Below are 72,089 nucleotides of genomic sequence, written 5' to 3'. Positions count from 1 at the left end.
GGGGGTTCGCCTGCCACTTGGATGGGAGCTGTGCAGCTCTCCAGGTGATCTACTACCCTGGAGCCCTTCTCAGAGGACCCTACTCTGTTACAGGACTTAATCGCTGAACTTTTCCGGACGAACCGAGAGGTTTGCCGCTTGAGGGGACTGGTACACGCGCAGTGGCAATCTCTTACAGGACGTCTCTGGATGTTAACATCGGGGGATACTGATGCTCGTTTAGATCTTCAGGACTTGGATCAATTACTGGACGATGCCCGATTGGCGACTGAGGATTTACAAATATTAACTGGACTTTTGGATAATCTTATTTCTCGACAAACTCTTTCTACCATGGCGGGAGCCCCGCCGGAGGGTTTTTCCCTGATCCCGGATGCGGCCAGCTGCCAGGCTGAGGCCAAGCGAGTCGCTATTAGCACCGCTCTTCTCCTTGTGGAATGTACAAAGGACACCCCGGTAGCCACCTTGGCTCAAGTTTTGACCCCGACGTTTGGAGCCGAGGCATCCGCACTGGCGGTTCGAGTACAACCTCTGCTGGGCGGGGAACCTGACCCCATACTCTTGCTCCTCGAGACAGAACTTTTGCCGCGCATTACGGCAGAGGCTGCCCTAAGACTTGAGAACGCCAAAGTCCTTGCGGATCAGCAAGCCGCCGAAGCGGCTAGGGTCGCAAGAGAGAGAGAGGCGGCGGAAGCAGCCAGGGCGGCTGCAGCAAGGAATCAAGCGAACGTGGACACGCGCCCCAAGGACTATGTACTGGGACTATCAGGTCTAACTTTTTCCCCGGCGTTTGTCCCGTCGCGTGCGACCCAACGCGCACGCCGTTTGGCTGACCGACGTCGAGACTCAGATGAGTCTGAAGACGAGGATTTATATGGGGATAGCTCTCAATGGGCCACGAGCTTCCGAACCAGTAAGCCTCATCTTACTGGTGGCCCAAGTGAGGAGGTTCATCTTTTACGAGCCCAGAATCGGGAGCTCTCCGACCGTGTTGATCAACTCCAAGAAGTAATGGAACTTATGCTTCACGAGAACAGGCAATTACAACAAACCCTGATAGCTCAGAGACAGCCCGTTCCGATACCGGGTCAGGGGGTACCCGTACAACCACCCGCTAATGTGCCTGCTCCACCCTTACCTCCTGGAGCTCCTGTTGCTCCTCCGCCCGGACCACCCGTGCAACCACCTGCTAATGTACCTGCTCCACCCGTGCCTCCCGGAGCTCCTGTTGCTCCTCCGCCCGGACCACCCGTGCAACCGGGTCAGCCCGCGCCCGGTCCTTGGAAGCAACTCAAATTGAGGACTACGTATGACGGATCTCTTGAGACTTTGCCTTGTTTCTTGCATCAAGTGGACAGTTATATGCGAGAACAAGGTCAACTTTTCCCCACGGAAGATAGCCGGGTGCGGTACGTAGCTTCCCTCCTGACAGGCAAAGCGGCTGACTGGATGGTCCTCCAGTTTGACACCCGCTCTCGTGCGATTCGTTCCCTCAACAACTTCATGACTGCCCTGAGAAGGAGGTTTGAGGACCCCTTCCTGGGAGAAAGAGCCAAAACGGAACTCTTACAATTAAAACAAGGCTCTGCTACAGTTCGGGAATTTGCCGATGAATTTCAGCGACTAGCAAGTAAAATTGTAGGTTGGCCCGAGACCACCCTAATCCATCATTTCAGGGAAGCCTTGCATCCTGACATTCTGAACTGGTCTTACATGCGGGGCGATCCCGATACCCTCGAAGGCTGGATCCTATTAGCCGAGGAAGTGGAAAGCCGCCGCCGCTTTATTTCTCTCGTCCGTCAAAAGCACAAGGAGAAGGGTACCCAAAAGCCTCAACCCAAGGCACCACTGCTCGACCCACGAAATCCCCCACGTCCGCTCCAGGAACGTGAAGCCCGATTTCAGAGGGGTGCCTGTCTTACATGCGGAGAAATGGGCCACTTTGCAGCCGTTTGCCCACGCCGCCAGGAATTATTTCGTCCCAGCACGACAACCCGCGCCCGAGGTCGTCCACCACGTAGAGGCACCGCGGCCACCCGCAGCGCAGCTCCGGGAAGGCCCACACCCTCTGCACTCCATGCCGGGGACCCAGCCTCCCTGCCTGCTTCCAACGACCCCGCCGGGTCTCGGATTACAAGTGCCCCATTGGGGGACAGCTTTCCCTCTTCGGATGAGGAAAACCCTTGGATTTCTCCAGCCTTAAACCTGGAATCTCCCCTCGACTTGTCAAAAAACGGCTCCGGTCTGTGGTGAATGGAGCATCTCCACAGACCTCTCAGGATCTTCCTATCAAACCGAATGCTCCTACCAAAATCAAAGAAGTGGACTCCACCGTCTACGTGGATGCAGTTTTACAACAACTTAACGGAGGTCCACAAATCCCCGTCAAAGCACTAATTGACTCCGGTTGCTGTCGCACTCTCATAAGCGAAGCCACGTTTGCTGCACTCAGAGCCGACTCAGAGGCTTTACCCGCCCCCGTCCAATTTGCTCAAATGGACGGGAGCCAATTCCAGGGGGGTCCAGTTGATCATCGCACCATAGGGGTGGCAATGGGAATTGGTTCCCACTGGGAACAAATAGACTTCACTATAGCCCCTATCCGATTTGAAGTGGTCTTGGGAATTAACTGGATTAAAGGACATAGTCCCAATATTGATTGGGAAACAAACACTATCTCTTTCGCTAGTCCCACCTGCGACCAGCATCGGCAAAACTTTGCTCTGCCATTTCCGCCCGTTCCAGCGTTAACCTCTACTGCCCCAGTACCACCGGCTCTACCCGCTGTATACCGGGACTTTGAAGATGTCTTCGACCTTAGGGAATGTGATGCCTTACCCCCCCACCGGGCCTCAGACTGTGCGATTGAAGTAGTAAAGGATTGCACATTAACCAAAAGTAAGATTTACCCTATGAGCGCTTCCGAGCGCACTGTCCTCCGGGACTTTTTGGACAAAAACCTCGCCAGAGGGTTCATTCGCCCTTCGAATGCCCCAAACTCGGCCCCCGCGTTTTTCGTCCGGAAAAAAGAGGGCGACCTTCGCCTGTGCATTGACTTCAGAAAGCTCAATGCGGTTACCCAGACCAACGCCTATCCTATCCCATTAATATCGGATATTTTGGGACAATTACAGGAAGGCCGTGTGTTCTCTAAATTAGACTTGGTGGAAGCCTACTACCGAGTCCGTATCCGCGAAGGAGATGAACACCTCACTGCCTTCTCTAGCTGTTTCGGAATGTATGAATTCCTTGTAATGCCGTTCGGATTAAAAGGGGCCCCGGGGGTCTTCATGCAACTCATCAATGAAATCCTACATGACCTTCTATATCGTGGGGTGGTGGTCTACTTAGATGACATTCTCATTTATTCGAAAACTATAGACGAGCATGTGACTCTGGTCAGGGAAGTTCTACAACGCCTGCGTAACCATCAACTGTTCGCTAAACTAGCTAAGTGTGAATTTCACCAAAGCAAACTCACGTTTTTGGGATACATCATCTCCCACCAAGGTCTTCGCATGGACCCCGCCAAAGTCCAAGCCGTCCTCGATTGGACTCCCCCCACCAACCGTAAGCAAGTACAGCAATTTCTGGGATTTGCAAACTTCTATCGGGGATTCATCCCTAACTTCGCCCAAGTGGCTCTACCCATTACAGACCTACTGAAAACTAAGGGAAAAGTAAGCTCGGCTGCCTTGCCCTCCGCAAAAATCCTATGGACTGAGCAATGCCAAGCCGCCTTTCTGGCCCTCAAACGCCTCTTCACTTCGGAGCCGGTGCTACGGCACCCAGACCCAAATCAAATGTTCATTGTGCAAGTCGATGCTTCCGATGTAGCCATGGGAGGGGCTCTCCTCCAGCAAGGACCGGACGGTCTTCTTCACCCTTGCGCTTACTTTTCAAAAAAATTTGCGCACGCTCAATTAAACTGGCCCATCTGGGAGAAAGAGGCCTCTGCAGTTCATCATGCACTGACTTTATGGCGGCAATTCTTGGAAGGGTCTAAAGTACCCTTTGAAGTTTGGACCGATCACAAAAATCTAGCTGCCCTCACGGGGTCCCATAAGCTATCGGCGAAACAACGGTGGGCGGAGTTCTTTGCTCAGTTCCGTTTCACCCTGAAGCACGTTCCTGGGAAGCAGAACGTTCTCGCGGATGCCCTCTCCCGTTTACCACAATATCCGGTAAAACTCGAAAGACCTACCAACTCTCTGTTCACCCCTATGCAACGTGGGGCCCTACCTATGCTGGCTGTGCAAACCCGATCCCAGCATCAACACACCTTCCCTAACTCGCAAGCTCCGCCAGCCCAACCGGCTGCCCAGCCGCCACCGCAACAGACCGGAGTTCCCGCCCCTCCTACCCCTCCGACCGCTCAGCCGCCTGCAGTCTGCGCGCCGCCGCACGTAAGCACTAACCCTATAACTATTCCTCAGATCTCCAGGACCGACGGGGGGGCTCCCTCCAAAATCCCCATCTCCGAATCCTTTTTAACTGTCCTTCGGGACCAGTGCCTTTTAGAACGTTCCGCTCATACCCTACCTCCTGGTGTTTTGGAACAAGGGGGGTCCTGGTACAAAGACTCAAAATTGTATGTACCCAAAGCTCTCCGGAAGGACGTTTTACATTTAGCTCATGGAGCCAAAACAGCTGGGCACTTTGGGTTTCTGAAGACCCTTCACTTATTGCGCAGACAGTTCTGGTGGGGGGGAATGCGTTCCGACATTGACTCCTTCATCCGCAGCTGTCCCGTTTGTGCCGCTGCGAAACGATCGCAGGGCAAACCCCCGGGACTGCTACAACCTCTTGAAACGCCCAGCAGACCTTGGGAAGTGATTGCTATGGACTTCATGACTGATCTCCCTCTCAGTGGGGGTAAAACTGTGTTGTGGGTTGTTACTGATTTGTTTTCTAAGCAAATACATTTGATTCCATGTGCAGGGATCCCCTCTGCTCAGAAACTGGCCCGCCTCTTCGTGACGCATATATTTCGTTTACATTCGTTTCCGCGTAAAATAATTTGTGACCGCGGAAGTGGTTTCGTTTCTAAGTTTTGGAAAGCTTTCCTCAAGTTGGTGGGGGTGGAACAGGGATTATCTAGTGCATACCATCCTCAAACTGATGGTCAAACTGAACGTGTCAATGCTGTACTTGAATGTTATTTGCGTTGTTATGTTAACTACCACCAGGATAACTGGGTGGAACTGTTACCTTTAGCAGAATATGCCTACAATAATGCCATGCATCAATCCACAGGTTTTAGCCCGTTTTTTGCTGTGTATGGACAAGATTTCAGTCCCATCGTTCTTACAGATGATGTAGAGGGGGAGGGAAACCCCGACATTGCTTCCTGGGCACACGCCCTCCGTACCACTTGGCCCTGGCTCGTTAGCAACCTCGACCGGGCCAAACGTAAATACAAAGCGCAAGCTGACAAACATCGCTCCCCCGGGGGTGATCTGCAAGTGGGTGCTTTGGTTTACCTTTCCACCAAAAACCTCCGTTCCACCCAACCGTGCCATAAACTCAGCGCCAAATTCATTGGCCCTTTCCCCATTACGCGGGTCATAAACCCTGTCACAGTGGAACTGGCTCTCCCCAAATCCTTGAGGCGTGTGCATCCTGTTTTCCACATAAGCCTCCTCAAACCCCATATTGCTTCTCCACGGTGGCATCCGAACCCACCGCCTGCACAGCCCATCATGGTGGGGGGGGAAGAACACTTCGAAGTCTCCAAGATCCTTGACTCCCGTATTCACCATGGCACTCTCCAATATCTAGTTCGTTGGAAACATTTTCCCCCTGCCTATGACGAATGGGTGCGCGCACGGGATGTCTCCGCCCCCGACCTCGTCGACGCCTTTCACATTGCTTACCCGGACAGGCCAGCCCCCTTGCGAACTGGGAGGGGGCCTTGAGGGGAGCAGAATGTCAGGCTGCTATCTCGGTTTCGTTATTGCCTCTGTCTCTGTGCTGTATTGTCTGCCCCCCAAGGTCGCATGCCTAAGCCTGGGAACTCAGCTCCTGGGAAACTGTATTCCTGCGTGTAATCTCCCGCCTTTCCTGCCTTATAATATCTCCCAGCTAGTGAGCCTTTCATAGCTGTCATTTTATTCGTTTGCACTGTATGCCTATTTGATCAGTAAAAGCCATCTGTTTGGACTCTATAAGACTTTGTGGTGATTTCTGGTTCTGTGGGCCAAGGGCTGACAGTTTTAAAATTACTGGGTTGAAATTAAATCAAAAGAGTTTCTGTCTTGACATTAAGAATTTTCTAACAGTTAGAGCAGTTTCTCAGTGGAACAGACTTCCTCGAGAGGTGGTAAATACTCCTTCCCTTGAGGTTTTTAAGCAGAGGCTAGATGGACATCTGTCAGCAATGCTGATTCTATGACCTTGGGCAGTTCATGGGAGGGAGGGCATCTTGGCCATCTTCTAGGGGTCACTGGGTGTGTGTGGGGGAGGTAGTTGAGAGTTTCCTGCATTGTGCAGGGGGTTGAACTAGTTGACCCTGGTCATCCCTTCCAACTCTATGATTCTATGGCCATGTTTCTAATTGCTGGTTGTTTGGTTTTCTCGCTATCAATACAATTGGCTGCTGATATGGTATATCTTTCCATTTCAGCCAGTGTGATGTAATGGTTAAGAGCAGTGGTTTGCAGTGATGGACTCTGATCTGGAAAACCGGGGTTGATTCCCCACTCCTACACACGAAGCCTACTGGCTGACCTTGGGCTAGTCACAGCTCTCTTAGATCTCCCTCAGCCCCACCTATCTCACAGGGTGTCTGTTGTGGGGAGAGGGAGGGAAGGTGATTGTAAGCTGGTTTGATTCTTCCTTAAGTGGTAGAGAAAGTCGGCATATAAAAACCAACTCTCCTCCTCCTTATTCATTGCCCCACATTTCACCCTAAATGCTATCGGCATCAACCTTACAGCAAAATTCTGAATCATAGGCCATTTATGCATGGGAGGTTTTGCCTTGGATTTGCCACTCTCTAGATGCACATTTTCCCTATCCGAATTCTCAGAACTCTGCAATGGGGCTTACTTTTGAGTTTTGAGCATTTGGATGGGGAAAATGCACTTTTAGAGAGCGGCAAATCCAAGGCAAAACCTCCCATGCACAAATGGCCATAGCAGAGGATCCCATCTTTCCTGCTGCCCTTCTCTCTTGCCGATGATGACACTCCTGTCTTCTCTCACTTGGGATTCCCTGAGTATTATTGCACTGGAATTAAATCTCCTCCTTGGCCTTTGCTTGGCACTCTCAATCCTTGCTGTAATCTTCCAGTAATTATCCCACATCCCCAAGCGAGCTTCCATTTCTGTTTTAGCATCTCCTGACAATGCAGTTAATGGCCAATGTGTTTTCTTTCACGGATGCTTAGGAAGGCTTTAAACAGATATAGGCCCAACTGAGCTATTTATGCCCACCTTCATAGGAGGAGGGCTGGACTGGCGTTTCCTCAGCCCTGACCTAATTGTGTGCGGCTTCGTATATGTGGCTTATAGGTTTGCCAGTCTCCAGGTGGGGCATGGAGATCTCCTGGGATTACACCTGATCTCCAGGTGATAGAGATTAATTCACCTGGAGAGAATGGCCGCTTTGGAAGGTGGACTCTATGGCATTATACTCCACTGCAGTCCCTCCCCTCCCCAAACCCCACCCTCCTCAGGCTCCACAGCCAAAATTTCTAGGTATTTCCCAACCCAGAGCTGGCAACCCTAATGCCCCACTGAGGTCTTGCCCCTCCCCTCCCTATCATCCCCAGGCTCCACCCCCAAATCTCCAAGAATTTTAGGGTTGCCAACCTCCAGGACATCTCCCCCCATAACAAGAGATCAGTTCACCTGGAGAAAAATGGCCACTTTGGCAATTGGACTCTATGGCATTGAAGCCCCTCCCCCAAACCCCGCTCTCCTCAGGCTCCACCCCCAAAACCTCCCGCCGGTGGTGGACCTGGCAACCCTAAAGAATTTCCCAGTCTGGAGCTGGCAACCCTTGCTGGCTGAGGATGTTGGAAGACCACGCTCGTCTTCATGCTCGGAAGGGTTTCTGGCTCAGTGGCAGCTCAGCTGTTCGGCAAGCAGAAAGTGCCAAGTTCACTCCTTGATTGTCTCTCCTACGGTTGCCAGGTTGAGCCTGGCAACTGGCGGGAGAGTTGGGGGTGGGGACAGGGCAGGGGTGGCGGCATGGTGAGTGTGATGACATCACTTCCGGGGAAACCTAGAAGTGATGGCAGTCGCTCTAGAAATTGCTGGAAACTCTATGGTTTGGGCAGAAATTCTAGGGCTCGGGAGCTCTAAGTTAAAAGGATCTCAGGCAGCAGGTGTTCAGAAAGGCCCAAGATAACATATAATATAGTAAAAATTATTGAGGTACAGGGGTGGTAAAATATGAGAAAAAGATAAAGCATAAATATTATGATTGTAAGAATACTATAATTATTACAAGAAGGCTGTTAGTAATGATCAGTATATTAGGTTTTTTATGTTAGATGAATTCATAATGGAATTAAATGTTTTAATTACACCCTAGTAAAGTATGTAAGGTTATATTTTAGTGTGACGTTAGAGGTTATGTTTATATTATGGTAGGTAGTAAATGTGGTACTGAATGTATTGTATGTAAATGTGGTAGATGAATGTGTTGTATGTTTATTGTGTAGTATGTAGTGTGAAATATATATATATGTGTGTGTGTGTATGTGTGTATGTATGTATATAGGTATAAAGGCCCAAGAAGCCAGGGAACTACAGCCAGTCGGGATAGACCAAGCGTCTAAACTGCCATATCATATGTCCATCTCCGTCTCCAGCAGGCATACAGACATCGGAAATACCTGTGGCTGATAGAAGGCTTAAGGGCAACACAGGACAACAGCCATTGTTGGCTGCATTAACAGAAGGGTAATATCCAAGGCCCAAGAAACTCTGGGCATGTCAGATGTCGTGCTTCTGGAGGGGAGGGGCCTGTACCTTCCCCTCCTTGCGGAACTTTTTAAGGCCTCAGTTTGAAGTGCCTGGTTGTCTTATAGAGTCCAATAATAGACAACAAGGAGGAGGTTAAGTTAAAAGCAACAGTTCTTTATTTAGCTAAACACAGACCTGGGGTGAAATAACCACAGATAAGATGCAGGGTTACTCACCAGAGAACAAAGGAAACCCAGTATCATTTATGCATTCGAATGGGGCAGGCCCATAGCTGCTGACAAGCAGATTGATACACAAAAGCACCAATACACATTAGGTGTCTACTCCCCGTTAATTAGCATATCCTATAGACATTGCCCAAAGGCGTTCACTGAACGAATGCTTGATCTCGTGAGTTAGGAAGTAGAAAACACATTCCTAAGGATAGAGGTAATTCAGAGACAGCTTTCTCTACTGGTGAGAGGCAGTACCAAGCACAGTGTATGATTTCTTGGCTCAAAGGCTTCTGGATGCCAACTTCCCCAAAGCTTCCATGTGTGTGCATATGAGTACATAGTATTTTATACCAGCCCTTATATCTGGGCATTACAAGTTCACTCCCCGTTGTCATTCCAGGAGTTCTCCAGCACCCCCCACCCAAATGCTCCTGCACTCGCAACTTTGGGTCACTTGGCTCCATGGTTTTGCCACCACAACAAATGCTGAGGTTAGTCTCGTACCGCATATATACATTTCTGGCCCTGTCCAGCAGCCAGTCAACAGTTAGCTGCCCAGTGGACAGATCTCATCCTGCTTAAACCAGTTCAGTCCAGCTTTACTGCTAAATCATGAGCAATCATGTGACACCAGCTGTCATCTGGCTGTCACTCAGATTACAGCAATCTACATGCTTGCTATGACCAGTCTGATATTCCAACACGCCTCCGGTCCCTTTTTTTGCTCAGGAAGAGAAGTAAAAGCAGCGTGCCCATTAGGGGCAGAGCAAGGAACACATCAGAAGAGCCCTAACAGGACCAGACATTGGGACCCTCCTTAGAGTTGCCAGGTCCCTCTTCACCACCGGCGGGAGATTTGGGGGTGGAGACTGAAGAGGGTGGGGTTTGGCGAGGGACTTCAATGCCATAGAGTCCAGTTGCCAAAGTGGCCATTTTCTCCAGGTGAACTTATTTATATCGTCTGGAGATCAGTTGTAAAAGCAGGAGATCTTCAGCCACCACCTGGAGGCTGGCAATACTAATCCTCATAAGAAAAGCCCTGCTGGATCAGACAAAGGCCCGTCAAGTCCAGCAGTCTGTTCACATAGTGGCCAGCCACCAGGTGCCTCTAGGAAGCCCGCAAACAAGGTGACTGCAGCAGCACCATCCTGCCTGTGTTCCACAGCACCTGATATAAAATGCCTGCTCCTCTGATCTTGGAGAGAAAAGGTATGCATCATGACTAGTATCCATTTTTGCTAGTAGCCATGAATACCCCTCTGCTCCATGAACATGTCCACTCCTCTCTTAAAGCCTTTGAAGTTGGTAGCCATCACCACATCCTGGGGCAGGGAGTTCCACAATTTAATTATGTGTTGTGTTCCTTTAATTAGTTTTGAATCTCTCACCCTCCAGCTTCAGCAGATGACCCCGTGTTCTAGTATTATGGGAGTGGGAGAAAAGCTTGTCCCTGTCCACTTTCTCCATATCATGCATAAATTTATAAACCTCTATCATGTCTTCCCTTAACCGCCTTCTTTCCAAGCTAAACAGCCCTAAGTGTTTTAACCGCTCCCCATAGGGCAGTTGCTCTAGCCCCCTAATCATTTTGGTTGCCCTTTTCTGTACCTTCTCAAGCTCTGCAATATACTTTTTGGGGTGTGGTGACCAGAACTGTACACAGTATTCCATGTGTGGTCTCACCATAGTTTTATACAAGGGCAGTATGATAGCAGTAGTTTTATTCTCTATTCCTCCTCTAATTATGGCCAGCATGGAATTTGCCTTTTTCACACTGGGTTGACATCTTCATTGAGCGATCCTTCCACCCCAAGCACAGATCCCATCAGTGTATATGTGAAGTTGGGATTTTTTGCCCCAATATGCATCACTTTACACTTACTCACATTGAATCTCATTTGCCATTTTAATGCCCATTCTTCCAGTACGCAGAGATCCTTCTGGAGCTCTTCACAGTCCCATTTTGTTTTAACCATCCTAAATAATTTGGTGTCATCTGCAAACTTGGCTACTTCACTGTTTAACCCCAACTTCAGGTCATTGATGAACAGGTTGAAAAGCTCTGGTCCCAACACAGATCCCTGAGGCACCCCACTGCTCACATCCCGCCATTGGGAGAACTGACCATTGATTCCTACTCTCTGCTTCCTCTTTTTCAGCCAGCTCTCAATCCAGAAGAGGACTTGTCCTCCTATCCCACGACTATGAAGTCTGCTTAGCAGTCTTTGGTGGGGGACTTTGTCAAAAGCCTTTTGGAAATCCAAATACACAATGTCTACAGGCTCATATCTGCTTTCCCTCAGCTTGTCTTGGGGGAGGGGGAGAGGGAGGCTTAAGCCCCCCCGTTTGTATTCCAGATTAATCCTCTCTGCTTTAGTTCTGCTCTTCATATTCTTCCACTTTTCATTCTGCACTGTAGTAATTAATCTCTTTTTGATATGTCACTTGGCTGCGAAAATGTCTGACAGAGAGAGAGGGAGGGAGGGAGGGAGGCCTCCCCCGCCAAGGCTGAGCCCCCAGTCCTTCTTCCCCCTCCCTGCCTGTGTCTGGCAGAGCGGAACCCCAGGAAGGAAAAGAGGGAGAGTTCTGCTAAGCCAGCAACTCCTTCCACAAGCCGCAAATCACCAGCAACCCAACGTCAGCTTCCGTAAATGGGCCATTTTCCCCCACACATGGCATCGATACAGACAGCCGCTGGGAACTTATCACAGCAGGCACGAAATCACTCAGGAAGCCATGCCCTGCCAAATTTCATCACCCTAGATTTCCAGTCAGGTGTAGCCACGTGCAGGAGGGGCCATGTTGGGGATGCCAGCCTCCAGGTGGTGCCTGGAGATCTCCGAATTCCAGCTCATCTCCAGACTACAGAGATCAGTTCTCCTGGGGAAAATGGATGCTTTGGCAAGTGGACTCTATGGCATCGTACCTTACTGAGGTCCTCTCCAAGCTCTGTTGCCAAATCTCCAAGAGCTTCCCAACCTGGATCTGGCAACCCTACCCCCCATCCTCCAATGGACCTGGCAACCCTAGGCCATGTGGAAGACGGTTGTGCCTCAGGGAAATACCACGGGGGTCAAACCCCATCCCCGAGCCCTGTAGACATGATCAGGGGGCTAGAGCAACTGCCCTGTGTGGATGGGTTAAAATGGTTAGGGATGGGTTACATCAGTTGTAGTAGCGGGAGATCTCCAGCTAGTACCTGGAGGTTGGCAACCCTACTGGCAACCCTACTTCCTGCTTCTGGGCTTCCTCGAGGCAGGTGGTCGGCCACTGTGTGAACAGGATGCTGGGCTGGATGGACCTTCGCTCCGATCTAGCAGGGCTCTACTTATGTTCTTAACCCTCCTCCACCCCCGTCCAGTGGCTGCCTTTATTTTTCTAGAAAAACTGCCGGGAGAGCTGTGATTCCAGACCTGCCGGCGCCTCCTCGACTTTAGAAAGCAGCACCTGCCAACAGGTGACTGGCAGCTCTCCGAGCTCTCAGGGTGTAGCAAACAACCTTTGACCTGAAGTGTTCCTGTTTGCAGGGGGGGTGCCCTGGAGGCTGCCCTCCTCCCTCGTCAGCCAGCCCAAGGCAAAATGACAAAGGTAATGCCACGTCACCTTCCTGCTGCGGCACAATTTATTACTTGAGCCGAGAACAGAGGAAGGCATGAACCATAAATCAGATTCTGAGCGAGAGCGTCTGCTCGGGCCGTACACCTGGCAAGAGGGGAGAGCAGCTCCCTGTTGTAATGCTGGGAGGAGAACATAATTTTCCACGTACAGCCACCAAGGGAGTGCTGCTGCTGAGGTTGCCAACTCCCAGGTGGGACCTAGAGATCTACTGGGGAGGGGGAAGTCTGGGGAGGGGAGGGACCTCACTGGGGCATAATGCCATAGAGACCACCCTCCGAAGCTGCCATTTTCTCCAGGGGAATGGATCTCTGTTGTTTAGAGACGAGTTGTGATTCTGGGGAATCTCCCAGCTCCACCTGAAGCTTGGCAACACTTACTGCTACACATCTATGGGCTATTTTTAAAATAACATTTCCTTTGAAAAAAAAGTCATATAGATAATAGTTTACCTAATGAATGGGGCCAACAAAATAAAATGTGTCAACCATGCAGTGTAGATAGGGCTGCCAACCTCCAGGTACTAGCTGGAGATCTCCTGCTGTTACAACTGATCTCCAACCAATAGAGATCAGTTACCCTGGAGAAAACGGCCGCTTTGGCCATTGGACTCTGTGGCATTGAAGTCCCTCCCCTCCCCAAACCCCTCCTTCCTCAGGCTCCACCCCCAAAATCTCCACCCCCTGTTATGGGTGGGATATGTGGAAAGTGACCTGCTGAACAGGCGAGGGGCTGCTCACGAACAGCCAAACTGCTCCAATATAAATTGGCTTCCTGCTCTTCAACAGTGAGCAGAACGAGAGCCAAACCAGCGAGTGCCCTGGCAACCCTACTCTCTAGGGAAATCTGTGACATTCTCCCCACCCACCCACCCCCTGGATTTGGGGGGGTTAGAATGACCTAGTTGCATTTGTAGGGTGATAATGATGATCTCAGAACCCCTTGTTCTTCCAGAGTGTTATTTCAAGAGTAGAGGGGAGAGTTTCCTTTGACATTGCTTTTAAAGATTTTTCTTCTAGTGCATCAGCAATGAAGTTGTGATAATTTCCTTCATATCTCTCCTATAGCACCTGTGCCCCAGTGCACATAAGAAAATAATCAAAGCATGGCACGAATAGCAAGCACAGGACAAGGGTGAACACATGGGTGAATGTTGGGAAATGTTACTTGCACGAAAGGCAGAGCAAAACCACAATCCTAGAAGAACAATGAGATGTCAGAATGTTTCTAATCATGATCCAACCTGAAGAAGACCCCGCTGAAAACGACGGACTGTCAGACTGCCAACTGAACTGAACTGCTGACTGTGCTCCGAGATCGGAACCAAATTAATTCTGACACTGGACGGTGGGTGGGAGCTTTCTGATATGCTCATTATTCTGGTGCCTTGCTGTTGGCATTTGATTTTTCAGGCAGCAGGAGTGGCAAGAGGAGAGAGTGGCACTGAGCTTCAGCACAAAGGGATGTGGCAGAGATGTCATCCAACCTGGAGACTCTCCTCAGGGCAGAATCGTGCTGATTGTACGCGCAGGCAGGCAATGGCAAACCACCTTCTGAATGTCTCTGCCCTGACCTGGGAGGCCCAGGTTAGCCTGATCGTGTCTGATTTCGGAAGCTGATCAGCGGGGTCGGCACTGGCTAGTACTTGGATGGGAGCCCACCGAGGAAGTCCAGGGTTGCTACGCAGAGGCAGGCAACAGCAAAGCGCATCTTGCTTTGAAAACCCCAGGAGGGGTCACCAGAAATCAGCTGTGACTTGACAGCAGAAAAAAAGCTTGTGATTTCTCATTTAGAGCTCTCTTTTCACAAGCGGCATCACATGCATGAACATCAATGCATGCAGGGAGGGAGAAGGACGAGCCTAGAATCAAAGAGTTGGAAGGGGTCACCAGGGTCATCTAGTCCAACCTCCTGCGCAATGCAGGAAATTCCCAACTACCTCTCCCCACACCCCCAGTGACCCCCCACCACATGCCCAGAAGATGGCCAAGATGCCCTCCCTCTCATCATCTGTTAAGGTCATAGAATCAGCATTGCTGACAGATGGCCATCTAGCCTCTGCTTAAAAACCTCCAGGGAAGGAGAGCTTACCACCTCATGAGGAAGCCTGTTCCACTGAGGAACCGCTCTATGGAACAGGCTTCCTCGGGAGGTGGTAAGCATGTTCCCCTATTAGTGGCCACCACCTCAAGAGCACGGATGTGACATGAGTAGGAAGGGCACGTTCACGGGCTCAATGCCCTGTGATTGGAGATCACTAGCCAGTGATCACATACAGGCAAGGCTACTATGCTTGTTCCTGCGTGTCCCCCCCCCCCCCGATTTCTGCCTTGGGTCAGTTGGAAGGGGTCACCAAGGTCATCTAGTCCAACCTCTTGCATAATGCAGGAAATTCCAAACTAGCTCCCCCCCACACCACCAGTGACCCCTACTCCATGCCCAGAAGATGGCCAAGGTGCCCTCCCTCTCATCATCTGCTTAAGGTCATAGAATCAGCATTGCTGACAGATGGCCATCTAGCCTCTGCTTAAAAACCTCCAAGGAAGGAGAGCTTACCGCCTCCCGAGGAAGCCTGTTCCACTGAGGAACCGCTCTCACTGTCAGAAAGTTCTTCCTAATGTTTAGTTGGAAACTCTTTTGATTTAATTTCAACCCGTTGGTTCTGTCCTGCCCGGCGGCCTTGGAGGGTACACAATAAATGCCCACAAGCAGGAGTTGAAGCTTTCGGCCTGGCAGCTTCATCGCATGGTCTGAATCCAGCTGCGTTCCCCTTAGGCTCCCTTGCAAATTACAGGCTGAATTGGTTCTCGCGGCCATTAGAAGACATAAACTGCCGAGGCAATTTCAGGACTATTGTCGCAAAGTAAATCTTTTGTGGAGTGGACAAAAAACAACCCTCGCTCACAGGAGGCAAAACAAATCATTTCAGATCCGAGCATGAAGAGGGTAATGAAGAGGCCACTTAGGAGGACTCCAGATTGACACGCAGCTGAGACGCTCATCCTCCTTGGCAGTGATTCTACCAAAAATATGAGCCCGTGGCAGAAGACCACGTGCCCGTGCCCTGCGATGGTTTTGAAGTCCTAACTGCAGCTGCTTGCCTGGCTGGAGAGACTGTTAAGCTGCAGGCAAGCTCTCCAGATCACTGGCATTTCCTTTTGTTAGCTCTTTGCTGAATATTGCCTACATTTAGTATAGAATGCTTACAATCACCTTCCCTTCCCCTCCCCACAACAGACACTCTGTAAGGTAGGTGAGGCTAGGAGAGTGTGACTAGCCCAAGGTCACCCAACTGGCTTCATGTGTAGGACTGGGGAAACCAATCCAGTTCACCAGATTAGCCGCCGCTGCTCATGTGGAGGAGTGGGGAATCAAACCCGGTTCTCCAGATCAGAGACCACCGCTCTTAACCCCTACACCTCGCTGGTGCAGGGATCTTCTGGCATGGTCCCAAACCCTCGCAAGACATCTAGTGCAGAAGACTGTCCTTCTGATGACTGTCACACTGCTATTCAATACTTGGAGAGAATAATGAAGTCTCTCTGTGGCCTGTGGATATGCCAGTATGTACTACCAACATGTGAAGACATGTAAAGTAAATGATCACTTTCTGGCTACTGAAGAGGGGGCAAGACTAGTACAGGCATTGTGGCATAGTGGTTAGAGTGGTGGACCAGGATCTGGGAGACCCAGGCTCGAATCCCTGCTCTGCCATGGATGCTCATTGGGTGACCCCCACTCTCAGCCTGAACTATCTCAAATACCTGTTGTGAGAATAAAATGGAGGAGAGGAGAACGAACTTTGGGTTCCTGTTGGGTATAAATGAAGTAATGAAGAGCCAGCATGGTATAGGAGAGCCAGCGTGGTGTAGTGGTTAAGAGCGGTGGTTAGGAGTGGTGGACTCTGATCTGGAGAACTGGATTTGATTCTCCACTCCTCCACATGAGTGGCGGACACTAACCTGGTGAACTGGATTTGTTTCCCCACTCCCACACATGAAGCCAGCTGAGTGACCTTCGGCTAGTCACAGTTCTCTTAGAGCTCTCTCAGCCCCACCTACCTCACAGGTTGTCTGTTGTGGGGAGGGGAAGGGAAGATGATTGTAAGCCAGTTTGATTCTTCCTTAAGTGGGAGAGAAAGTCGGCATATAAATAACCAACTCCTCCTCCTCCTCCTCCTATTTCTTCTTCTCCTTCTTCTAAATAAATCTATAATAATAAAAAGATCCATCCATCCATGAGGGTCTCCCTGCTAAAGGCTGGCACGAAAATGTTTAAGTACAGAGGGCGTTTTGCATCCATACTTGTGTATGCAAAACATACACAAGTAGCGCATCTGATTGCACGTGGGGTTGCCAGCTCCAGGTTGGGAAGTCCCTGGACATTTGGGGGTGGAGCCTCTGGAGGGCGGTATTTGGGGAGGGGTGGGAGCTCAGCAGGGATGGGATGCCATAGAGTCCACCTTCCAAATCTGCTGTTATCGAGAGGGGTCTGGAGATCAGTTGTAATTCTGGGAGAATGCCAGGCCTCACCTGGAGGTTGGCAACCCTAGGCTGCAGTTGGAGCCTTCTGCCCTTCCAGAACCTCTCCATTCAGTCCTGGTATACACAATCATGCCCAGCACTAGTTTTCTGACTGGCAGCTGAATGTGTGAACTGCCTCCTTTATAAAGCACTGCATTTAAGATGACAGGGAAATTCTGTCCATTGTCCTGGAAGGCCTCTTCCCCCAGGCAAGTCCTAATTAATCATGTAGGGGCCATTTCATTTCCAATTCCATTTAGGAATGTCCTTTTTTGGATCAGATTGGTTCGGATTAGGCCCAGCTGTGGAGGCCTTCCAAGAAATAAAGAAGAAGAAGAGTTGGTTTTTATACCCTGATTTTCTCTACCTTTTGAGGAGTCTCAAAGCGGCTTACAATTAGGGTTGCCAGGTCCCTCTTCGCCACTGGCAGAAAGTTTTGGGGTGAAGCCTGAGGAGGGCAGGATTTGTGGAGGGGAGGAACTTCAATGCCATAGAGTCCAACTGCCAAAGTGGCCATTTTCTCCAGGGGAACTGGTATCTATTGGCTGGAGATAACAGGAGATCTCCAGCTGGTACCTGGAGTTTGGCAACTCTACTTACAATAACCTTCCCTTCCTATACCCACAACATGTGCCTTGTGAGGTAGGTGGGGCTGAGAGTGTACAGTAGGGTTGCCAACTGCCAGGTAGTAGCAGGAGATCTCCTGCTAATTCAACTGATCTCCAGCTGATAGAGATCAGATCACCTGGAGAAAAATGGCAGCTTTGGCAATTGAACTCTATGGCATTGAAGTCCCTCCCCAAACTCCGCCCTCTTCAGGCTCCACCCCAAAAATCTCCCGCAGGTGGCGAAGAGGGACCTGGCAACCCTAGTACAGAGAGAACTGTAAGTTGCCCAAGGTCACCTAGCAGGCTTCATGTGGAGGGGTGGGGAATCAAACCCGGTTCTCCAGATTAGAGTCCACCCTTCCTAACCACTACACCACACTGGCTCTCACACTGAGAAGAGGACCCAGGGCAAATAATGGCTTGTGTCATAACTGAGACTCACTCTGTTATTTTGCATCTCCATTTCCAGTGGCAATGAATTACACAGACAAGTTATACATAGGCAGGAAAAGGAAAGGAAGTGCTCCTTTTAAACTTGACCCAACTGTTTAGTTGGCAGCCATGAAGGAGCTAGAAAAGATTTTGAAGTATCAGGATGTGTCGCTGGCAACCAAGATCAGGTTAATTCATGCCATCGTATTCTGTATTACAATGTATGGGTGTGAAAGCTGGACAATGAAGAGAGCTGATAGGAAGAAAGTAGATTCCTTTGAAATTGGTGCTGGAGGAGAGTTGCGGACACCGGGGACTGCCAAAAAAATAAATAAAAAATAATTGGGCTATAGATCAAATCAAGCCTGAACTGGCCCTAGAAGCTCAAATGACTAAACTGAGGCTGTAGTACTTTGGCCACATTATGAGAAGACAAGAGTCACTGGAAAAGACAATCGTGCTAGGAAAAGTGGAAGGCAGCAGGGAAAGAGGAAGACCCAACAAGAGATGGATGGACTCTGTAAAGGAAGCCACGGCCCTCAGTTTGCAAGACCTGAGCAAGGCTGTTAACGCTAGGACGTTTTGGAGGACATTGATTCATAGGGTTGCCATGAGTCAGAAGTGACTTGACGGCATTTAACACACACACACAACTGTTTAGTGCCTGGCCTCCACCCCTCTCACTGCAGCCAATTCATCTTGTATTAGGTAAGGGGGAAACAGCTGCTCCCAATTAGAGTTTGTTAAACTGCTCATTAATTCATTAACCTTCCAACTTAACCTCCTTTGCAAGTTTGAAACAAACTCAGAGATGCTTGTCTTTCTCATACTGTGTTTTGGGGTGGGAGGTTGTCTCTGCCTGTGAGAAACCTCACATGTTGGTTAAGAAAATGGGTATCCCTCCCTAGCTCAGCTACCATCAAAATGCATTTTTACCCGTACTAACATCTGCTGGTGCTGACCTAGATGTCCCGGGCTAGCCTGAACTTGTCAGATCTCGGAAGCTAAGCAGAATCAGTACTTGGAAGGGAGGCCACCAAGGAAGTCCCAGGTCGCTACTCAGAGGCAGGCAATGGCAAACCATCTCTGAACATCTCTTGCCTTGAAAACCCTGCAGGGTCAACCAGGATGCAGCAGCTGGATTGGACACTGGTTGTCAATAGCAAGGAACAACACCTTGCCAGTCGGAACAGAATTGTGCTGATTTCCTGTTTATTGTAAACCCCATTCAAAGTGTGTGATATTTCTTTGTCTCCATTCGTGGCACTACGGTTGTGGTTGTCACATGTTTTTCTTACTGGTGCCAAATCTTTGGCCATTTTGGTGCCAAGTTAGTACTTAACTTTTTGCACGGGCATTGTGGATTTTTGAGGAGTTGTTCCCCCCCCCCCCCTTTATTGATATTATTAGACATGGCTTTAGGGTTTGGGGGAGAGTGTTGTTGACATTTTTTTAATTGCCTTATTGCTTTTCTTTCTATTTTCTCAGCCACCCGGGGAGCACTCAGCGATAACAACCACCGTCTTTTGCATATTCTCATTTCCCCCCTTTTAAGTTCCTGTTACTTCAGGGTTTTTCCTCTTGTTCTGCACATGTTTTGCCCCCTCTAGTGGTCGATTCAATATTACATCGATTTATGTCTGGCATATCTCCCTGCAGATTTAAACTGCAGGTTTTTCTGCAGAACAAGAAGAAACAGGAACTTACAAGTGAGAAAAATGAAAATGTTGGAAAGCCCCATGTTTCTAGTCCTTGTGGGAAGAGAAATTTGAAAATTGTAAGCAACCATGCCTGGTGAAGTCTTAGTGGGGCTAAGCAGAGATTTTTTTGGGGGGGTGGGGGAGCCAGAACCTTGGGCTCTTTTCCAGGCAAGCAGAAGTGGAATAAATTATGCAAGGAAAAGCCAGCATATTTGCACAAATTATGCCACCCAGGTTTCTCCTGGGGCAGCACATGGAGTTTTCCAATAGGTTTTTCAGGAGGGGATACAGCCCAGGATGGTAGGATTGCCAGAACCCTCTTTGCTGTTGGTGGGAGGTTGTTGGAGTGGAGCCTGAAGAGGGCAGGGTTTGGAGAGGGGAGGGACTTCAATGCCATAGAATCTAGTTTCCAAAGCTGCCATTTTCTCCAGGTGAACTGACCTCTATCAGCTGGAGATCAGTTGTAATAGCAAGAGATCTCCAGCTAGTACGTGGAGGTTGGCAAACCTATGGATTAGGACCTTGAAACACCCCCCCCCCCACACACACACACACACTTTCAGTTGCCCATTAGCCTTCCCTTCCATTTCATCCTGCAGCTTTACTGGAGTAATGGTTAGGGTTGCCAACCTCCAGGTGGGCCACCACAAGAAAAGAAGGCTCAGTGCTGTAAGGATAATTGGAGCAACCCAAAACAGCACTATAACACTATAAAGCAAATAAGTGAATTTTATAAAGTGCAAAGTGAATAAATATATACAGCATATACAAAGGGAGTACAAACAGATACAAAATTTACAATAACAACCCAATAAACATGACTTATCAAGAGGATGCCAAAGATCCTGATTCAACAGGTAAGTTCAAGTAATCAACCAATTAAGGTATCATTTGATATTAGAATTTTTTTGAATCTTTCAAATTCTTTTTAGGTTGCAGTTATTGGAACAAAGCCACAGGAAAAAAGATGTCAGACTTGTTGTCTAGATCGGGACCACGTTTCGCATATGGCTTCTTCGGTGACCTGTATCTGTGTATCAAAAATGCATGTATTCAACTAATAAATCAACATTTATAATAGACATTAAAACATTATTTAATCAATGATAAAAAGACTATGCAAGCATAAATATTCTTACCAATAATAAATAATATCCAGGAGACCTGGATACAAATCTTTGCGGTCCCTATGAGACAACACCTACTAAGGCACTTATATATTATTTATTATTGGTAAGAATATTTATGCTTGCATAGTCTTTTTATTATTGATTAAATAATGTTTTAATGTCTATTATAAATGTTGATTTATTAGTTGAATACATGCATTTTTGATACACAGATACAGGTCACCGAAGAAGCCATATGCGAAACGTGGTCCCGATCTAGACAACACGTCTGACATCTTTTTTCCTGTGGCTTTGTTCCAATAACTGCAACCTAAAAAGAATTTGAAAGATTCAAAAAAAATTCTAATATCAAATGATACCTTAATTGGTTGATTACTTGAACTTACCTGTTGAATCAGGATCTTTGGCATCCTCTTGATAAGTCATGTTTATTGGGTTGTTATTGTAAATTTTGTATCTGTTTGTACTCCCTTTGTATATGCTGTATATATTTATTCACTTTGCACTTTATAAAATTCACTTATTTGCTTTATAGTGTTATAGTGCTGCTTTGGGTTGCTCCAACCTCCAGGTGGGGCCTAGAGATCTGCTGGAGTTACAATTGCTCTCCAAACAACAGAGATAAGTTCCCCTGGAGGAAATGGCTGCTTTGGAAAGGGGACTCTGTGCCATCACACCCTGCTGAGGTCCCTCCCCTTCCCAAACCCCACCTTCCCCAAGGCTCCACCCTCAAACCTTCAGGAATTTCCCAATCCAGAGTTGGCGACCCTGTCATGGAGCCAGAAGTCCAGAAACAAACTCAGTGGCAGCGCTTCCCAATAGCTCTCATATCCACATGATGTAGGGTTGTCAACCTCCAGGTACTAGCTGGAGATCTCCTTCTATTACAACTGATCTCCAGCCGATATATATCAGTTCTCCTGGAGAAAATGGCTGCTTTGGCAATTGGACTCCATGGCACTGAAGTCCCTCCCCTCCCCAAACCTCGCCGTCCCCTGCCTCCACCCCAAAAATATCCAGGTATTTCCCAGCCCAGAGCTGGCAACCCTAACATGATGCCTTATATATCTGGAGGCAAATGCCATTTCCTAAAGAGGAATGCAGAGGAATGTGGAAGGCAATCCAGTGCTCAGCTTATGCATCCATGCGGCTCTTTGGGAGGCTTTGCCACAGGGGAGATCACCCAGAGTTTGATTCCCCACTCCTTCACATGAGCGGTGACACTAATCTGGTGAACTGGATTTGTTCCCCGCTCCTACATATGAAGCCAGCTGGGTGACCTTGGGCTAGTCTGGGGTTGCTAGGTCCCTCTTCGCCACTGGTGGGAGGTTTTTGGGGCACAGCCTGAGGGGGTGGGTTTGGGGAGGGGAGGGACTTCGATGCCATAGAGGCCAGTTGCCAAATTGGCCATTTTCTCCAGGTGAACTCATCTCTATCGGCTGGAGATCAGTTGTAATAGCAGGAGATCTCCAGCTAGTACCTGGAGGTTAGTGACCCTAGGCTAGTCACAGCTGTCTTAGTGCTCTCTCAGCCCCACCTACCTCACAGGGTATCTGTTATAGGGAGAGGAAGGGATGATGATTGCATATAAAAAACAACTCTTCTTCTTCATCCCCAGTTCCCTTTCTGCCAAACAGAAAAGCCAGCCTCAACATCTCTTTTTCACCATGGCAGGCCTCCCTATAGCTTTTGGCAGGTGAGTCTAAAATTTGGCAGGTAGATGCAGTGATAGGTAAAGCTCCATCTGCAGACTTTCAGCTTGGGCCCGGCTGTTCACGGCACCAGAGCCCAGCCCAAGAGTATGTGAGCAGCTTCAGGTGTTCATGCATCCAAGGCAGACTGTAAATAAAGTAAATAAAATAAATGAATAAAATAAGGGCAGCAGCCAGGTGAATACCACAAACACTGCAGATGCAAAAATGCCACTCCGGGGGTGTATTGAAGCTGGAGGGTTGAGAGCTGAGGGAGCACTCTGCCAATTTGACTGGCCAAACCTGAGCATGGCAGAGAACAAGAGGGAGGTGCTTTTGGCATTTATCTGCGCCTCTGGGATCCTCTCCTATTTCTGAAACGGGGGGGGGGGGATTGTAGCCAAGGATGCTGCAATCTTTGGAAGAAATGCAATTGGCATGTAAATTTACTGTGATCAAACTGTTCATTTACATGTCAACTGAACCCCTCCTCTGACCCCCTTGCTGTTTTGTTTGAAGTCTGAATCTGATGACATGTCACACATTTTTGCACCTGCAGTGTTTGTGGTATTCACCTGGCTGCTGCCCTTATTTTATTAATTTAATTTATTTTATTTACTTTATTTACAGTCTGCCTTGAATGCATGAACACCTGAAGCTGCCTTATACTGAATCAGATGCTTGGACCCATCAAAGTCAGTATTGTCTACTCAGACCGGCAGCGGCTCTCCAGGGTCTCAGACAGAAAAAAGTCTTTCACATCACCTCCTGCCTGGTCCATGATGGGGATTGAACCTGGGACCTTCTTCTACTGAGCCACAGCCCCTCGCTTTCTAACTGAGACTCTCGCTAGATTACACAGTGTAGGTCAATACAGTCCACAGGATGAACCATCTAATAAGCAATGAAATAGGATGGTTGTTACAGTAATCTGTAATAGAGCATTAGACATGGGATGTTAAACATTGCAGAAAATGGTATCTCATACCTAGAACAAAGCAGTGAGAGCAAAACAGTACACAATGCAAAAAGATAATACATACTGAACCCAGTGGTATCGTTCACAGTTGCATTCCCTTTATAAAATCACCTTCCTGAACAGTTCTGTTTTACGTAGTTTGTGGAAGGACAGAAACGTGGGAGCCTCGCTGACCTCCTCAGGCAGGCCATTCCACAAGGTGGGGGGCCACTACAGAAAAGGCACATGTATTGACAGCTATCGATCTTGCTCATTTGCAAGCTGGCACCCCTAGAAGGACCTGCTTAGATGAACAGGGCTGTCATGGCTGAGCGTGGGAGGAGAGGGGGTTCTGCAGATATGAGGGTCAAGCAGGGCTTTGTCTGCAGTAGCCAGTGCCTTGAACTGAACCAGGTAACTGATGGGCTGAGCCCTGGTTGAAAGCATTTCTGCAGGCTTTATTGCCTAAGTAGCTTTTCTGGGGGCAGAATCACTGGTAAGTCATGACTTGCTAAATGTGTGACATTTATAACACATGCCGTAGCCAATCAGAGCAGCTCCTTTTCACGATGCAAGGCAGGAGTTAGTTGCTACTAGGGGGTGCAAGGTGTTCCCCTAAAAACAACACTATATTTCCCATGAGGCAGCGCATGAATATGCATCACATGATGCAGTGCAAGAATTGTTCAGGATCCAGACAGGTTGCCTGCCTTTGCCATTAATAAATGCCAAGTCAGGCAGTGATATGGGACAGATGGCTACACCTCACAACTTTAAGCACCAACTGTGAAATGTTAATGTTTCGTGTACTTAAAGCTGTGGCCAGCAGAAGATAGGGGAGAGGAGGTACCCATGGCCACAAATGGAGTAAAGCTGCAGGACATCCAAGGGAGAAAATGTATGTGCAACCAGGATTTTGTTTTATAGGATGCAGCAATCTGAATACAAGCAAACTGTTAGTTGAACCTTGAACAACCTGATGGCTGATGTACTTCGAACTCCAAAATTCCCTGGCAATAAGGTGGAATTGTAACACGGTGATCTTTCAGGTACTGCGTGAAATGGATCTGAAGAGTTCCCGCTTCAGCATTCAGAACACTGCCAAACTTAGCCTTAAGAAATGAACTGGTGGGTGGCAAATTTCAGTTCTCCGATTCCAGGAGAAAACAAGCGGGGTTTAGGCTGCCGGGGTTCCACCCCCTGCCAATCACAACAGAGCATCTTTCCTCGTTCGCCTGGTGTTTTGCGAACACGGTAAATTCATAATTGTTTTCCTTTTGTTCCGAACAACTGGAGTGTGAGGCTGACAGGGTAATTTACACTAAAAGGTTTCTCTTTAACAACATGCAAATAGCTGGAAAGAGACAATAAAATCAAATCAGGTGTCTCAAAATAGGAAATGATTTTGCCTCCTATGCTTTCTCTCTTTTTCTCCAAAGGTGGAAATTGCCTCCTGGAGCCCAGCGTTCTCTCATGGTCCTCGGTTGCACTGGGCGATAAGTCTCCATCACCACCCAGATCAAGGTGTCCCCCAACCTTTCTAAAGTCCTGCCTCTTTCCAGGATGCTTTTGGGATACACCACTAAGGTAAACACACCCCATTGTCCTGAAAGGTGCCAAGTTCCAAGCGCAGAGTTCACCTGTGTGGGTTCCTGTTGTAGGACTAAAGCACTGAAAACGGAGGCGGCCTTTCTGTGATTGCTTTATTTACCTACGTAAGTGCCATCAAGTTCCAACTGACTCATGGTGACCCCCGGCAAGCGGCTTTCAAGGCAAGTGAGGAGCAGAGGTGGTTTGCTGTGGCCTTCCTCTGCAGAGCTGCCTTTGGTGGTCTCCCATTCAACTACCTGTTTAGTTTCCCAGATCTGATGAGATCAGGCCGCCTTGCTTGATTTACACATGAACAAATAGCTCAAAAGTAGAAACGTGGCTTCTACAGGGCCCCAATACCACCTCTCTCTCTCTCCTTCTCCTGTTGTCGCTCTCTCTCACACACAAGCCCACAATGTGGTGCAGTGGTTAAGAGTGTTGGACGTGTATCTGGAAGCCCCAGGTTTGAATCCCCACTCATATCATGGAAGCTTGCTGGGTGACCCTGGGCTAGTTACACTTTCTCAGTGTAACCTACCTCACATGGCTGTTGTGAGGATAAAATGGAGGAGAGGAGAATGATGTAAATCATTTTGGTTCTCCACTGGCGGAAAAGGTGGGGTATAAATGAATTAACAACAACTCATTCAGCTCTGTCTGCTCCCTTTTCTGTCCCTCCCAAGCTGCAAACTGCTAAATCTACATGCACACACCTGTGCATGTTGACTTTCTCAAAGTCTCATGGGTTAGTCACCCAAACATACAAAGATTCTCCACCTATCAGGATAAAAGCTAACCATTAGTCCTCATTCATAAATCCCCACTGGACCATTCAGAGCTATCAGGTGAACAAAGATGCCCCATCAGTCATGCATATACCCGTAAACACTTAAAGTGGAAATGCAAGAAACTTTGGCCAACACATGGGCATCCTTGTCAAGGAGCCAGGACGGTTGACCTCAGGGCCAGTGGGGAAGTCAGGGAGTTTGGACTTGCTCTTATGCCTTCACCTCTGGTGTGTGTGTGTGTGTGTGTAAAGTGCCATCAAGTTGATTCTGACTTACGGAGACTCTATGAATTAATTACTTCAAAAATGTCCTATTGCTAACAGCCTTGCTCAGATCTTGCAACCATACCCCCACCCCCCACCAGCTGCCAAGGGGAACCTGGAAACTCTCGTCCATGATGGAGCATCAGCAAGTTCAGAGGCTCTTCCCAGCTCCTTCCACATCCAGGTAGGGCTGCAGTTTCTTTCTCCCTCTTTTCTCTGCTCATACCGATGCCGGAGGTCAGTGTGCACATGTGTAGCAGCATAGTGGCTCAGCTCCCTCCCAGTGTTGCATACTCTAAGCACCTTCTGCAAAACAGCATCACTGGCCACAGGGAGCTCTCTGCTGGAATTCGGAGCTCACTTGCCAAGCCTCTGGGGTCATGAGCTCCTACTCCAAAGTCTGACCTGATGATATTCTGGGTTTGCCCTGAATCCTATTGGAAATGGCCCTTATAACTCTGCTCCCTCCCCCACCCCCCGGTTTGGGACTTCACAGATGCTTCTGCCTTTGCCCAGCCTGTCCCCCCTTCCAGCATGTCTTATATATGTCAATGGGAAGTGATCTTATGCTGACTCAGGTCTTTTATGCATGGCTGTTTCACTCACCGTCACCCCGCCGATGACTTCAGGTCTTTGTTTGGATTATGCAAGGTGTTTCTGACCATCAGAGGTTTCCTCGCTCTTCCCCTGCATTTCCCCATGTTTTGTCTGCATTTTCAAATTCGAGATAAAACAGGTCCCTCAAAATGCAGGCAAAACATGGGGAAACGCAGGGGGAGAGCGAGGCAACCTCTGGCTGTCTGAATCAGCTTTGATTCAGAGGAATCATCAGCCCTTTATTCTGGGAGTCAAAGCAGAGGAATCATCAGCCCTTTATTCTGGGAGTCTTCTTTTCAAACAGTCCAATGGCCCAACAGTCTTGGACAACATATATTGCACAAATACTTTAATTACACCCAGGTGTTGAAGCCACGGCTACCAAAATTTTTGCCACAGCCAGTGTTATGCCAAAATCGGGATCAGCCAGCCAAAAAGCCAGGGAAGGAGAAGAAGCACCAGAAGCAATAACCGGCTGAACCCAGAAATCTCTCTAAGGGGCTACCAGCATGCCGTCAAAGTCGACGTGAGCCAACTTTCCAACTGCAGCAGATGCACAAGGACAGTCTGAATAAGCGGCTCCTTGGAATTTACCCAGCAAAACAGCAGAGGGAAAAGCATTTAACCTAGCCAAAAGAAAAGCCCTTCAATATCTGAGGATGATCAATTGCTAAAAATAAGATGGAAAATGTAGAAAGAGGCACAATACCAAAAAAAATAATGTAGAACACAAACTCTGCGAGCCCTAGCAAGAGAATCAGCAGTCCAGACTCCCTCATTAGTATAATTAGACAGTGGAACTATTATTGTCATCCCAGAAAGTTCTCCCTGAAAAGCATGGATTTAGCGAAAAGGTAAAAGGAAGAGTGAGACCTTTCCCAATGCAAACTCAGAGACAGAAGTATAAAAATTCAGGTGCCATTATAACTACTAGTGCCTAGAAAATGGAGCCCAATAACAAACAGTGAAGGGATCCGATTTCTTCCTCTCTTGATTCTGTTTCTGTTCTGCCTTCCTCCAAGGGGTTCAGAGTCACATTCCAAGGTCCCCGTCCATTTTTTACACTTTTACAAATTGAATGTTAAGGATGAAACATTTTATTTAAATCAACAAACCATTAAGGGTAATCATGCCCTAGGAAAAAAGGAACATTTAATTAGAGTTTTCTCCTCTTTATGTATGTTGCCTAGAGCACTTTCTTTAATAGGGAAAGCTGCTTGTAACTTTCATGAATATATAAATGCTGGATGCCTACAAAGAGCTCCCCTCTGCAATAAAAATATGAGGCCAATCAAGTCAGCCGCCTCTCCTGCACCCAAACGATCTTGTCTCATGGACCCATATAGACTTCCATCCAGCAGGAGCTAGGTAGATTGTGTGTGCGAAGTGCTGTCAAGTCACAGCCAACTTATGGTGGCCCCGTGGGGGTTTCAAGGCAAGAGACATTGCCTGCCTCTACGTAATGACCCTGGGTTTCCCTGGTGGTCTCCCATCCAAGTACTAACCAGGGCCAACCTTGCTTAGCTTACAAGATCTGATGAGATCAGACTAGCTGGGCCATGTTGATGGTGAACACATGAAGCTGCCTTATACTGAATCAGACCCTTGGTCCATCAAAGTCAGTACTGTCTGCTGTGACCAGCAGCAGCTCTCCAGGGTCTCAGGCAGAGAAAGGTCTTTCACATCACCTACTTGCCTAGTCCTTTAACTGGAGACACCGGGGATTTAACCTGGGACCTTCTGCATGCCAAGCAGATGCTCTACCACTGAGCTGCAGCTCTTGTGCTAAATCTGTGCTTTTCAAGGAGAACTTTCTGGGATGACAATAATAGTTTCACGGTCTAATTATACTAATGAGAGAGTCTGGACTGCTGATTTGCTTGCTAGGGCTCGCAGAGTTTGTGTTCTACGTTATTTTTTTGGGGTGATAAGTTCTGCCAAGTACAGCTGTCTTATGATGACCCCGTTAGAGTTTTCAAGGCAAGAGATGAACAGAGGTGGTTTGCCATTGCCTGCCTCTGTGTGGCAACCTTGGACTTCCTTGGTGGTCTGGTCTCCCATTCATGTACTAACCAAGGTCGACCCTACTTCTGAGATCTGACAAGATTGGGCTAGCCTGGGCCATCCAGGTCAGGGCAAAGTAATTACACTTCTGAGGGTCTATCAAGTGCCATCAAGTTGCAGCTGACTTATGGCAACCCTGTAGGGTTTTCAAGGCAAGAGACGGGCAGGGGTGGTTTGCCATTACCTGCCTCTGCACAGCGACCCTGGACTTCCTTGGTGGTCTCCCATCCAAGTACTAAATTAGGGCCAATCCTTCTTAACTTCTGACAAGATCGTGCTAGCCTGGGCCATGCAGGTCAAGGATAGTTAGGGATTGGCCTCCACTTTAACCTGCCAGGAGAGACTTACTGAGGCTTGCAGTGGGTCTTCTCTCTGCTTCTGCTCCTCCCGGTCTCTTTCAGAATTGTAGAAACTTATTGGAAGGGGCCACACAGGCCATCTAGTCCAACCTCCTGCTCAAAGCAAGATCAGCCTAAAGCATCCCTGACAAGTGTTTGTCCAGCTGCTGCTTGAAGACTTCCAGAGAGGGGGAGCTCACCACCTCCCTAGGCAGCCAGTTCCACTGCTGAACTACTCTCACTGTAAAAAAAACAAGCCTTTCTGCTCATAATTTATAGCCATTATTGCGAGTCCTGTCTTCTGCTGCCAACAGGAAGAGCTCCCTGCCCTCCTCTAAGGGACAGCCTTTCAAATAATTCAAGAGAGCAATCACGTCCCCCCTTAACCTCCTCTTCTCCAGACCAAACATTCCCAGGGCCCTCAGCCTTTCCTCATAGGGCTTGGTCTCCAGGCCCCTGATCATCCTCGTCGCTTCCTTCTGCACCCGCTCAATTCTGTCCACATCCTCCAGAACTGCATACAATACTCCAGGTGTGGCCTGACCAATGCAGTGTCCAGCAGAACTATGACATCTTGCCATTTGAATGTTATGCCTCTGTTGATGCACACCAAGATCACATTAGCTTTTTTTTGTCGCTGCATCACACTGGCTGCTCATATTCAGCTTACGGTCCACCTGTACCCCTAGATCTTGTTCACACACACTGCTACATAGAAGTGTACCCCCCACCAGTATGTGTGCTTCCCACTTTTGTAACCCAGATGTAGAACTCAGCACTCGTCCTTCTTGAATTGCAAGCAGCTGCCGCCCACCCACTGCCCCCTTCTGATAACCCCCCCTGTTCCCACCTGAGAGAATCACAAACGGATCAACCTGGTAGCCAAAACAATGTGGCTGTCCATCTCTGCCCTGATGCGCACTCTCTCATGTGCGGGGTTCTGCTTGGTGCATTATACACTCTGATCCTGGACTAGAGCCAGAACTGCCCCAGGGGATAGGGGAAGCAAATGTGCTCACCTGTTTGCTCAACTGTACTTTGAATAGACTTGTGGGGGCACGCTCACCAAAACACGGGTCAGAAACTCCAGCTGGTACAGAAAGCGGCAGTTCTGCTGCGATTGGCAGCCAGGCAGAACATGCTTATTCATCCATTCTGCAGCCGCTGTATTGGCTGCCCATCAGTTACTGGGCTCAGTGCAAACTCCTGGCTATCACCTACAAAGCCCTACATGGGGTGGGATCCGCATATCTCAAGGACCACCTCTCCCCGCTGTGACAGTTGTGCTCCTCTGAGCAAAGCCTGTTGAAGGCGCCACCTGGCAAAGCAACCCCCTTAAGGAACCGTCTGCCTGAGGAGGTCAGGAAGTAGGGTTGCCAGGTCCCTCTTCGCCACCAGCAGGAGCTTTTTGTGGCGGAGCTTGAGGAGGGTGGGGTTTGGGGAGAGACTTCAATGCCATGGAGTCCAATTGCCAAAGCAGCCCTTTTCTCCAGGGGAACTGATATATATCGGCTGGAGATCAGTTGTAGTAGCAGGTGATCTCCGGCCAATTCCGTGGAGGTTGGCAACTCTATTATTAAGGCTCCCACATGCTTCTGTTGTTCCACAGAGTGTATAAAATGGAATTATTCAGGAGGCCACTCTTAAGAGGGAAATGGGGCTGTAGTAAAAGGGAATTATTCAGGAGGGCACTTTTATAATGGGATAAGGGCTGCGTTTTATGATGCTGTTTACTGCAGTGCACACATCTCTTTTTGCAGTGTTGCTTTCTAATCTCTATAATCCAGTTTTTGCATTTCTTAAAGGCCATGTTTTATGCATTGCATGTGAGAGCCAGTTTGCTTTTACGCATGAAGCCTGCTGGGTGACCTTGGGCCAGTCACAGTTCTCTCTGAACTCTCTCAGCCCCACTTACCTCACAAGGTGTTGTGTAGAGAGGAAGAGAAGGCAATTGTAGGCTGGTTTGATTAGCCTTACAAGGTAGAGAAGATCAGGGTATAAAAACCCACTCTTCTTTTTCTTCTTCTGATTGCGTTCCCTGCATTGGGTCGGGAACGATTGGCCACAGACTGACACTGCAGACCCCCGCAGCGGCTCCTGCTGCTGGTCTGGCTACTGGGACTTGGGGTGGGTGGGTCTGGAGAGGTGGGAGGGAGGGAGGAGGCTGAGGACAGCAGGTGCCTGAGCTAGACTTGCCAACCTCCAGGGAGTAAGCAACCAAAATAAACACCACTGCACTGATACCACAGGTAAGGAAGAAAAGTGCAGGAATTGCTGGAATTACTGAGATAAAACGGACAACACACAAGTGTGACAAAGTGTATCAAAGTGTATCAAGTGTACAAATTAACATATAACAAACACACAATATAATACAAAACTCTTTCAAAGTCCCACGTACAAAATGCTAGTTTAAGAGCCAAGCATCAAGGAATTCTTCATATAGAAGTTGCTAGGAAGACGATGGTTTCTGTATTATTCATCAGTTCCATTTCTATATAGGAAAAGATGCTTATATAATTTGCATTATTTTTAAAATTATTTGCTATGATAATAACATAATGAGGGTTACTTACAGTTCAAGTTTCTCTTATATGCACATAAGGTTATCCAATTTAAATACAGGCTCTTTCTCAAACTGATAGGAGATCAAGCTGTGTATGGTCTTACAAATTAAGGTTCCAATACAGGATACAACATTGTCAATACACAGATTGTACAGACAAATTCAACATTTCAACTGTTCCCACCGGGATACTGCAAGTAACTGCCTCAGCTGCAAAGTGTATGGAGTTAAGTTAGCCACAGGTGGCATATGCAGTCCTAGTGTATTAAAGGTACAGGATTAAATAAAGCATGCTAAATCATTGTCTAGATTCAAACCTTGTGGTTCCATAGATTGAAATAAATGAATAAAATAAGCTTCCTTTGGTCTTAGTAATCTTTCAGTGTTTCTTTTGTCAAATGGTTTACCTTTCAAGCGCCAAAGAACAAAAAAACGGAGTTCATTCTCATTATGACGTGCTCTGAGAAAATGCTCCACAACAGGGACTGAGCAAATGCCCGCCCTTATTCTAGATCTATGTTCAAGTATTCTAGTTTTATGGGGCGTATGGAGGATCCAATATAAATTTTTTGGCAAGGGCAAATTAGGCAGTAAACACAGAATTTAGTGTTACAGTTGGAAAAATCTCTGAGTTTAAAAACAAAATCACTATCTAGCCGTTTAAACTCCTTGACCTCAAGTGCCAAATTGCAGGCTAAGCATTTATGGCACCGGTAGTGCCCACTGATGTATCAGTGTGTATTAATTTATCACGGATTGATGTGGTCCTACTGTAGCCTATTTTTGGAGTATGTTGGCACCCAGGAATGTTAGATAGCAGATGCCAGTGGCGTGGTATGATAGCCATAATGTGGGAGGAAAGATGATTAAAGCGGAAGGCAAAGGTAAGTTGGCAATTAGCTGTACTATGTTCTGTGCTGTTATAATAAAGAAATTCACTTCGATCTCTAGTATCTGTTCTATTTCTTGCCTTCTGAATGACAGTATTGGGATAGCCTCGGTCTCTTAATGATGACGTTAGAGTTTGTGCTCCCATTATATAGTCATTCATAGCGGAGTTATTCCTTTTTTGTCTTATGAATTGGCTATAGGGTAAATTGTCCCTAAGATGTTTAGGGTGGTATGAGCTATGTGTAGAGAGGAAGAGAAGGCAATTGTGCGCAGGCGCTGCAAGTAAAGGAGTTCTGGGACGAGAAAACAGGTTTTAAGTTTACATTAAGAAACTTCACTAATTGTAATAGTAAATATGTTATTTATGTTATTAGATGCTCGTGTGGCCTTCCCTATGTGGGTAAAACCAAGAGAGCGATTAAAATCAGAATCCAAGAACATAGGTCCCGTATACGGAACCGAAATTTGGAGGCGCTATTAACCGCTCATTATCTAGAAAAGAAGCATCAGGATTTTGAGATGCAGTTCTTTGTTGTATGGCAGTATAAGGGCAAGTCATTTTCTATTACTGATATAGACCGACTCATGTCCCAACAAGAGTCCCGATTTATATTTATGTTTAATTCCCTAATACCTAATGGACTCAATACATTTATGGACCTGTCTAGTTATTTATAACATCATTTATGCAACTTTCACTTTAAAAGACGTGGCACTTTAGAAGGCAGGGTGCTACTTTTTGTGGTAATACGGTAATGAGTATGCTTGCTCTGAGACCCTTCTTAATGATGTGGCTCATTGAATGAATTAGACGTCTTACTTTGCCGTCCAAATACACAGGGAAGGTACACTCCTTTATGCATTGAATGGTATGTTATTTTAATTATTTATCTATTTATCTATTTATTCTATTCATCAGCATTTTATAATGGATGGCATGTTATAGAGCTATGCATTTTTCCACAGAATAGTGCACGGAAAGACTGAAGGCTTGAGAAAGTTTACACGAAATGGAATTATACCGGATCTCCATTGTATCACATCTTGGTTCCGTTGCCTACTGGTGCAATATTTATGGACTCTTTTGAAACGGACTGAATAAGAATTGAGCCTTTGAGCCTTTATATTTTCACATTGTAACACTTTATGTTATGAATTGGGGTCTTTTTTAGACCAATTGTTACATATTTTCTGCTCAAGAAGTGTGACTGTATGATAATTGTTCTCAATATATTTACCTAAAAGCAAAATTTGCATAGTTGCATTTTTGTTTTCCTAATTTTGGAAAAAATTGTCTTGTGCCATATTTTGAATTCCAACCTCCAGGGAGTAGCTGGAGATCTCCTGCTATTACAACTGATCTCCAGCCCAAACAGATCAGTTCCCCTGGAGAAAATGGCCACTTTGGCAAAACCTCCCGCCCCAAAAACCTCCCGCTGGTGGCAAAGAGGGACTTGGCAACCCTAGGGATGCCCCAGCCTGACTGGGCAACTGGCAAGCCTAGTAGGCTCCATAACATCACATCCCTGCCGAGCTCCCTTACTGGCTTCCAACCAATTTGGGCTGGGCAGAGTTAGCATTCACTGTTTCTCCGGAGGCCAACTCTGAGAGGAGATTGCATGGTTAAAGAAAATGCAGCGTGTGTTCTTTCAGAGCAAGTGTATTGCTCAGGTTATGCCTGTCTGTTCATACCCTTAAAACATCTGAAGGCACCTTGAGGGACAGCAGGGAAAACATTTGGTAGCTGCCATAAGCTGGAGTGACAGTGTGGTGTAGCGGTTAAGAGTGCCAGACTCGTATCTGGGAGACCCAACTTCGAATCCCCACGTGTGTCATGGTAACTTCCTGAGTGACCTTGGGTCGGTCGCAAGGGTTGCCAACCACCAGGTACTACAAAATACAACTATATACAAAATGTCTCTTATTTCAGTTATATACACACAATCCTGTATGATATATATAAGTCATTCAAGTTTTGTTCATATGTGATATTCAATCCCACTTCCAATAATAAATATCAATTCCTGTTGGGAACTGGCTAACTCCTCTTGATATACCAGGATGGATAAATAATTTTACTACAACCATACCCCTTTGGGGAACTGTTTGTCCTGATACTTGAATCCTTTATTGGAAGTATGTATACATGTGAACCACGAAATTGATATTTATTATTGGAAGTGGGACTGTTGAAGAACTGAAGAATCGAAACGGCCGTATCCCCTTCTGTTTCTTCTGGTACCAGCACTGGACTTCAATGATTGAATATCACATATGAACAAAACTTGAATGACTTATATATATATCATACAGGATTGTGTGTATATAATTGAAATAAGAGGGATTGTGTGTATATAATTGAAATAACAGACATTTTGTATATAGTTGTATTTTGTAGCACTCAATACATTTGTACTTTGTTATATATCCTTGACTCTGTGCTAATTTCCAAACCTTTCGGTACAAGCATAGAGGTGTTTGTTTGATTTCTCACGACCAGGTACTAGCTGGAGATCGCCTGCTATTACAACTGATCTCCAGCTGATAGAGATCCGTTCCCCTTGAGAAAATTGCTTCTTTGGCAATTGGACTCTATGGCATTGAAGCCCCTCCCCTCCCTAAACCCTGCCCTCCTCAGGCTCCACCCCAAAAACTTCTAGCCGGTTGTGAAGAAGGATCTGGCAACCCTAGCTTTAGCCTGTCCCTGTTGGATTTCTAAATCTTGTAATCTGCCTGGAGTCTCAGTGAGAAAGGCAGACTGTACATAAAGTAAGCCAAAAAAGCAAAATAAGGTAGTAGGATTAGCGTCCATACGGCATTTGAATATCCAAAGCACGCCATATAACATCATATAAAACCAGGTTTGCCAACCTCCAGGTGGAAAAGATCCAAACAGCACTCACAAATATATAGAATATATCAATTAATTTATAAGGTGCAAGGGTGCAAAAAGTGAGCATATATATATATATATATACAAAATACATCCCTATATTGAAAGATACACATACAAATTCTCAATATCAGTCCAGCATAATACAATAAGGTTTAGAAATATCCTGGAATCAGGTAAGTCTATGTATATTGTCCGTGATGGACTTTTTTAATGCTTATTGGTAGCTGGAAAACGAATTCTGGACCGGTGCTCAGAGATTCTGGTTCTTATAGGTCTAATTGAGCTACCTATGTAAGAAAATCCACATTTACATGAGATGTAATACACGACCTGTTTGGAGGCACAGTTCTAAAAATCTGGAAGCCCCACTCACCCCGCATTTTCTTGAAAAAGGACACGGGGATGATGATATGGCTTTCTGTGTCCTGTGGCAATATCAGGGTAGTCCCTATGATTCTCAAAACATCCAGAAAATATTGCACCAGATGGAAACCAAACTTATTTTTCTCATGGGCTCCTTATCCCCCAATGGCTTAAACAATGTATTGGATTATTCCTGTTTCTTATAGGATCGTTCTCCTTTAAGGAATTGTTTCTGTTGTTACCACTTACCTTACAGCTGTAGCTTGTTAAACTGTAGGCATGTTGGTTCTTGTAGGTTATCCGGGCTGTGTAACCGTGGTCTTGGAATTTTCTTTCCTGACGTTTCGCCAGCAACTGTGGCAGGCAAAACGTCAGGAAAGAAAATTCCAAGACCACGGTTACACAGCCCGGATAACCTACAAGAACCAATGAACTCTGACCGTGAAAGCCTTCGACAATGTAGGCATGTTCTTTTTAATTCTCACTTTGGTCAGTTTCATTACACTACCTGGAGACCTAAGCAGAAATCCTTTTTGGTCCCGTTTGAAATTATGTTTATCTCATGAACTTCTTGGGTAAGATTATTTTCATATTATTGTATTTTTGATGGCTGTTTTTCTTTCTCTTTCTCCTTCTCTTTTAAACAAAAATCCTTTCAAGAAAATCTTATTAAAATATGACATTTTATATATTTATTATATTTATTTGCATGAAATTGTGACATTAGCATTGTGTGTTTGTCCTGCAATGTACAGATACATGTAGCTGATGAAGCCAACGCGAAATGTGATCCAGATCTAGATGACACGTCCTGATTGACATTCTCTCGTCATGGCCTTTGCCTCGGACCTCCTTTTTCCAACTACCAATAAGCATTAAAAAAGTCCATCACGGACAATATACATAGACTTACCTGATTCCAGGATATTTCTAAACCTTATTGTATTATGCTGGACTGATATTGAGAATTTGTATGTGTATCTTTCAATATAGGACTGTATTTCATATATATATATGCTCACTTTTTGCACCCTTGCACCTTATAAATTAATTAATATATTCTATATATTTGTGAGTGCTGTTTGGATCTTTTCCATTATCCGTACAGCACTGAGCCTTTGTTTTCTCCAGGAACCTCCAGGTGGAGGCTGGAGACCTCCTGGAATTACAACTGAGCTCCAGGTGACAGAGATCAGTTCCCCAGAAGAAAATGGCTGGTATGAAGGTTCTAGAAGTTGGTTAAGCTTCCCATAAAGCCAGTAGAGTGGGCTCCTAAGAGAATAAGAACATAAGAAGAGCCCTGCTGGATCAGACCAGTGAGGGTCCATCTAGTCCAGCATCCGACAAAGTCCAACAAAGGGGCACGTTTCTGATACCACTGAAAATTTGGTGCTGCAGACAATTGCCTTGGTTTCCCTAATGGCAGAGCTGGCCCTGCAGCCACTGAAGGATAGCCTTGCATTAGGGTTCCCAACCTTCAGGTGTAGGGTTGCCGGCTCTGAGTTGGGAAATACCTGGAGATTTGGAGAGGGGAGGGGAGGGACTTCAATGGGCTATAATGCCATAGAGTCCACCCTCCAAAACAGCCACTTTCTCCAGGGCAACTGATCTCTGTCACCTGGAGATCAGTTGTAATCCCAGGAGATGGCCATCTGTCAGCAATGCTGATTCTATGACCTTAGGCAGATCATGAGAGGGAGGGCACCGAGCCATCTTCTGGGCATGGAGTAGGAGTCACTGGGGATCTGGGGGAGGGAGAGGTAGTTCAGAATTTCCTGCATTGTGAAGGGGGTTGGACTAGATGACCCTGGTGCTCCCCTCCAACTCTATGGTATCTCCAGCCACCACCTGGAAGCTGGCAACCCTATTCAGGGGGCACCTGGAGCTCTCCCGCTATTACAATTGATCTCCAGATCCCTTCTATGTTGGGTCGTCCCCTCCCCGCCTGGAGAGGCAGCATTTTCCTTCCACTTTTTTTTTTTGGGGGGGGGGGAAGGCAGGTGAAGGAGTCTTGCTGGCTTTGGGTCAAGTTGATTAATAGCAAAGAGATTGCAGAGCTGTGATCAAGATTGATGGGAACTGAACAGGCCGGCTTCTTGTCTAATTAAAACCAGTGCTTCAGAAACGGCAAATAAAAACACTGGCTCCCAGCCAAAGCGTGAGATACTCCTGGCCTTCGAGCACTGGGGTCCATGTTCCCACTCAGCCCCCTTCTCCTCTGCTCCCGCCTCCTGCCCTAAACTCAGAGAGTTTTCCTTTTTCCGAACTGTTTCCCTGCATGTTTTCAGAACCAGTTCTTGCATCTGATAGGCACCATTTCTGCTATGTTACAAAGGTAAAAACAACAAGAAAAACTCCCCCACAAGGCATTATTTTAAAAAATAGATGCTCATGATGATATATGAAGCTTTCATGTTATATAAACCCATGAATCAGACAGAACAATAATGAGATTTGTGTGACTCAAAAGCTTATTTAATTGTGCTGTTTGGCTTTGCAAATTCCTTGCAAGAGACTGAACAATCTCTCTCGGCCTTTTCCAGGGTCCCGTTGGCAGCTGGTGAGCCAGTTTGGGGGCTTTCCTGGACAAAAAATCCAGCCACTGTGGTGCATGTCCTGATGACATTGTGGAACTCCCTGCCCCAGGATGAGGTGATGGCTGCCAGCTTGGAGGGCTTTAAGAGGGGAGTGGACATATTCATGGAGGAGAGGGGTATTCATGGCTGTTAGTTAGAATGGATACTAGTCATGCTGCATACCTATTCTCTCTAGTATCAGAGGAGCATGCCTATTATTTTGGGTGCGGTGGAACACAGGCAGGATGGTGCTGCTGCACTCGTCTTGTTTGTGGCTTACTAGAGGCACCTGGTTGGCCCCTGTGTGAACAGACTGCTGGACTTGATGGGCCTGGGTCTGATCCAGCAGGGCCTTTCTTATGTTCTTATGACATCTAGATTTGACTATTGCAATGCACTATATGTAGGGTTGCTCTTGAAGAGGAGGAGGAGGAGGAAGAAGAAGAAGAAGAGGAGGAGGAGGAGTTGGAGGAGTTGGTTTTTATATGCCAACTTTCTCTACCACTCAAGGGAGAATAAAACCGGCTTACAATCACCTTCTCTTCCCCTCCTCACAACAGACACCCTGGGAGGTAGGTGGAGCTGAGAGAGCTGTGACTAGCTCAAGGTCACCCAGCTGGCTTTGTGTGTAGTAGTGGGGAAACAAATCCAGTTCACCAGATTAGCCTCCGCAGCTCATGTGGAGGAGTGGGGAATCAAACCCGGTTCTCCAGCTCAGACTCTACCACTCCAAACCTCCGCTCTTAACCACTACACTACGCTGTGCCCAGAAGCTACAATTGGTACAGAACACTGCAACCAGGATGTTGCCTGGCACATCTATACTGGCTCCCATCATGCTTCTGGGCCCAATCCAAGATACTGGCATCAACCTTTAAAGCCCTGTATGTCTTGTGGCCAGTATACCTTAAGGACCACCTGTTCCTATATGAACCTACGTGACCATTATGGTAATCTTTGTAGGCCTTGCTTTTAATGCTTCCATCATCTATGGTAGGGTTGCCAATAGAGATGCTAGCCTCCAGGTGGAACCTGGAGATCTCCTGGAATTCCACTTCATCTCCGGACGACAGAGATCAGTTCCCATGGAGAAAATGGATGCTTTGGAGGGTGGAATCTATGGCATTGTACCCCACTGAGGTCCCTGTGCTCCCCAGGCTCCATCTCCAAATCTCCAGGAGATTCCCAACCTGGATCTGGCAAACCTACCCCCCATCCCCTGCCAGTGGTCAGGGAGGGGACCTGGCAAGCAAAGTTGCCAACCAGTGGGTGACAACCAGTGATAAGGTGCCAACCTCCAGGTATGGGTTGGAGATCTCCCAGAATTACAACTAATCTCCAGACTACATAAATTGCTGACTATTTATTTGTTTATTTAAAACATTTATTCCTCTTCTCCTGGAGAAAATGGCTACTTTGGAAGGTGTACAGCATGGCATCATACCCTACCGAGGTCCCTCCCCTCCCTAATCCCCACCCTCCCAGTCTCCACCCCCAAATCTCCAGGTATTTACCAACTGAGAATTGGCAACCCTATCCAGAGGCTGGTAGGGCTGATAAAACCACAGAGTTTCTAGTGATTCTTAGAGCTATGTGACATCACTTCTAGGTCACTCCATTGCTGAATGGTGATTTCCCTCTTCCACCGGCCTCAATCCCCAATCTCCACCGCCCCAATCTGAATTGGGGTGAGTGGATTGCATGCTTAGTATTGGAAAACATGAACACGTGAAGCTTCCTTGTACACAGTCAGATCTTTGGTCCATCAAGGTCAGTGCTGTCTCATCACCCTCCTTGGCATATCTCCCTCTTCTCCAGGGCTTGTTCAAGGTGTATGGTTGTCTCCAGGGCCTGCGCCATGTCAGAGGCAAGTCTCTGCAGCCATGCCAGGTGTGTGTGTGTGTGTGGGGGGGAGATGCCATTTACCTAGGGCTGCCAGGTCCCTCTGCACCACCGGCGGGACCTTTGCAGGCGTGTGGCTGGGGGTGGTTTGCATAGAACACATGAACGCATGAAGTTGCCTTATACTGAATCAGACCCTTGGTCCATCAAAGACAGTATTGTCTACTCAGACCAGCAGCAGCTCTCCGGGGTCTCAGGCAGAGGTCCTTCACATCACCTACTTGCCTAGTCCCTTTAACTGGAGAAGCCGGGGACTGAACCTGGGACCTTCTGCATGCCAAGCAGATGTTTTACCACTGAACCACAGCCCCTCCTTAGAGTTTGCCTAGAGTTTTTTATGGTTTGCATAGAGTTTCGGCAGAGATTGCTAGAGTGCCTGCATTGCTTCCAGGTAAAGTGATGTCCGCATACCCTCCCCAGGCTCAACCCCAGATCTGCAGGAATTTCCCAACCTGAAGTTGGCAACCCGGTTCCTCAAGGAGTCCTGCATACTTCGGTCTGGCCCCGGGTGCCTCAAGCAAGTTACGTTTTTACGTCTGGCAGGAAGTAATGAAAGCGTTAATGGAAACAAAGAATCAGAAACACTCCTGGGCACAATTTTCCAAAGTTTTTTCTCTTTTTTTTTTTTTTGACAAAGTTCCTCACCAGAGACTATTAAAGAAAATAAATGTCTACGGGGTAAGGGGCAGCTTCCTGTTGTGGATCAAAAATGGTTCATGTGCTCGGAAACAAAGAGGATCAGTGAGTGAGGGGCTCCACAGGGCGGAAGGGGGTTAAGAGAGGCCGGCCCCGGAGAGCCCAGTCAGGCACTGTGGCTTATTAATCTATTTATGGACGGTTCGGAAAGGAGCGGAGGACAGGAGAGGTGATGAAAACTCCTCGAGTGACAGAGAACTATTTCCTTTGAAAAACGGACTTTAAAAAAGTAAAAAAAGCAATGAAGGATCATGAGAAACACCAGAAGGATTTAATCAAAGCGGAGGGAGAGAGAAGGAAAAGATACTGCAGGGAATGAAGATCCGTGGGATCTTGGAATTGGATCTCCCATACTGGCTTTGGGTCAGAGGGGGAAGACATTTTTGGGGGTGGAAAGATCAAAGGATAATGGTGGGGGGACAGGGCAAAAACATATTGAACTTGGAGCTACAACAGCTGACCTTCCGTATGGATTTGCTTTCTAAACTTTCCGAAGGAGGTTTGCTTGAAGTGTAATTCGAAGCAATTTCCTTCTCAGGTGAAACAAAATAGAAGTTTGGTGGCATGTTTAAAGGCCAACAACATTTATGATGCAATCCTCTGCAGTTACTCCAGTCTTATCCTACTGAAATGAATGGGCTTAGAGGAGTAACTCTCCTTAGGACTGCACTGTTTGTCCCACCATGAGTTTTCAGGAAACGGTGCTCACTTCATCAGATGCCAGCATTGTCATTCATTCATTCATTCATTCGCAAAGCATTCTAAAAGGGCTCAAAAAAGCTTTGGTAGGGATAGAACCCCCCCCTCCCATGAGCTACTGCACATCCCTAGGTTTCACTTAAAACAAAATCGGAAATAATTTGGGAGGTCCTCTTTAGGCATAATAAAAGGTAAAGGTTCCCTGTGCAATAACTGGGTCATTCCTGACCCATGGGGTGACATCACATCCCGACGTTTCCAAGGCAGACTTTGTTTGTGGGGTGGTTTGCCAGGGCCTTCCCCAGTCATCTTCCCTTTACCCCCAGCAAGCTGGGTACTCATTTCACCGACCTCGGAAGGATGGATGGCTGAGTCAACCTTGAGCCGGCTACCTGAAACCGACTTCCGTCGGGATCGAACTCAGGTCATGAGCAGAGCTTTTGACTGCAGTACTGCAGCTTAACACTCTGCGCCACAGGGCTCCTCGGGTATTAGGCATAATACCAGAGGAATTTTGAGAGAAGTCCGGGGGGTTTTGAGCAAAGAAGCAACAACCATTTGCCCATCACATTTTTATCCTGCCCTTCTTTCCTTCCTGAAGCTCAGACTATCATACATGGCTTTTTCTTCCCCACTTTATCCTCATAACAACCCTGTGAGGAGGATTTGGCAGAGAGGAAATACCTGGTCAAAGGCAGCAGGTAGACATAATGACTGTGTGGCAACCTGAAACTGGATCTCTTGGATCACAGCCTGAAAATCTAACCACTAGGCTACCTGGGCTCATTTCTTACAAGGGTTTGTTGGCACATCTCTGGACCTTACAGGCAAGCATAGAATCATAGAGTTGGAAGGGACCACCAGGGTCATCTAGTCCAACCCCTTGCACAATGCAGGAAATTCACAATGACCTCCCCCACACTCCCAGTGACCCCTACTCCATGCCCAGAAGATGGCCAAGATGCCCTCCCTCTCATGATCTGCCTAAGGTCACAGAATCTGCATTGCTGACAGATGGCCATCTAATATCTTCTTGAAAACCTCCAGGGAAGGAGAGCTCACCACCTCCCGAGGAAGCCTGTTCCACTGAGGAACCGCTCTGACTGTTAGAAAATTCTTCCTAATGTCTAGACAGAAACACTTTTGATTTAATTCCAACCCATTGGCTCTGGTCCGACCTTCTGGGGCAACAGAAAACAACTCAGCACCCTCCTCTATATGACAGCCCCTCAAGTACTTGAAGATGGTTATCGTATCCCCTCCCAGTCTTCTCCTCTCCAGGCTAAACCTACCCAGCTCCTTTAACCTTTCCTCATAGGACTTGGTCTCCAGACCCCTCACCATCTTTGTTGCCCTCCTCTGGACACGGCAAGAAGGCCGTGGGATCCAAAGGGGCTTCCCTTCTGGCCCTGTGAGATCCAGCAACTGACAGAAATGAGGGGAGGAGGAGAATAACCTTGCACATACAGTTCGTTGGTATAAGAGCGCCAAAATTCCTTCCAGATCCTGAAACAACTTTACAAATTTGGATGGAAGCCAAAATGTTTTCTAAATTTAGTGGTATATCTCAGGTAGTTTTTGGCATTTCCTTAGGCAAGAATTCTGATCCAGTGGGTCACGTAAGGAGCCTATTTTAAAACCTGAGCCCTTCTTGACACTTATCCTCATCTCTGGAGTTCAGCCTTCTTTCCTCCTCTCAACTGCACATTGCCAGGATTTAAGCTTTGGCAAAAGGCCTTGGTGCATGCATCTCCAGCTGAGGGGAAGGGCATGCACAACGGATCTCCTGACTATGCCTATGGTGCCCCCTTCTAGGAGGACATAAAGCCCTGATCAGGACTGGGACCCAGACCTGCTGGGAATGTTGGAAGAAGGCCGTTCCATTCCTGGCATGCCGTTCTCCGTCGCCACGTGGACAACTCACCTCTGCCTTCAAATCGTCCAGCTCCTTCTGTCACACTCTGTGGAGCTCATAAAGGGCCGTTCACACAAAGCCGTTGAACTGGGGGTCACCCACAAAGCTACAAGCGCCATTTGTCACCGAGAAAAACAAAAAGCACCAGAGGCAAGCTTTTCCAAGCTGGCGGCGTTATGTTTCCAGGGCTGGATTGATGAGTTGACGCTCTTGCTTCAATCAGTATTTTCCAGCCGGCTGCCGAGGCGTGCAAGCAGCGATTTCTCTCACAGTTCATAGCATCCAGATACCGTGGTCAGAACTCAGCTGCTGCACAGGCCTGACCCCGACATGATTGGGAAAGTTCTGCACACTTGTTTGAGGGTGTTCTTGGTGCATTGATTAGAGCTTCAGCTTGGGAAAAGTTGTTCTTCAGACTCAGATTTAATTTCAGGTCTCATTTTCGAGATGTCCTTTGGTCAAGTTGAAGAAGAGACAGTAGGAGGCCGAGGGGCCGAATCCAGCCCCCCCCCCAAAGGCTTCCATCTGACCTTCTGCATAACCTGTAAGATCAGGATGGTTCGAGGTATTTTGTTACCACAAACAGGATATGCCCATCCACTCACAAGGTTGCCAGGTCTCAGCCTAGGAGCTGTGAGTGGGGCGGAGACACAGGAAACTGGCATCTTTTGGTTTAGGGTTGCCAACCTCCAGGTACTCATATAACAAAAAACCTATGCTGAACAACAACAAAGTTAAGTTAACAACAGCACGAGGGATCAGCTAGTAAGTCAGTCATACAATATTTTACTGACAAAAATGTCTGCAATACTCTTGACAAAATTCAATTTGCAAGGTACAAATATTACATCAATGTCTCAAAGGAATAAATTAACAGCAACCTAAAAGATAACAACATAGGTAGGTAGAAATAGTAGCAAAGAAGTTATAAACTTACTTTCAATTTCAATTCCAAGTAAACTTTTGTCAAGAGTATTGCAGACATTTTTGTCAGTAAAATATTGTATGACTGACTTACTAGTTGAGCCCTCGTGCTGTTGTTAACTTAACCTCCAGGTACTAGCTGGAGATCTCCTGCTATTACAACTGATCTCCAGCAGACAGAGATCAATTACCCTGGAGAAAATGGCCCCTTTGGCCATTGGACTCTATGGCATTGAAGTCCCTTCCCTCCCCAATCCTTGGCCTCCTCAGGCTCCACCTCAAATATCTCCAGGTATTTCCCAACCCGGAGCTGGCAACCCTATTGTGGCTCCATGATGTCTCTTCCAGGTACCTACCCAGAAGTTGCTTCATGGTATCATGCAACACTAGGAAACTGAGAAATTCCTAGAGCATCCCACGACAGCCTGATGTCACTTATGGGTAGGGTTCCCAACCTCCAGGTACTAGCTGGAGAGTTCCGGCTATTACAACTGATCTCCAGCCGACAGAGATCAGTTCACCTGGAGAAAATGGCCGCTTTGGCAATTGGACTCTATGGCATTGAAGTCCCTCCCCTCCCCAAGCCCCGCCCTCCTCAGGCTCCGCCCCAAAAACCTCCCGCCGATGGCAAAGAGGGACCTGGCAACCCTACTTATGGGGTACCCAGGGCTCGTGAGCAGGCAACCTGGTCTCCCTACCACTCACCTGGGGCCATGCCAAGCCAAGGAATGGGATGCCAATCACCTCCCATGCCCTTTATGATCCTGGCAGTAGATCACGGTCATCCTCACTGTGCCAGAGAACCTGACCTGGCTGAGATAATATTGCTGGCACTCCATCCCTAGGCTTTGCTCCCTTCCAAATGCAAAAAAAGTCAATTTTAAATATTCTAACCATCACTACAATGGTTTGAACCAAGGGCTGGAAGAGTCGTCCCTCTTGAGTTAAATCAATGAGGTCCTTCAAGGGGAGAGTAATATTTACTCTGGGGAGCTACTTGCAAGAAATCTGTCAGAAATATCAAAAGGTTGAATGAAATATGAGTTTTTTGTTCACTAGAAGAGACAGATTCAAGTGTAATAGCACATTAAAAACCAACAAGATTTCCAGGGTATAAGGTTTTCAAGAGTTAAAGCTCCCTTCGTCAGGTAGGCTGTTCCATTGCTGGTCTAAGAGCTGTAGTCCTCAAACAGAGAAGCTTCAAGGGGAGATTACAACGGGAGATTGCTGAACTTGAGTTCATTCACAAATTCAGAACAATTGCCCCCCTCCCCGCTGCATAGGGACATAGGATTTGTATCTCACTACAGATGTTAATTTTCTGCCCCCAAGCATTTCCCCTCTACTCTAATCAAGCAGATTACAATAGGCATTGTGCCTCTGCATCCTGAATTCCTTCTTTGTAGCAGGCCTCCCACCTTCAGACTGGGATATAAGACCTCAGAGATTTCCATGCCTACTTGAATCTGAAGAAGGGAACTTTGAGTCTCGATAGCCGATACCTGGAAATCTTATTGGTCTTTAAGATGCTATTGGAATCAAAACTGGCACTTCTACTGCAGACCTACACAGCTACCCACCTGAAAAATTGTTCGCTAGGTATTTAGTGCATTTTTCCCTCAAGCAAATGCCTGCTGGTTAACATTTAATTAAGGTTGCATGACACTTTGGAATAATATGATTTAGGTCTTTACAGATTTAATTGTATTTGTAATCTTTGAGTACTCTATTTATAGCATTTGTAAATGTTACGACAACAAGAACAACAATAATGAAATTAAAATGCAAATTCAGATTTCATATTCTGGCGTTTCAAGCTCTCCGTTTGCATATTTCATTTCCGTGTTTTGGTGACGTAACATCGCTGTGTGTCGCTTTTCAGCCAAAGAAATACAGCACTGTTTTCTAAACTCAAGGTCCAAACCCGTCTGTTTTGAATCACCGAGTCTTTCCCAAAAGAGCAGCGTTGCCATATTTAGGATAGACAAGTTGGCCACAAGCAACGTGCAGGATGGGGCCTCCATGGACATCAAAACAAGGGAGTGATGATCATGGCATGGGATGTGGCTGTGCCCAAAGGAGAGTGGAGGACGGCCACCAAGAGGCTGTCCTCTGGACCACCACAGAGCTGCCAACTTCCGGGTGGGGAATGGAAATCTTCTGGGATTACAATTGATCTCCAGACTACAGAGATCAGTTCCCCTGGAGAACATGGCAGTTTTGGAAGGTGGACTCTATGGCATTAACCCACTGAGATCCCTCCCCTCCCCTCCCCAAACCATGCCCTCCCCATAGGGTTGCCAACCTCCAGGTACTGATAGCAAACAACTCACTATACTGTTAACCAACAATTGTAATAAACCAACAGTACAGACTCAATATTTAGAAAACATGTGTTATTTGAGTATCTAACAAAAACAAGGTGCAACACAAACAATACAAGTGATTACATATAGATATATACAAGATGATACAAAATGAGGCAACAGCGCTATAAGCAATACTAGCTATCTCCAAAAGAAGATGAAGGCAAGAGAGTCCAAATAGAAGACGATGGTAAGTGACCTAACGTCTATGACAGCAGAAGTTGCTCCACAATGTTATATGACAAGACGAAGAACAAAGGAGGAAACGCTATTCTGGATATTCGTAGCGCTTTCCCCACATCATAGCTTCATCAGCCTCAATGGTTAGAAGATAAAGCCCATTTGAAACAATATCATACATGTCTGGGAGGTTTTAATTCTTTGAAGATGAATTCAGTTTCAGTCTTTTTTAAAAATAATTTTTAATTGTAATTGTAACTTTTTTTAGCTCCCATTAAGAATGGGCTGACAGAACAAACAGGTTGTCTTGAAGACTTCAATGCCATAGAGTCCAATTGCCAAAGCAGCTATTTTCTCCAGGGGAACTGATCGCTATTGGCTGGAGATCAGTTGTAATAGCAGGAGATCTCCAGCTAGTGCCAGGAGGTTGACGACCCTAACCCTAGCCCCCCACCCCAGCCCCAAAGCCAGCCTCATTGATCCGCAGCAACCAGCCTGGATTCCTCCCTTCTGTGCTTCTGACTTACTTTCTGTAAATGCTGGTGCTCGGTGGCATGCTGTCTGTGGCCATTTGTCAAACTGCAATCCTTTCCAGTGAGTTCTGTGCAGCATGGAGGGGAGTCAGCAGAAGCAGGATGGCTCTCTTCACCCCGACAGGTCTCTGGATCGGAGCCACGGAGTCTTTTTCACGCTCAGCTTCCGATTCCTTCCTGCCCTTCTCGGAGGCAGCCTGCCAGGCAATCAGGGGAGGGTTTTTTTTACATTTCTTAATGTACTCAGGCCTTCCTTCCAGGGCACTCGGACTGATGCCTGGAATCATTCTGGTTGCTGTCGGACTTGCATGTAAGTAGCCCAGAGAGGAAGGCCCAGGTAGGGTGGTCAGATCTGAGTTGGGGAATACCTGGAGATAGGGTTGCCAACCTCCAGGTACTAGCTGGAGATCTCCTGCTATTATAACTGATCTCCAGCCCTACCCTAGACCCAGACCGTGGCTCAAAGGCAGAGCTCCTGCTTGTGTGCAGCATCCGTGAAGAGCAGCTCCATCACAGTAAGCAACGGTGGAAAGAGGGCCTAATTCTCGGTATTCCATCTAGGGTTGCCAACCTTCAGGTGGGGTCTGGAGATCTCCCAGAATTACAGTTGATCTCCAGATGACAGAGATCAGTTCTGCTGGAGTAACTGGAAGCTGTAGGGGGTGGACTTTCTGGCGTTACCCCACTGAGGTTCCTCCCCTCTCCAAACCCTGCCCCCAGGAGCCACCCCCAAAAATCTCCAGGAATTTCCCAACCTGGAGCTGGCACTGTAAGCAAACGGGTTGCCAATCTCCTGTACTGGTCAAGGCAACCCCAACAGATGCGTGACACCACCTGTCCAGATATGACAGCCAGCCCAAATCACCACGGCCAGGTCAAACCCTCCTGTGAACCAGAGGGAACCCATTTTCCTGTGCGCCCATTCCAGCAGAAGCCATTTCGCAAGGAGCACATAGTCGTCACCAGTCCCCCCCCTCCCCGCATCATCTGCATGATTGATGGCCCATCGGAAAGCATCGAGATAGCAGTAACGGATTGCTCCCCCGGCTATGCAAAGCGACCTGCCCAGGACCCAGATGCACGTGTCTTTGTTCCAGCTCCCGGAATTGCGCAAATCAGTAGGAGTAGAATAGTTTGTCTCAATTGCCCTTTTGCCTCACCCCGGCAGCTGACCATTAGTGTTATTGTCACCTTTTGTTTCACAACGAGAACCACGAAGGGGTAATCTCATTAGCCGGCCCCCAGGAAAAGGTATAACTGGGGTCTCCCTAGTCCATACATTACCTTAGGTCTTCTCCTGGCATACTTGCTGTCACCTTGTTGGTTTAGGTTTTGCGCAGCCTGACCATGCTCCCCTCCCGCTTCGCTGGTCGAGTTCCTGGGAATCCCTCCTCCTCTCCCCGCTTTCCCAATTTCTTAGCTCACGGAACCCCGGACATCCCCGCTTCTAGATCAGGTGCAGTATTACCCGTCTTCAGAGGGCCTGCCACATGGGCAAACGTCTCTATACTACTCTCTTTAATTCCTAGGCTCTCTGTGTTGTTGTGTCCATGATTATTTGAGCGTCTGTGTACATACTATTAATAAGTAAATCCTTGGAACTAAAACCATGGACTCCATTTTATTCTTTGAATCACAGTTTGGACTCCCGTAGACACAGGTTAGATCCTGCAGGTTATGTCCAGTGCCGGTTATTGAATGCTAATTCCCCCATACAATACTTCTTAACCGAGCATTTTGGCTAACAGCACAACCCTGGCCTGCTGATGCCACTTCCTGAGCATGTTCTGAGTCCTTTCCCTACCAAGCAGCCACCACAGCCAACTTTGACATCTCTAAGGATTAAGAATCAAGGCTTCTAGATGAACAGCTCAATTCCAGTAGCACATTTGAGGCCCTGTCCGGCATGGCCAAGGCTAGCCTGATCTCGTGAGAAGCTAAGCAGGGTCGGCCCTGGTGAAGACTTGGATGGGAGACCACCAAGGAGGTTCAGGGCCGCTACACAGAGGCAGGCAATGGCAAACCACCTCTCTTTGTCTCTTGCCTTTGAAAACCTTACTGGGTTGCCATCAGTCAGCTGTCACTTGACAGCTCTTCACATACATCACCTTAGAGACCAACTCGTTTTTGGGGGGTACATGTTTCTGAGTGTCAAAGCTCCCTTCATATAGATACGAGAGGCTTTTGGATGGACTCCCAGGCAGGCCAGAGCCTAGGGTTGCCAACTGTGGGTTGGGAAATTCCTGGATATTTGGGGGTGGAGCCTGGGGAGGGCAGGATTTGGGGCAGGGAGGGACCTCAGCAGGGTAGAATGCCATAGAGTTTGCCCTCCGAAGCAGTAGTTCTCTTCAGGGGATCGGATCTCTGTCATCTGGAGACCAGCTTTAATTCTGGGATGTCTCCAGCCTCCACCTGGAGGTTGGCAACCCTACTAGAGCCCCACCACCTCCCTTTTTAGAAACAAGCCAAAACGTTCCTTTCCTTCAGGCTGACCTTGATCTGGAAGAGGTTTCAGCCGTGCGCCTCTCCGGTTTCTTGGCCCGGCCGCCCTCTGTTTCCAGGCGCAGAAGGAAATCGTAAATTGGTTTCAGGCCTGGGTTGGCCTTTGCCGCTTTGCAGAGTAAAATTTCAGAAGCGAGCCGTTGGGTTTGTCCCAAAGGGAACGCGCCCGGGCCCGGAACAGAAGAAACTCTTGCCGGCTTGCGTTACGGCTGGGGAGGGAGGTTCTGACTAGGGTGTTTATATTGATAACACATTTTCCCCCTCAGATGCTGCAGGTCACTGGCTCTGGGACCAAGGCGGCCGGAGGGCAGATGGCAGGTGGCAGAAGACTGGCAGCCAAGACCCATGGAGTCATTGCAAGACTGGGGAGGAGGGAAGGAGGCAGAGCCGGCTGGGGGTGGAAGCAGGGGCAGCCACGGTCTGAACGCGAGCGGGGCTGGGCGGATGGAGGGGCTAAAGCGGAGGTGGAAATCATGGCTGCTTCTGCATCAAGGATTAGATTTGTTCAGCTCCTGCAGCTCAGTCAATTTCCCTGCAGGGCCGAGCATCAGTTGGTATATTACTGGAGGAACAATTAAGTTGCTGTGAAGCAGAGCTAGGATTGCTAGCGTGGTGTAGTGGTTAAGAGCAGTGGTTTGGAGTGGTGGACTCAGATCTGGACAACCAGGTTTGATTCCCAGTTCCTCCACATGAGCACCAGAGGCTAATCTGGTGAACCCGGTTGGTTTCCCCACTCCTACACATGAAGCCAGCTGGGTGACCTTGGGCAGGTCACACTCTCTCAGCCTCACCTACCTCACAGGGTGTCTGTTGTGGGGAGGGGAAGGGAAGGTGATTGTAAGCCGGTTCGAGTCTCCCTTAAGAGGTAGAGAAAGTCGGCATATAAAAACCAACTCTTCTTCTTTTTCTTCTTGGGTTGCCAGCTATGAGTTGGGAAATACCTGGAGATTTTGGGGGGTGGAGTCTGAGGAGGGCAGGGTTTGGAGAGGGAAAGGACCTCAATACCATAGAGTCCAATTGCCACAGTGGCCAGTTTCTCCAGGGGAACTAATCTCTGTTGCCTGGAGATTGGTTGTAATAATGAGAGATCTCCAGCCACCACCTGGAGGTTTTGTTTTTTTTACTCAGGCACGTCAAAGAGAGTTATAAAAGAGAGTCCAAACGGTGATTCAAAACCATGACACGGCACTAATTCTCATGAGCCTGAAAAGCAGATTTTAGCAACTTTCTTGTAACAGAGTCACTCCACCCACCAATATACGGGACCTGATTCAAACGGAGAAACCCTTCCCCAGTAAATACCAAGCTCAACGCTTCTGACATTTACCAATTACTTTACACCACTATTGTACAATGCAAATCACACAAGACAGTTATTGCTATGCCCTCAGTCTGCGACTGAGAACCATCAGTTGAAATAACCATAACCCACTACCTTCGGACCAGCTGACCCTATATGCAACACAGTCCAGTTCACAAAATATACGAAGGGCCACATTCTGATAGACTTTTGGAAAGTTGCGTGGCACCCACGGAGGTGTCACTACAGAGCTTTCTTTCCACCCATTCCTCCCAAAATGTGTACAAATGTATGCAAAAGTGTTCCACAACAGTCTCTCACATAATCAATCCACCCCTTCAACCGGGTTTCATTCCCCATTCCTCTCCATGAAGCCAGATGGGTGACATTGAGCTAGTCATAGTTCTCTCTGAACTCTCTCAGCCTCACCTACCTCATGAGGTGTCTGTCATGTGGAGGGGAAGGTGATTGTAAGCCACTTTGATTCTCCTTAAGGTAGAGAAAAGCAGGGTATAAAAACCAACTCTTCTTCTTCCAGGTGACAGAGATCAGTTCACCTGCTTTGGAAGGTGGACTCTATGGCATTAGATCCGACTGAAGTCCCTCCCCACCTCAAACCCCACCCTCCTCTGGCTCCACCCCCAAACTCTCCAAATATTTTCCAACCCAGACATGACAACCCTACTGATGAGTCAACTTCAGGCACAATGCAATGGGAATTTTCTCCTGCAAAGTCCCAAAGAAATGACTGGGAGAACATCTCTCGAGCAGGAGACTTTCTGGTGAATGGTGCTCGTGATCCATTCCAGAGCATGGGTTCTCAACAAGGGGGGAATTCCCCCCTGGGGGAATTTTAGGGTTCCAGGGGGGGAATTGGGACCACTATTCAGCAAAGTGTGATGTCCTGTAGATTATGTACAATCTGTAAAATTGTAGTTTGTTTTTAATTTAATCTGCGACATTCAATAAAGTTTATGACTATCTTGAGAAGGGGGGAATTATATTCTGAACAATGGTGAAAGGGGGGAACGGAGCAAAAAAGGTTGAGAACCACTGCTCTAGAGTGCCTTGACGCTGAGTATCTCCGCTTGCTAACGTTTACACCGTGGCTGGAGATTGCTGGGCGCTCTGAAACAATCTATTATTTTCTATTGAGTGCAGAGAACAGAACCAGGGAAGAGCGGAGACTTTCACGGAGTTTGGCATAATTATCACATCAAGAGCTGTAACCTGGAAGGAAAAATAACACCTCGCCGCCTGCCACCTCTTGCAAGGTCTTTGTGAGGAAAGTGCCAGGGTTGCTGGGTGAGTGGAAATGAGAGAGAGCGGCAGCAGAGCTGTCAAATCCACCATCCTCTTTTCTGCTGTTCGGAACATCAGGGCTCGCCAACAACACAGGGCTGGGTGGCACGAGGCAGGCTGCCCGCCGGTCTGAGAGCTTCTTCACTGCTTCCATCTTGCAAGCTGACAAGGTCTTGCACAGGCCGTGAGGGGCCTGGAGAAAATAATTATTTTGCACAAGCGTGGGCAGAGCCTGCCAGCCCCAACCTGTAATGAACGGATTCCACTGTGTAGTTATTTGGAAAGGGGCGTTTATTGTGAAGAGGCCCTGGCACACATCAATGACCTCGCAGACATGCTCCATGTGGCACAGGCTGGTATGGAGGTAGGATGTAATTTATTGTTACGGCCATTGGCCAGCTGGTATGGAGGTAGGGTTGCCAACCTTCATATAGTGGCTGGAGATCTCCCGCTATTACAACTGATCTCCAAGAGATAGAGATCAGTTCACCTGGAGAAAATGGTCGCTTTGGAAGATGGGCTCTATGGCATTATACCCCACTGAAGTCCTTCCCTACTCCAAACCCTGCCCTCCTCAGGCTCCACCCCTAAAATCTCCAGGTATTTCCCAACCAGGAGCTGGCAACCCTATATGGAGGGAAATACGTGCTCCCTGCTCTCCAGCCATGTTTGCCATGGGATGTAGGGTTGCTTATCCTGGTTTGGGAAATTCCTGGAGATTTGGGGGTGGAGCCTGTGGAGGGTGGGGTGGGGATGGACCTCATTGGGGTAGAATGTCATGGGGTAGTGTTGTGTATGTATATAGTTGGGGAGTAAGCAAGGGAGACTTAGGAGCTTGAGTTCTGCACGAAGGATCCTAAACCCTGCTCACCCTATTGGTCAAGCAAACGGACCCCATTGGCTCTAAGCCAATATGTACCGTTGGTCACCAGGAGGTTATGTCCCCCTATCACGGATCAAAGGGGGAGTGGCCGCAGGTGGCCAAGGGGGCATATAAACAGGGGTTGCTCATTGTGTTAACCAGTTCTATTCCTGTAATCAATAAACGTGGTTTTGTTTGAACCCCTTCTCCGCCCTCGTGAATCCTTCCCACGCGGACTTAACAGTGGTGACGAAGACTGGAGAGCGACCCGGCTGACCTGCTGAATCACTCCCGCTCCGCCATTTCAAAGTGACAGGTAGGCAGCCCGGTCCGCATTGCTGAATCACACGCCGGCTGTCCCACAGCTACAGCCTCTCTCCGCGACCTCACTGTGTCTGGTAGGCAGCCCGGCCCGATTGCTGATTCACTTGGATTATCGGGAGAGACAAACACACTGCACTCATGGCCACCACTGGGTCATTGGAAGCTTTCGACATCTCCAACCCCGGTGACTGGGAGAGCTACGCTTCCCACATCGCTTTCTTCATGGTAGCTAACAAGTTCACGGACGCTGTGCAGAAGCGGGCGGTTTTCCTCAGCGTCGGTGGGCCCCGGACGTTCCAGCTGGCCCAGACCCTCGTGGCCCCTGCAAAGCTCGAGGATACCGGTTTCGACGCCATCATGACAGCGCTGGGCAGCCATTTCACCCCGCAGCCCATGGTGTTGGCTCACCACCACGACTTTCACCTCCGCGACCAACAGCCTGGGGAGACCGCCGCCGAGTACCTCGCCGCTCTCCGCCAGATCGCAAGGTCCTGCGCATTCTTAGCCCTCAACGAGATGCTCCGGGACCGGTTCGTGTTTGGCCTCCGGGACACGAAGGTGTGCCACCGCATTAAAGGAAAAAAGGAGGCTACGCTGGCGATGACCGTCGAGGAGGCGACAGTGGCCGAGTCTGAGGACCAAGACAAGCGTATTGGGGACCGCGCCACCGCTTCCTCTGCCAGGGTCCCGAGAGAGACTGAACCCGTCCATTTTGGACACGCCAGCGACGGCGACTCCGGTGATGAGGCCCACAAAATGTCCGCCAGCATGCCCAAGCGACGGGGCCTGGCTTCAAGGGCCTGCGCCAGCTGCGGCGACCCCCACGACCGCCACACATGCCGATTCTACGATGCCCATTGCAGGGCGTGCGGTCGTTCCGGCCACATCGCCAAGGTCTGCTGCTCATTGAGGAAACTGTTTCGCCCAGAGAAGAAAGATGGCGCTGACTGACCGGTCCACGCTCTCTCCGACGACGACTCCGAGTCCCCATGCCGTGACTGCCGCGACCGCCACACCCTCGCTCTGCACAAGGTCCACGGCATTGAAAAGCTCTCAACCACCATTTTCATTGAGGGGATGCCCTGTGAGATGGAAGTGGATTCCAGGTCCGCCCTCTCCATCATATCTGCAGACACCTTCCTGGTTCTGGCCGAGTGCACCCCGATGCCCAAGCTGCAGCCCTCCAGCCTCATCATTACGGACTTCCAACGCCACCGCGTTCAGGTCGAGGGTGTCGCTCGCGTGAACGTGCGCTACGGGTCCCGTACCAGCCACCTGCGCCTCGTCGTAGTCGAGGGGCTCCGCGCCAGCCTCCTGGGGTTTGAGTGGTTCAAGGCCCTCGGACTGCAAATCACAGGCCTGCACCAACTCAACGGAGCATCCCTCGAGTCTGTCTGGGCCGAGTATGAGGATGTTTGGTGTAGCCCCTTGGGCTGTTACAAGGGGCTGCCTGTCCACCTCCTCATCGACCCCGCCGCCACCCCCATCTGACCGCATCCCCTTCGCACTCAAGGACCGGATTGACGCAGAGCTCGATCGCCTCATCGCCCAAGGCGTCCTGGTTCCGGTGCCCAGCGCAAAGTGGGAAACCCCGATCGTCATGCCTCTGAAGCCGAACGGGGATGTCCGCATCTGTGCAGACTACAAGTGCACGCTGAACCGGGCCCTGCAGAGTCATGCCTACCCCGTGCCGGTGGTGAGCCACCTTCTGGCCTCCCTCGCTGGGGGCCAGGTCTTTGACAAACTAGACCTGGCCCAGGCGTATCAGCAGCTGCCGGTGGACGAGGCCTCGGCAGAGGTGCAGACCATCGTCACTCACCGGGGCGTGTTCAGGGTGTCCCGTCTGCAGTTCGGGGTCAGCACGGCCCCGGGGATCTTCCAGAACATCATGGAGGACCTCCTTAAGGGCCTGCCTGGCGTCGTCCCTTACTTTGATGACGTCCTGATTGCCGCTGACTTCAAGGGTTCCTGGACCGTGTCCGCCAGGTGCTCAGCCGTTTCAGATCCATGGGTTTCACTGTCAAGTGTGAGAAATGCCAGCTGGACCTGCTGCAGATGGAGTTCCTGGGCTACCTCATCGATGCTGCTGGTATCCACCCGACCCCATTGAAAGTCAAGGTGATCCACAGCGCCCCTCCGCTGATTCCTGCAAAGCTGCACACAAGGGTCCTGGAGTCTCTACACGTCTGCCTCCTGGGAATTGTGCCCATGAAAGCCCTGGCTAGGAGCTACGTGTGGTGGCCAGGCATCGATGCTGCTGTTGAGGAGTGGGTGAGCCATTGCCGACTCTGCCAGGAGTCATGACCAGAGATGCCGCGCGCCCCGACCCAGCACTGGGAGTCCACACACACACCCTGGTCCAGCATCCACATAGACTTCGGGGGGGGGGGGCTTCCAGGGTAAGACTTTTCTGATTATCGTAGACTCCTACTCTAAATGGCTGGAGGTGGTTGATGTCGGATCCATGACCTCGCGCACGGTCATCCGAGAGCTGCTCAAGGTCTTCACAACCCACGGCTTGCCAGACACCGTGGTCTCCGACAACGGGGCCCAATTTATGTCCTCCGAGTTCAAGGAGTTCCTGGCCAAGAACTTGATCCGCCATGCAACCTCGGCTCCGTTCCACCCAGCCACCAACGGACAGGCGGAAAGGATGGTCCAGATGACCGAGGATGCGTTGCGGCGCATTGACCACTGTGACTGGGACAGGGGGCTGGTGGATTTCCTCCTAGCACAGCACACCACACCCAACTCCGTGACCAGGAAGAGCCCCGCGGAATTCCTCATGAGTCGCCGGGCGAAAACCCTGCTCGACCAGTTGCACCCTGACCTGGCGCCTGAGTACCCGGGCTGCAAGGACTCGACCGCCACACCAAGGGTCATTGAGCAGGACGACCCCATGTCCACCCAAAACTACGGAGCGGGCCCCTCCTGGATTCCAGCCACGGTCCAGGACGCCAACGGCCCGGTATCCTATCGGGTCATCACCCCAGAGGGGCGTGTTCTGTGGCGCCACATCGATCAGCTACGCTGCTGCCCCGCCAACTTGCCGGAAGCAGCCATGGTTCCAGCGCCACTGCCGATTCCTGTCACCAGGAAGCTGGAACAACCGGAGCAACCAAAGCAAAAGTGCTGCTGCCAGTGACGGACTCCTCCAGCAGCCCGCTGGACGACAACTCAGCCACCAAGGGTGAGACTGATCCAGCAACGACAGATCTGTTGATGTCCCCCATCCCAGCACCGCGCCGTTCCCAGTGGGATTGATCGCGGCCGAGCTACCTCCAGGACTTTGTGTGCTCCCAGTGCACAGTGAGGGTCGCTTGGACTTAGGGGGGAGGGGTTTTGTGTATGTATATAGTTGGGGAGTAAGCAAGGGAGACTTAGGAGCTTGAGTTCTGCACAAAGGATCCTAAACCCTGCTCACCCTATTGGTCAAGCAAACGAACCCCATTGGCTCTAAGCCAATATGTACCATTGGTCACCAGGAGGTTATGTCCCCTTATCACGGATCAAGGGGGGAGTGGCCACAGGTGGCCAAGGGGGCATAAAAACAGGGGTTGCTCATTGTGTTAACCAGTTCTGTTCCTATAATCAATAAACGCGGTTTTGTTTGAACTCCGTCTCCACCCTCGTGAATCCTTCCCAAGTGGACTTAACAGGTAGAATGCCTCCAAAGCAGCCATTTTCTCCCCCATCCTAGTCTAGCCACTACCCCATACTGGCTGTCACTCACGGGAGAAAGCGATCCTACCCTCTTCCCACTCCTAGACTGTGAAGTGTTTGAAGTGCACTCAAAAGCACACCAGCGACCAATGAATCTATGCTGTTAAGTCGTCTTGCACTGTGTAAAGGAAGAAAAAAAAAGGTAAAGGTTGTCCCCTGGGCAAGCACCGGGTGATTCCTGACCCATCGGGTGACTTCACATCCCGGCGTTTCCTAGGCAGACTATTTTTACGGGGTGGTTTGCCATTGCCTTCCCCAGTCGTCTTCCCTTTACCCCCAGCAAGCTGGGTACTCATTTCACTGACCTCAGAAGGATGGAAGGCTGAGTCAACCTTGAGCCAGCTACCTAAAACTGACTCCCGTCGGGTTTGAACCCAGGTCGTGAGCAGAGCTTTTTACCGCAGTACTGCAGCTTACCACTCTGCGCCACAGGGCTTTTAAGGAACAATGGTGGCTAATAAATGTTTTTAATCAATCAATAAATAAAATCCTGTAGATTACTTGATACACATGAACACATGAAGCTGCCTTATACTGAATCAGACCTTTGGTCCATCAAAGTCAGTATTACCACTGAGCCCCGGTCCCTCCCCTAAATAGTTTCTTGGCCTATGTCCTTCCCATTCCCACTTTCTCAGGACCGCCCTTGGCCATGGTAGGGTGAAAAAAACACTGAGCGCAAAGCCAATAATGTGTGAAGATATTTCACAGATGACTGCTAATGCATTCTGATGTTGATTTTCACAGGTGCACAGGTCTATGTATAACAGAGAACCAATGTCAAAAAGGGCAAGAGTCCAGTAGCACCTTAAAGACTAACAAAAATATTTTCTGGTAGGGTATGAGCTTTCGTGAGCTTTCGTGATTGTATCTGAAGAAGTGAGCTGTGGCTCACGAAAGCTCATACCCTACCAGAAAATATTTTTGTTAGTCTTTAAGGTGCTACTGGACTCTTGCCCTTTTTGACTACTGCAAACAGACTAACACGGCTACCCACTGTGAGAGAACCAATGGTTAACACTGCATTCTACCACAGAAGATAACATTCTGCTCACATTTCTTTTACAACAGGGTACCATGCTGATTGCCCCCCTCCCCGCATACATCTCCAAGAAACCTCCCCCCAATTCTTGGAACAGGTTCATATTTTTATGATTTGAAAAATTATGAATAGGATGACTAATGAATAGGTACCTGCCAGAACATTCATGCGGTGCTTTTAAAAATCAGAAGGAAGTGGCTAGCCCGGCAGAAGCCGTGGAGAGGTCACCCCGGACAGTGCAGAGGGGCATTCAATTAGCTTTGATGTCCACCGCACGTTTCGGTTATAGAGCCGGGAGGAAACTGCGCTCACCCCGAGCCCAGGAATTGGCTGTGAGTTCGCTTGGTAGAAGACAACTCGTTTCATCCTTGGCGAGAAACCCGCAGGTCACATTTTCCAAAGCTTCCCCCATTCCGAGCTGTCACTGCATATCCAGACATCCTCTGGGCTGGCTGTTGCGCACCTCCACATGGCCACGTTTAGGCTGTTTTCCCATACAGCGGGTTGGAGGTAGGGTTACCAACCTCCAGGTGGGGCCTGCAGACCTCCCAGAATCAGTAGTGGACTGGGTCTAAAACTATTGGTTGCCAGGAGACAAAGGGGGCCCACCCACAACTATAAGGCTATCATTTAATTTTTTATGAGAAATAAAATTTTCAAAGTGGAAAAAAGGTACATTTTTGTGAAATAAATGTATATTTTTTAGTAATTACAGCGTACATATGTTGTACATATTACTGGCAGTATACAGTAGATACTAAATGTAAATACAGATTGTTATAATTGAATTTTTAAATTATTTTTAAATTTTAAATAAATAATTTTAAATAAATCCATTGTATTTTCAAGCTACTAAAAGGTCATTAACATTTTTAACATATTGTCTAATGTTTAAGGAGGCCCACTTCATAAGGGCCTCCATAGGGTTGCCAACCTCCGTATCTAGCTGGAAATCTCCTGCTATTGCAAGTGATCTCCAGCCGACAGAGGTCAGTTCACCTGGAGAAAATGGCCGCTTTGGCATTGAAGTCCCTCCCCTCCCCAAACCCCGCCCTCCTCAGGCTCCACCCCAAAAACGTCCCGCCGGTGGCAAAGAGGGACCTGGCAACCCGAGGCCCACAGGGCCCACTTGCCATTGGGCAAGCTGACACCCTGGCCAGTCCGCCACTGCCCAGAATTACAACTCCAGACAATGGAGATCAGTTCCCCCTGGGGAAAATGGCTGCTGCTTTGGAGGGTGGGCTTCATGCTCTTATAGCTTGCTGAGGTCCCTCCCAGGCTCCACTCACAACTCGCCAGGAATTTCCCAACCCAAATTTGACAACCCTGGTTGGAGGTCAGACCTCCTGCAGAGCACACAGCGCCTTTTATCAGCTTGGGCTGATAAGCCAGCTAGGGCATTCCTCACCAATCGAGCATCATGCTTGGATTGCACCCAGCGCAGATTGCAGAAACAGGCTCTGCATTGCACTGCCTTTGAAAACTGTCCAGAAACTTCAACTGGTCCATGCTATTAGGCTTGCCAGCTTCAGCACTGAAAATTCCTGGAGATTTGGGGGAGGCACCTGGGAAGAGCAGTCTGGAGAAAGGAGGGAACTCTGTGCCACTCTGAGACTTCTCTTTCTCCTAGACTCTATGGCATGCCTCTGAAGAGGCCATTTCCTCCAAGGGAACTGATCACTATACTCTGGAGATCAATTGTAATTGCAGGAGAACTCTGGGACCCACCTGGAGGTTGGTAACCTTAAACTCTACTATCAGGATTTCTATACAGGGACTGTACATGATTGCTCTCTTTAAATACTTGAAGGGCTAGCACTTAGAGGAGGGCAGGGAGCTGTTCCTGTTGGCAGCAGAGGATAGGACTTGCAATCATGGGTTTAAATTGCAGGTGGAGAGATACCGGCTGGATATTAGGAAGAAATTTTTGACAGTAAGTGTAGTTCAGAGTGGAATCAGCTGCCTAGGGAAGTAGTGAACTTCCTCTCTCTGCCACTGTTCAAGCAGCGGCTGGACAAACCCTTGTCAGGGATGCTCTAGGCTGATCCTGCATTGAGCAGGGGGTTAGACTAGATGGCCTCTATGACCCCTTCCAACTCTATGATTCTATACGCTCCTGTTCTGAAAGTTCTGCAGTGGCTACTTTGGAAGGTGGACTATATGACATTATACCCCGCTGAGCTCCCTGCCCTCCTCAGGCTCCACCCCCAAATGTCCAGGCATTTCCCAACACAGAGCTGGAAATCCTGTGCCCTCCCCATTGAGATCCCCTGGTGCCTACCACACTATCTTTTAAGTGCCAGGCCAAAACATTCCTTAAAACCCAGGCTTTTAACTGAAAAGGTCATACCTTTTTATCTGTCTTATGGCCTGCTTCAGGTCTCAGGTCTATTTTAAGGTTTGTTTGTTTTGTAGGGTTTAGCCACTGATGGTCCAGGGATAGGATTGCCAAGTCCGGGTTGGGAAATTCCTGCAGATTTGGGGGTGCAGCATGGGGAGGGTGGAGTCTAAAGAGGGAAAGGGGTTTACCAGGGATGAAATGCAATAGAAGCTGCCATTTCCTCTTTGCCCGGTTGGCCTTCCAGAGTAACTGTGTGAGACAGCATGATGAACTTGATGGACCACTGCATAGGGTTGCAGTTTTCTCCTTGGAAAGAGGAGGGATGTAGGGTTGCCAACTCTGGATTGGGAAATCCCTGGAGATTTTGTGGATGGCGCTGCCTTGTAATGAAAGTCCTCCTTAGTATTGGGTTTTGGCTGCTATTCATTTTAGCGCTTGGAGGATCTGTTGGAAAGAAATCTGTTAAAATAACGGGTTGGATCTCTATTCTGCTAAAGATGCAGCACCCTAACTTAGATGGCCCAGGCTAGGATGGTCTGGTCTTGGAAGCAAAGCAGGGTAGGCCCTGGTTAGTCCTTGGATGGGAGATCACTGAAGAAGTCCAAGGTGCTACACAAAGGCAGGCAATGGCAAACCACCTCTGAAAGTCTGTTGCCTTGAAAATGCCATTCAGTACCCATAAGGTGGCTGCGACTTGATGACACTTTCCATCACCATACTTGTTGGCCCTGATTTGGATGGCTCAGGCAGGCTAGCAAGATCTCATCAGATCTCAGAAGCTAAGCCAAGTTAGCTCTGGTTGGTACTTGGGTGGGAGACCACCAATGAATACCACAGTTGTTACACAGAGACAGGCAATGGCAAACCACCTGTATTTGTCTCTTGCCTTGAAAACCTTACAGGGTCATCAGACATTGGCTGTGACTTGGGAGCACAAAAGCAACAAGGGGTGGGGGCTTTCCCCTCACTGAGGAGCCTTCTCTGCCGCACTGGGAAAGCATCTGGGAAGGGGACGTCCTGCTGTTGGCAGGTCAGATTCACATGATCCAATCCAGTGGTTTGAAATGCCTAACAAAGAGATTCAAGTTTTCATGTCTATGCATGTGTCAGAGATTCTTACCAAATGGATGAAGGGAGTTTTATTGAACAGGTAGCAAGAAATAATCATGTAGCAACAGGAAGTAAATAAAGAGGCCTTGTTTTCTGTGGAGAGTGCACTTTCATTATCTTTTGTAAAAGGGTTTATTTGTATTGTTCAGGTAAGGGGTTGCAATCTGTTAATGCCCAGAGGCTCCTTTGGAGAATGGGTTCCTTGTTCCAATCAATGGAGACACCATGCAGGTATTCTCTGTAAGGGAATTGTTTGGAAAATAAATGTTGTGTATATTGTGGAGAGCACACAAGGGCCCTTTGATGAAAAGGCTTGAAAGAGGAATATTAAAATGTACACTTTGATTTCAAAGGGAGATTTGACAGTGGCACATTGTATAAAGCTTAGTTAAATGATGGGGATTTTACAGATGTTGAATGTATAGTTACAATTACGTGGGAAATTATTCTGTTTTAAAGCATCTGTATGCATTTTTTCCTGCCTGCTCTTGAAGTTAAAGCAGCAAACATAAAAGGCATGGGGAGGACTTTTTAAAAAAAGGAAACCCATTTCCACAATACCTTTGGCCATCTGTCCCTTCAAGATTTGTTATGAGCCTGGGATTCTTCCTGGTCTTTCAGCATTAATACAACACTCTGGGAAAGATTGCCTGCAGAATAATAGAGCACCAGGAGTTCAGCTTCATCCACCTCCATCCAGAGCTTTCAAGGATGCCATCAACACATGCCAGCTTCAAGCTAAGAGACCTCCCATGGCGTGGAAGCACTGTGTGTGTGTGTATGTATGACAGAGAGAGAGGGGGGGGAGGAGAGACAGAGGAGTAGAAAGGGCTATCCATGGCTACTAGTAGAAGAAGAAGATTTGTTTTTTATATGCTGACTTTCTCTGCCACCTAAGAGAGACTCAAACCGGCTTACAATCACCTTCCCTTCCCCTCCCCACAACAGACACCCTGTGAAGTAGGTGGGCCTGAGAGAGCTCTAAGAGAGCTGTAACTTGCCCAAGGTCACCCAGCTGGCTTCATGTGTAGGAGTGGGGAAACCAATCCAGTTCACCAGATTAGCCTCCGCTGCTCATGTGGAGGAGTGGGGAATCAAACCCGGTTCTCCAGATCAGAGTCCATAGTAAAAATGTTAATGGAAGAAAGGACTATTCATGGCTACTAGTAAAAATGGATACTAGTCATGATGCATACCTATTCTCTCCAGGATCAGATGAGCATGCCTATTATCTTGGGTGCTGTGAAACACAGGCAGGATGGTGCTGCTGCAGTCGTCTTGTTTGTGGGCTTCCTAGAGGCACCTGGTTGGCCACTGTTTTTTTTTTTTTAATAATTTTTTTTATTTCCCCCCCAAATCATTATACATTCCATTACACATTTTAAAAAATATAATTCTTTAACTTCCCCTCCCCCCTCCTCTGATCCTCTAATTAACATTGTTTTTCTCTTTGTATTGATTTTCTAATTCAATTATAATAAAAACGTCAATATCCAATACATCCGTTCTGAATTAGATCAAAATACATTTGTTGATATCACACTTAAGTTCATTTCTACAATAATTAGTCCATGCCTCCCCTGGTTGGCCACTGTGTGAACAGACTGCTGGACTTGTTGGGCCTTGCTCTGATCCAGCAGGCCCTTTCTTACAGTCTTAGGAAAGGAGGGTGGGAGGGAGAGGACACATCTAGGAGACAAATACAACATGCCACTGGCATAGGGTTACCAACCTCCAGGTAGTGGCTGGAGATCTCCTGCTATTACAACTGATCTCCAGGTGATAGAGATCAGTTCACCTGGAGAAAACGGCTGCTTTGGAAGGTGGACTCTATGGCATTATACCCCATTGAAGTCCCTCCTCAAACCCATCCTTCCTCAGCCTCCACCCCGAAAATCTCCAGGTATTTCCTAACCTGGAGTTGGCAACCCTTCACTGGCCTCCCTCCTCGGGTTGCCAGTCTCCCATAATTTTAACTAATCTCCAGACTACAGAGATCAGTTCCCCTGGAGAAGGTGGCTGCTTTGGAAGGGGGACTCCTGACGTGGAAGCAAGTGGATTAAGAGTTCCTCCAGGACATACCACCAGAAGTCTTGCTTTATAAGAAACAGTGTCTTTTATTTACAGTGCACAGATAAAACATACCATCATGTACACTACTCCACTACTACTTCCAGGCTTCTTCCAAATAGGATAGGTTACAGAATCATAGCTACATTGCCTTATATACACCCACTGCACCTGATCTGAATTAGGCCACCTGTGGACCTGCCCAGGGCATTGCATCAGCAAACTGCCCAGACCCGGATTCCTGCAGTTCACTTTGGTACCAGAAGGCTATTGCTTCTGCTTACATCATCTTAACCTCCCAGATCTGACAGCTATCACACAGCTGGTATTACAATCAACTTGATACTCTGACAACTCGATGGCATTCTCACCCAATGAGGTCCCTCACCTCCCCAAACCCCGCCCTTCCCAAGCTCTACCCCCATAGCATTATGACGCCCAACAGCACCCTTCCTGGTGCTTGCCAAGTGTTTTGAGAAGGTGGTGGGGCTGGGTGGGCCTGTTGCCCAGAAGGGCTTCTGATTGGCCATTGGAGATTTGATTGGCTGTGCAGATTTTATTTGAAGTGGCGTTGGCAACAGCTCCTATCACTGCACAGTAAGGAGCCAGCGTGGTGTAGCGGTTAAGAGTGGTGGTATGGAGCGGTGGACTCTGATCTGGAGAACTGGGTTTGTTTCCCCACTCCTTGGGAAAGTCACAGCTCTGTTAGAACTCTCTCAGCCCCACCTACCTCACAGGGCATCTGTTGTGGGGAGGGGAAGGGAAGGTGATTGTAAGGTGGTTTGAGTCTCCCTTAAGTGGTAGAGAAAGTCAGTATATAAAAACCAACTACTACTCCTCCTCCTTCGGCATCCTGTTAAGCAGAGCATGGCCTCACTCCCTGGCATTTCCATAGTTCTGCCCATCACCTTGTGTCAGAATTCCAATGGTGCCTGCAAAGTCGAACAGGTTGGGGCCACCTGGCCTAGAGCAACACCACCTCTATGACAACCCTCTTCAAGTACTTGAAGGGCTGTCATATAGAGGAGGGTGCTGAATTGTTTTGTGTAGCCCCAGAAGGTCAGACCAGAACCAACTGGTTGAAATTGAATCAAAAGAGTTTCTGTCTAGACATTAGGAAGAATTTTCTAACAGTTAGAGCGGTTCCTCAGTGGAACAGGCTTCCTCGGGTGGTGGTGAGCTCTCCTTCCCTGGAGGATTTAAAGCAGAGGCTAACTGGCCATCTGTCAACAATGCTGATTCCAAGACCTTAGGCAGTTCACGAGAGGAAGGGTGTCTTGGCTGTCTTCTGGGCATGGAGTAGGGGTCACTGGACTTGTGTATGGGAGGTAGTTGTGAATTTCCTGCATTGTGCAGGGGGTTGGACTAGATGACCCTGGTGGTTCCTTCCAACTCTATGATTCTATGATCTAAGGAAGAACACCAGTGAGGGAGTTTCAGCCTGGATCCAGCTGGGGTGTAAACGTTATCTGGGCTCTTCATTCTGATCTTCCTCTTCTAACCTGGGCCCTTGCTCCCCTGTCTAGAACATTTCATCTTCTCTGTTTGTCAGGTCAAGAGCAGAGACCTCTGCCTCCTGACCAACATTATCTGCTCCAGCAGGCGACCTGTGTCTGAAGAGTGAGATTTCAATTCAATAAAGGATAAATAAATAAATAGCACTCTGGCTAACTCTGCAATAAGGTTCATGCACCTGACTTCCAGCTCTGCTACAAAAACATTTCTTCATCAAAAGAAAAGGTATAAAACTTCATTTAACTCTCTGGGCAGTTCAGTGGAAAGTTTCCAAATTGTTTAAAATATCGTCCTTTCATCTGTAGAAGATACTAACTCTGCCGCTGCCAAAATAAAAACCGTTTGGGTGATATTTCCAGAAATAATGGTTTGCCTGGCTGAGGATTTTGAATATTACTTTTGTGCGTCTATTCTTATTTTCACTTTTCTCATTATTTTAGGATAATGTAAAATGGAGCAGAGGCGATGAATGGCCTCAATTGTCATGGAAATGAGCACACATTCCCCCCCCCCCCTTGCTCCTTGTGTCGTCATCCTGGTCTGAAATGTTAGCTTGTATCAAGACCGGTTCCAGGGTTTGGGGGGCTCTGGGCAGATGTGCCCATTCATCCTTCTTCCACTTCCTGGAGACCAAACCCTAGGAGGAAAGGCTGAGGGACCAGAGAATGTTCAGTCTGGAGAAGAGGGGACAGGGTTGCTCTCTGAGAACCGGGTTTGATTCCTCACTCCTCCACGTGAAGCTGCTGGGTGACCTTGGGCTAGTCACAGTTTTCTCTGAACTCTCTCAGCCCCACCTACCTCACAAGGTGTCTATTGTAGGGAGAGGAAGGCAAGGAGATTGTAAGCCGGTTTTATTCTCCTTAAAAAGTAGAGAAAATTGGTATATTAAAAAACAACTTTTCTTCTTCTTCTCTACCGGCTGGATATTAGGATTTTTTTTTACAGTAAGAGTTGTTGGACAGTGGAATCAACTACCTAGAGAGGTGGTGAGCTCCCCCTCACTGGCCGTCTTCAAGCAGAGGTTGGATGAATACTTGTCAGGGATGCTCTAGGCTGATAGTGAATTAAGCAGGGGGTTGGACTAGATGGCCTCTATGCCCCCTTCCAACTTTATGATTCTATGATTCTCTTGCAAGCCCTCCCCCCTGGCCATGCTTCATTCCCTGCACCACCTAAACACCCTTTCCCCAACAGCACTGGTCATCATGTGCAGCTGGGAGTGCCACGTTATTGCTACCAGGAATGCCACCACCCTCATGCCCATCCTCAATGACATTGGGCACTTGGGAGCATGGATAAAGGCAGGGAGCACCATAGGTGTGTGGGCAGGCAACAGCAGCAGTGGACCCCACCAGACGTCCTGGGTCCTGGAAGCTACCCCACCTCAGGGTATGAAGGCGCCAGGCCCAGCTTTTACTATCCTCCTGGCTGGGACACATGAACACCTGAAGCTGCCTTCTACTGAATCAGACCCTCGGTCCATCAAAGTCAGTATTGTCTACTCAGACCAGCAGCGGCTCTCCAGGGTCTCAGGCAGAAGGTCTTTCACATCACCTACTTGCCCTGTCCCTTTAACTGGAGATGCCGGGGATTGAACCTGGGACCTTCTGCATGCCCAGCAGAAGCTCTACCACTGAGCCACAGCCCCTCCCCATGCTTTCTCACATTCTGGAAAGCATAATTTGCCCTGATGGCACTCATTAACAACAAAAGCATCCGTTCTGAGTCATGGTTGGGAAATACCAGGTGATTTGGGAGGTGGAGCCTAAGGAGGGAGGAGTTTGGGGCCACTTTCTCCAGGGGAACTGATCCTTGTCGACTGGGAATCTGTTGTAATAGCGGGAGATCTCCAGTCACCACCAGGAGGTTGGCACCCCTATGGCCTGGCCTTCCACACACGTGACCCCAGGGCTCACACGGGGCATCTGGGCGGCAAGGGGCACCACAGGGGTGGAGGCAGCAGAGCCCAAGGACCAGGCAGGGTCCAAAGTAGGGTGCCCTATGCCCTCCTTGCTTGCACCATGGTAGCTGGGCTCCAATGGGTGGCAGAGAGACCCTCTGTGTCCCACCTGGGAGCTGGTGGGGTGCACAGTTTGACACACACCCTCCCATTCGTACTTCCACCTGGCGGGGGGGGGGCACACCTCCGTTCACGCTGTGTCACTGCTTGGGCTGGCAAAAAGGGTTGGACCCACCCTGTACATGCACTGAGGTTCCTAATGTGAGATTGGATACAGCGGCACAGCGGATGGGTCTCCGCAGCCTGCTTGTTTTAAAGCCCGACATGATTCAGCAGGGAAAATAGCAGGATTAATCCCCCCCGCTCCCCGTAAGTATAGCGGGCTGCAGACACCGATCACCACTAATAGGATTCAGCAGCACAATTGAGGAGGCCCCGCAACCCAGGCGTTCGCAACGGCAACAGGATTCAGTCACAGGAACCTTTTGCTTTCGAAATGATACTTACATCGCTGTAGGCTTTATGCAGTTTAGCGAGACAATGTAGACATAATTGCTCCCTCTTAACACATCTGCATGCTTTATTTGGGGGGTATTACATTGGTGGGAAAGAGAAGCAAACTTGAAACAATCAAACTTTCGAAATGCAATCTGTTTTTTGCACCTCCTCTTTTTTTTTACGTATTAATGCAGCTCCCTCATTTCTGTATCATTCACAATGATATTCCTTGTAAAAAGGCAAATACCGAGTGACTGAAACGGCAGCTGGTGGTTTCCTTGCCCTGACTGATTGGGTTGAGAAACTGCTGGAGGTTTTGGGGTGGAGCCTTGGGAGGGCACGGTTTGGGGACGCGAGGGGCCTCAGTGAGAGGAAGTCCATGTCCAAAGCAGACACTTGCTCCAGGGAACTGATCTTTGGAGATCCGTTGTAATTCTGGGAAATCTCCAGGCCCCCTTTGGAGGTTGGCAACCTTATTATTTGGGCTTTGCATGGTTGTCGTATTGGGAGTAAGTATTGGGAGGCCCAGGTTTGGTTCTCCACTCTGCTAGGGCAGCTCACTGGGTAACCTTGGTATAGTCAACTCTCTCTCAAGCCAACATTAGGATTGCCAACCTCCAAGTGGTGGCTGAGATCTCCCACTATTACAACTGATCCCCAGGCGACAGAAATCAGTTCACCTAGAGAAAATGGCCGCTTTGGCAATGGGACTCTATGGCATTGAAGACCCTCCCCTCCCCAAACCCCGCCCTCCTCAGGCTCCACCCCCAAAATCTCCAGGTATTTCCCAACCAGCTGCTGGCAACCCTAGCCTACATGCATCACAGAGTTGTTGTTGGGAGAATAAAATGGACGTTGAAATCTGGTTTGGGTCCCCAATGGGGAGAACAGCAAGGTATACATAGCTAAATAGAACATAAGAACATCAGAAAGGCCCTGCTGGATCAGACCCAGGCCCATCAAGTCCAGCAGTCTGTTCACACAGAGGCCAACCAGGTGCCTCTAGGAAGCCACAAACAAGACGAGTGCAGGAGCACCAGTCTGCCTGTGTTTCATAGCACCTAAGATAATAGGCATGCTCCCCTGATCCTGGAGAGAATAGGTATGCATCATGACCAGTATTCATTTTGACTAATAGCCATGAATACCCCTCTCTTCCATGAACATGTCCACTCCCCTCTTAAAGCCTTCCAAGTTGGCAGCCATCACCACACTTTGGGGCAGGGAGTTCCACAATTTAACAATGCGTTGTGTGAAAAAATACTTCCTTTTATCTGTTTTGAATCTCTCACCCTCTAGCTTTAGCAGATGACCCCGTGTTCTAGTATTATGGGAGAGGGAGAAATACTTATCCCTGTCCACTCTCTCCAACAGTACCTATTTTCTCTGCCGCCTTGGGAACCTTGAGCTGTGTTTGTAAAACCTTGCCCTCAGCACCTTTTTGCTCTATTAAGGGCTAGGGTCTTTAGAATCTGCCAGGGAAAAGGAATCTGCTCCAGAGCAGAGTCTCCCTGGAGCAATCCCCTCTGAGACATGTGGAGACCCTCTGAGTACTGTTTAAAAGCATTTTCATCTAGACGGACCCTTTTTCTTCAGAGGGTCTCTTGTTTGTTCAGAGAAAATCTGCAGCGTGGAAAGAAGTTATTTTCCCAAGGCATCTTACTTCCTGGGATTTCGGACACTGTATGGCTACTTTTTCTGAATGACCTTTTAATCAAAGCGCATATATAGTAATTTTTAATTCAATTTTTAAATTCAATTACCTTCATTGACATATGATAAATTATATATAGTACATAAAGCTGGAAGGTACCTCAAGGGTCATCTAGCGCAACCCCCTGCGCAACGCAGGAAATTCACTACCTCCCCACCACTACCCCACTGGCCTCTGCTTTATGCCCAGAGGAAGGCAAAAAACCTCCAGGATCCTTGGCCGATCTGGCCCACAGGAAAATTCCTTCTTGACCCCAAAGTGGTGATCAAAATTACCTTGGGCCTGTAAGAAAGGGCCACAAGAGTGGGGAATCGAACCTAGTTCTCCAGATCAGAGTCCACTGCTCCAAACCACCACTCTTAACCACTATACCACACTGGCTCTCTGATAGACTTAAGGGAATCTTTTCCCCAATGTACTGCTAATTGTAGCTTGAGGGAGGACTCTTTAAATGATGGACGAGACATGAGGGGAAAGGGTTAAATGCCCTCTCCCCCAATTGACCCTTCCTCAGTCTTCCAGGCAGTGACCGGAGGGGTCTGCTAATTAGCCCCTTAAAACCTACAGAAGATGTGTGTCTTAGTTTGGCCTTTAGTTTCACCTCTGGGAGGGAGCAGCACTCTGCCTATGCCCAGAGGCATTCACCCTTAGCATTTTTCTTCCAGAGATAAGTCAAATCCAATTCTAGGACTGTCTTTGGTTCTTGTAGGTTATCCGGGTTGTGTAACCGTGGTCTTGGAATTTTCTTTCCTGACGTTTCGCCAGCAACTGTGGCAGGCATCTTCAGAGTAGTAACACTGAAGGACAGTGTCTCTCAGTGTCAAGGGTGTAGGAAGAGTAATATATAGTCAGAAAGGGTTGGGTTTGAGATGAGTATTGTCCTGCAAAAGTATTGTCCTGTAAGTATCAAGATAATGTGCTAATGAGGGTATGGTATGTTAATATGGAACCATTGTATCCTGAAGTGATCTGTTAATGTGTGTAATCCAAAGCTAATCTGTATGGCTATTGTTGAATGTTGTCTTTGTCTGGAGGTTTTTCAGGGCAGGAAGCCAAGCCTTATTCATTCTTAAACTCTCCTCTTTTCTGTTAAAGTTGTGCTGATGTTTATGAATTTCAATGGCTTCTCTGTGCACTCTGACAAAATAGTTGGTAGAATTGTCCAGTCTTTCAGTGTCTTGGAATAAGACCCTGTGTCCTGTTTGTGTCAGTCCATGTTCAGCCACTGCTGATTTCTCAGGTTGGCCAAGTCTGCAGTATCTTTCATGTTCTTTTATCCTTGTTTGTATGCTGCGTTTTGTGCTCCCGATGTAAACTTCTCCACAGCTGCAAGGTATACGATATACTCCTGCAGAGGTGAGGGGGTCTCTTTTGTCTTTTGCTGATCGTAGCATTTGTTGTATTTTCTTGGTGGGTTTAAACACTGTTTGTAGGTTATGTTTTTTCAAAAGTTTCTCCATCCTATCAGTGACTCCTTTAATAAATGGCAAGAATACCTTTCCTATGGGAGACTGTTTTTCTTGAGTTTTCTGATTTTTGTTTGGTTTAATGGCCCTTCTGATTTCATTCTTGGAGCAGCCGTTTGCTAGCAGTGCGTGATTTAGATGATTAGTTTCTTCCTTGAGAAACTGTGGTTCACAGATCCGTCTTGCACGGTCCATTAATGTTTTGATTATTCCTCTTTTCTGTCGGGGGTGGTGGTTGGAGTTTTTGTGTAAGTAGCGATCTGTGTGAGTTGGTTTCCGGTAGACCTTGTGACCTAACTGAAGGTTTGTTTTACGGATGACAAGGGTATCAAGAAATGGGAGTTTACCCTCAATTTCCTTTTCCATGGTAAACTGAATGTTTGGATGGATATTATTAAGATGGTT

This window comes from Euleptes europaea, chromosome 4 (assembly GCF_029931775.1).
Source record: "Euleptes europaea isolate rEulEur1 chromosome 4, rEulEur1.hap1, whole genome shotgun sequence".
Taxonomy (NCBI): domain Eukaryota; kingdom Metazoa; phylum Chordata; class Lepidosauria; order Squamata; family Sphaerodactylidae; genus Euleptes; species Euleptes europaea.
The sequence above is the reverse complement of the archived record's forward strand: the minus strand, read 5'-3'. Positions refer to the sequence as shown.